This window comes from Condylura cristata, unplaced genomic scaffold (assembly GCF_000260355.1).
Source record: "Condylura cristata isolate star-nosed mole 26May11 unplaced genomic scaffold, ConCri1.0 scaffold00002, whole genome shotgun sequence".
Taxonomy (NCBI): domain Eukaryota; kingdom Metazoa; phylum Chordata; class Mammalia; order Eulipotyphla; family Talpidae; genus Condylura; species Condylura cristata.
The window spans coordinates 30776597-30848685 of NW_004567103.1; positions in this window are offsets into that span (position 1 = coordinate 30776597).

Genomic DNA, 72089 nt, shown 5'->3' on the forward strand with positions numbered 1-72089 from the left:
AAATAAGTACATTTAAGTCAGAAAAAGAGAAGTGCATTAAGAGCAATGTCTAATTGAATTATTGATAATATAAAAATTAGGAAACACAAATAGATTACTTGATTTACTCTACCCAAAAAAAGATGTGCATATTTTGAGAAATGGGATATTGAAGGTAAAATATATAAATGTATCTCACTAGCCTACCTTAAGAATTTTAAATGAAGTTTTTCTTTAGGACAATATCTCTCAAATTCAACAATACAATGATCTTTCAGTAGAAAATTTACTGATATATTTTACTTTTTTAGATATTAAAATAAGAACTGGATTAACCTGATAATTTTAATTCATAACTTTTAGGAAAACAAGCATATTTTTCAACACTGCTTTTACAGAAGATATAAAAATGGCTAAAACAACACTGAAGGACTGAAAATCAAACTCACATATGTATGCATATGTATTAAATGAAGGTAAAATCCACATAACATACAACTAATCACTATTGGGTGTACAATGGCATTTTTTTCCACTCATAATACTGTGTAACCACCATCTCTTTCCAGCTTTTCAACCCGTTTTAATTACTCCAGAGGAACATTCAGTAACAATTAAATAACCCCTCCCTATTCCTCTTTTTCTTCACATTCTTACAAAAACTAATCTGCTTTCTGGCTCTATGTATTTGCCTATTCTGGATATTTTGTTTAAATGGAATCATAAAATCTGTAATTTTTTATGTGTACTACTTTTACTTAGAACAGTGTTTTCAAGGTCCATCTGACTGCTTGGGATTTATTAGTATTTCATTTTATGTTTGGAAAGCATTTGGTGGTGTAAACATAAAAAATGTGATAATCCATTCACCCGACTGGGTATAGGAATATTTCAACATTTGACTATTATCAATGTGATTGAAATATTCTTGCACAAGTTTTTATGTGGACAGATGTTTTCAATTCTCTTGGGTATATACCACAAAACGAAATTACAATATTATATGGTAATTCTATTTTTAACTCCTTGAGGGACTGCCAAATTGTTTTACACAGTTGACTATCATGTTACATTGCAAAAGGGTTCTTATTTTTCCACATCCGTATCAAGTTATTTTCCAAGTTTTTCAAGATAACTAAACTAGTGGGTGAGAAGCAGTCTTTTGGGGGGGGTTGAAATATGTTGCTGTAATTATCAATGATATTGAATGGCTTTTGAAGGGATTGTTGGACACTTACACACTTTCTTCAGAAAAAAAATGTCTACCCTTTTATATATTTCATCTTCTTATGTTATTTAGTTGTTGAATCATCAGTGTTTTTTATACATTCTAGTTAGTAATCCTTAAAACAGTGAGATGTAAATATTTTATAATTTGCTTGGTTGCCTTTCCATTTGCTTGATAGTGTTGATGTATAAAATGTTTTTAATATAGGTATGAGATCAAATTTATCCTTCAAATAAGTCCATTGTGGTAAGAAAATACCACACAATCCAATCTCAAAAAAATTTAAGTGTACAATACAGTGTTGTGAAATATAGGCACTATATTTTACAACATAATCTATTCATCATGCACAAGTGACACTACTAACTGTTGAAAAACCATCCCATTTCTCTCTTAACCTAATCTGGTGCAACCACCCCTCCAATCTTGATAGCCATAAGTCTGACTATTCTCAGAGGGACATTTACTTCTATAAAATATTACACTTAAAAAATCATACATTAGAGCCTAACTTTGTAATATAAGGAATTAAAAAAAAATTAAGAGTAAATAAAAACTCAGCAGGTAGAGGAAATTATAAAAATTGGGAGACAAGATTTTAAAAAATAATGGAAAATAGAATTCACAAAAGTAAATTTTTAAGGGTAAACAAAACTGACAATCTTCAATTAAGCAAAAAAACAAAAGTTCCAAAAAACTAAAGAAATGTGAAGACATTTTCATCAACCTTACATATTTTAAAGGATGTTAAAATATTGAATAATTTTGCACACATTATATGAACAATTGATAGACTGATCCCAATGTCATATTAAAAGAATATTTGCGATGATCTTGTAAGATTTATCTCAGGATTGCAAGTGTACTTCAATGCTTACAAGTTAAATGATATAATAAACATTACTAGAAAGAAAGAATAAATATGCAATCTTACTAATAAACATAAGAGAAACATTTAACAATATTCAAAATGCTTTTATGATAAGAATTGTCAGCATACTAGAAACAAAAGGAATTTCCTTAACCCAATAAAAAATATTTATGAAAAAAAATGTTAACGCAATTCTCAATACTGAAGTACTCAGTACTGAAGTACTAACTCCTGAAGTAGTTACTTTGTGATGCAATATTAAATCAAATTTTAAGATAGTTTGTTAAATTAAGGATGTAGAACTAATGTATATTAAAATTAATCATTTTCCTTAAAATTATAAATAGAACATAGAAAAATTACCAATGAGGCTATGCCTTGAACTTTTGTATGAAAGGGAAAGTCACTTCTGCTTAATTCTGTATGTTATTTTAGAAAATTTACATACATATATCAGTATTTTATAGAGTAGTTTATGTACCTTTTGAAATGAACAATTGATATATAGGCAAGCTATAAATATTTCCTGAATAAGTTAAGGTACTGAAATCCAAATGTAACTCCTCTTCTTTATATAATAGTATCCAAATATTTAATTCAATGTCTATACTAGACAAATGATTTAAACTATTGGATTCATTAAATAAGCAATTAAAAGTAATTAGTTGCTTAACTGATTTTTAACCAAATTGATTGACTCTTGTAAAAAAAAAATTCTGCACTGACAATTATATTTAGAATGATTTACATAATGTGTGCAGATTTCATGTGTTAAATTCCTGTTTACAAAATCCTGATTATAAGTAGGATAATTAGGATATACTGTAATAATCTTAAACAAAATTTCTGAGTAACAAATTATAATAGTATGCATTTATTATTTTAAAAAGCAATAGAAATTGACAGTGTAGCAAGAATTATACTGAACATACTTTAATCTTTCTTTGATTATGCCTAAAGCACTGCATAATATTGCAGTGATTCAAAGTCCTCAATATGAATATCAATTATGATTGTAAAAACAAAATAACCAATAGTCTCCTATTAAAATGACAGATTAGCTAAGCTAATAATGTGTTTCTCCTACTTCTCTCTAAACAGTTCCTTGTTATGCTCTGTTATCCTTACTATAGTCTTGGAAAATATCTTTATTACTTATAATCATTTAGTTTTCCCCTTCCTCCATTTTTTATAAACGGTCATCTTTTTTCTTATAAACACAAATAAGATAAAAATGATTTATCATCTGACCTCCTTTAATTCCTTCCTGAAACTTCTACACAGCATAATGTACCCATCAGCTATTCTAAAGTATTCCATAGGACTCACCTAAAGTTTTTTCATTGTATACAGTTCTATCATGTATGTGATATGAGGATAATGTTGAGTTTCAGGGTTTTATAATATCAGAGGTTGTATATAATTTATAAGGATGGATACTGATGCAACTTTTTGGGGGGGGGGCTGTCAAAAATTAAATATATATAGGAAATAATCAAAAATACTGTTTTCAAAATAATGATGTCCTTTGGGAAGCTCCTTACTAATCAATCTATGATGGCTTGAAATTCCAGCCCTCCCTGGTGGCTCAAGGAGTTAAAACACAACACTATGAAGATATCCCTGGCCATGGCAGCATGAGTTCCATTCGAAGCCAGGAAAATAGTGTGGCAGACCTTTCCTGTCCCACCATTCACTCCCCTCAGCTATGTATTTCAGTCAACCCACCTGTTCCTTTCCCCACTGTCTCTGGTGAATCCTCTCAACCCTCACCCCCTGATTTCACACTGCTAGCCTGTAACCCAGTTCTTGAATGCATAAATAATTTTTAAATAAAATAAAATTATGAGAATATAGTAAGCATATTACGGGAATTTACAATCGTCTGAAGAAAATTTTAATGGTTTTATACTATGTAGTAAACTGATAATAAATTCTAGGGATATCTAAGACTACTTCTAAATTTTCATCACTTAAAGTTCAGTTGCAATATACATAAAACTCATCTTCTGAACAAACATTTGCAATCATAGCCAAAGGCTCAATTTAATTATTTCCTGTATGAGGAGATAGATTATAAATTCTTTCCAATACATTTTTTCATTTTGTAGAGTTAAAGTTATATTATGGATTGGATCCCATCACTGGGATGTTTTTTGCAGTATTTCTCAAACCACTATGTACAAGTAGTTTTCCTTTTTGTAGAAAAAAGTATATATATATATATATATATATATATATATATATATATATATATATAAACTATTATATATATAATAGTAGAACTATACATAATAAACTATTATATTATTAAAAAATAACCAAATTAGGAAATAATGCTTATACATTCAAGAAAATTCAAATATCACTGATTATTTCAAAATCCAGAAGTGATTATAGTAATTGTCTGAAATTCTAAAATAGTCTACAAAAGTTAAATTGACTTACATTAATGGATTCTACATAGTTTACTCTGATAAAAAATTATATCATGACAAATAACCATTGCATTTCCAATTTTGATTCCAAAATGGTTGTGAATACTTCGAGTAACGTCAGTAAGCATCTGTTTAGAGATTAGTCATATTTACATCAGCTATCCACATAAAGCAAAGAGTGATATTAACAAGCTATTATAAGTGTTTTATATTAATTCTGTTGTAGAATGTAGGGGAGATGTTCAGCAAAAGCATCTGTATTGAAAATTAAAAGAAAGTGAGACAGCAACTTTTTTTTCTTATTCTTTACATACTAATAATTTCAGAAACAAAGGAATCAAGGTATTTGATACCAATCAATGACTTACTGATTTCAATGAGCAATTTAACTGAGTATATAATAAATTTGGAATAATGAAGCAAGCATGACTTACATACCCAGAGCAGAGAGGTCACAACGCAGTTTTACTTTTTTAATCTTCCTCTCCACATTTATATAGGAAAAAAATATGTCACACAATATAATTTTGTATTGACAATATATGTGTGTGGTTCCCTGGAAATCCAGAGCTCACTATATCATCTCAAAGATTTTCACATCAATCTAGGTAGAGGGTTGTTTTTAAAATGCATGACTAGCTCCTTTTGTTTACACATTAATAACCAATTGTTTCAATGAATATTTTCAATTCCATCAGTAAAAAGTTATATCTATATACCGATTTTAGGAGGAGACTATTACTTCCTATTAATCATTTCTCAGCATTTATATCTGTATAGACTTTTAAATGGTACTAGCTTATGTAATCACTGAGTTATTGTTTGAAATTATTTAGTATTTTTTTAAAACTACTCATATACATGTGAGGATGTGAACCTATTCCCCTAAATTATATATAGCCTTGTAAATCAATATAGTCTTGTTACCTCAATGAAGTCCAAAAAATTTTTTTTCAAAACACTACTTCAAAAAGATAAAAACACTCTATTGTTCACTGTAGCATTATTTACACTATTCAGGAACTGTAAATAACCTAAGTGCATATAACACAATGGATAAAATTATGATATATTCATAATGGAATACTACTCATATGTAGAAGATGAAATCCTGCCATTTCAAACAAATCAATGGACCTGCATGGTATTATGCTCAGCAAGGTAAGTCAGACAAAGAAAAACAAACACCCTATGCTATTAATCATAGGTATTATATAAAGAAACAAATTAATAAAATAAAATAAACCTTAGAGTATAAGACCAACTTAGCATTTGCCATAAGGGAAGTGGTAAAAGAGGTCAAGTCACTAAAAGGGGTCATATGTATGTTAAAAAAAAAAATGGAATTAAACTTGAATTGTTGAATTTAATAGAGAATATACACAAATGTTGATATAAATTTGAAACCTATGTTATAAACTAAATTTCCTTAAACAAAAAAAATATATGTAAACATAGTAGTCTGCATAACAACATGCATATAGTTTTACATCCTAGTAGTATTCATACAATCTAGGAATGATTTAATTTGACCTCCTTTTGTGGATTCAAAATTTTATTTTACCCATGAATATTTACTTACATTTTTATAAATATCTATGAAAACAACCAACATCATTAAATTATTTTTTAAATTTGTAAGACTGTTACTTTATTTTAACATCATCTGCCCAAGCAATTTAACTTGCAACTTAGTAAAGTTAGTACAAATCTTCTTGCATCTGATCTCATATCTGTCTTCTATAATATTAAAAAACCCCTCTTTTGCCCTGCCTGTTCTGCCCCCCAATAATCCGTGTTTGGGGACAAAGAGTCTCCAACAGGTATGTTTCATCCTCTTTCAGAAATAGACTAATATACCCAATCATAAAAGACACTGCCAATCATTTAGCATGATGGTGCAGAGAGAAGATGACAAGCTCGCCTCCTAACTTGTTCACAACCAATGGACTCCTAAATAAGACAATGAGCCTTCAATGTCAAATAGATAGCTATTGTATGATCATGGGTGACAGCATGGCAGAAATAATAGGAAAATTAATTGAACTGAGTTTGAAGCAATGGGAGAATACACCTATGAGGTGGATGGGGGTAGCTACTAGTGCAGCTGTTTTTTTTGTTTCTTTTTGTTTTTTTAAGATTTATTTTATTTAAGTATTTAAGAACTCAGGCATGGGTCAGAGGTAGAGGGGGCGAGAGGATTCACAGAGACAGAGTATGGAGCAGAACTGAAACTGACCTCATCGGTATTATTAAAAAAACAAAACTGAAAGTTTATGCACTGAAATGCACTGCTGAGGGAAGCAGCGTGAGACAGGAGAGGTCTGCTGTGCCACATGGGTCCGCTTCTTGGCTGGGGATTGAACTGGTGCTGAAGTGGTTGCTGATGGCTTCCATGTGCTGAAGTTAAACTTTGTACCATCAGGGAAGCCTCCTTTGTGTCATTAACTCAAGAGTACACATTCACACTGGGAAATTAAAACCCAAGGAATACATTGGAGAAGGGCTTGAGTTTGTGGCTTTTAGTGGTGAATAGACAGCCAGAGACCAAACTGGTGGAGGGCCAATCATGTCACCCATAACACCTCACAGAAAAGGAGATGATTTGTGGCCTATGTATATATATGAAGCATCTGCCTTATGCTCACCCACCACCAGAGCTTAGATTAACAACCAACTATTTTCACTGCCAGAATTGAAACACCTGGATCTTATCCACAAGATTAAATTTCTCAGGGTAATGGTTCCTAACTAGGAAAAGAAAGAACAATCCATGGCTTGTGACCTTGGATCAGTCCTTCAGTGATTTATCTGTTGTGCTCAACCAGAGCTCAGCGGTTGTGTTTGGCATGAGATTGTTTAAGATGTTTGGCTTAGGATACAGCCAGGAAGAGAGGGTCACTGGATTCCCATTACACAATTTTGGTAATCTCTGAACTGTAGAAAACTGAAAATTTTGATATTAATTTGAAGTGACATTTTTGTGTCCTGGTGCCCATTAAAAGCTACTGCCTTTTGCAAGCACCAGTGTCCTGTCATCTGAATAGGTATAGAGACATTAGTCTATGAAAAAAAAAAAAAAAGATACATAAAGATCCAGGGTAAAACAAAACAAACTAGGGATGTGCCCAATTACTTATAGACAGGACATAAAGCCAAATTATTAACACAAAAGAAGGAAGTTCTTTATTACAAATCATAACATTTAAACATGAAGAGAAAGAACAACATACCATTACTGTTCAGGTGAAAAATAAGCAGAATCTCACTTTAGCAGAAATGTGGAATTGTCTGGGGAGGTTTAGAGTTGCAGTCATAGCCATGCTTGTTAAATTAAGGAAAACAATGGGTGATCACAAACAGGAACACGAAAAGGATAGAGAAATGTGAGGTTACTACAAATAGAATTAATGGATCTAAAATTACTGTAAGTGAATTAAAAAAGACATGAGTGTCTCAACAGCAGACAAAAGCAAATAATAATGAATATCAGCAAACTTGAATGCATAGTGACCAAGAGCACACAATTAGAACAGAGAAAACAGAATTCAAAACACGACGACAGTGGAAGAACTCTGTAGGCTAATCTAAAGAAAAATAGCATCCTGTCTTGGGTGTCCCGAGAGGTGAGAATGACAAAGGCACAGAAAATGTATTTGAGGAAATGATTTCTGAGCATTACCTCACTATGTAAAATGAAACAGACATCTTTGTCTCATCCCTTGGACTGAGAGACAAGGTTGCATATTTGGGTTCCGTTTCTTGACGTGAGTCTGCATTGCTAATTACTGCTTTTCCTGTATCCCATAAGTTCTGGAAGGATTGTTGTCGTTATCATTTATCCCAAGATAAAATAAAAGTTTTACATTATGTTCAAATCATGACATGTTAAATTGTATATATATGCATATACAATAACACATGTAGAACTACAAAATATAGGTTTCCTTTTGAATAATGACGGTAAAGATTTCCTGTCTTTATCAGTACATTTCATGTCTGAGCATGGCATAAGTTTGATAAACTATTTCCTAATTTTTTTCTCATCTGCATACATCCAAATGACTAGTTCTAACCAAAGGGACATTTAAACGTGATATAACTCACATTTTAAATTGCCCCATAAAAATATCTGATATGCTATGAAATTTTTTCTTTCTTTTCAGAGACCTTACTGACCACCAGGAAAGGAAGCAAAGTATGACAGAATCCCTGAATCATTTCTTGTAAAAATTTTATCTACGCAAAATATCTACAGTAGAATTTGCATGAGAAGAAATAAGCTGTTCTTGCATTAATATTGCTGTGATTTTTTATGGCAAATTACAGCAGAAGCATTTTTACACAGATTATTGCAGCATTTATCCTAATAATTGTCTCGGTATCTGGAAAGAAATAAAAACTCTTGCTTCTGCCCAGAAGGCAGCACAAGGATAACTGCCTGGGGAAATATTTTGGTTTTAAATTAATTTTTATACAGGGTTTAAAATGATAATAAGAAAAACAGAAAGAAAGATTAATCTGTGTGCCCTGAAAATATATAATCTGCTTGATTATTCTACTTGGATGAAGGATAAGGAAAGATTAAAAATGTTAGAGCAGACTTTATAGTTTTGAAATATTATTATAGCAGAGAAAACATAAAGTGAGGCAATGTATTTTCAAAGTGCAGTAAACTCATAAACTAATGAATTACTTATTTACTTGTTCTTAATTGGGATATAGACTGCCTTGAGGAAAATTGTGACTAATTATGATTTATTGCATCTACCTAAGTGAAGAATTGGAAAGAGGTACAGGTCAATTAAGAAAAAAAAAAAAACATCAAAAACTGCATCAGTTTTTAATATTTGTTTTTATGTATTGATTTTTAGTTAAAGTACTTGTAAAATTCAAATTGTTTAGACAGTGTTCCAAATAAGTGTCTAGATGATATATAAAGTGAAATTAGTGTTCTATTTGACTTTTAAAACTACTTATATCTCAACTATCAGTTTTGGGGTACCAATTGCTCTGCTTTTTTCCAATGGGTTTTAATATTGACATTAAATTGATGGCACCTGTAGCATACATTTAAGGATATAAACAAAAAAAAAGGGGGGGGGAGATGGGCTGATAACTGTACAAAAAACTCATAGTTAAAATAATTATTTATTGAGGGCTAATAATGCAATCAGAAGCCAAAAAAAAAAAAAAAAAAAGATGTAAGCATTCTGCTTACAAATATCAAATGAGCTTTAAAAATTATAATGTCAAATAATTTTAATGCTAGCAAAAGCTGTTTCCAAATAAGATTTGGATGTAAGACCTGAAACCAATTCTGTGAAGCTATCACCATTTATAAGTTATGTACTAGAATTAAGTGGGATCAAACCTAAGTTAGCTCTCCAAAGTACATTTCAAATTATACCTTTCGTGTTTAAAAAATTAAAGATAATTTTGAAAAATCCAAAGGAGTTAATTAGCCTATTGTAATTTTAAAAGATATATTACTTTATATGAACAACACAGGCTCTACCAGCAATGGTGAGAAATACTTTTAAAAGCTCATTTTTCTCTGAAATCACAGCAAAGAATTACCAATTTAAAATAAAGGTCTGATTTTGACTAAAAGTACTGTCAAGTTAATAATATTTTACCTCTCAAATCTACATATGAAACTAAGAAAAACCAACACATTTTTTCAAAGGAAAAATTAAAAATTATGATGATAAAACTAGTCACAAAAAAAAATGTGAAAATCCACTAATTGTAAAAACTATTGTTAAAACACTCCAAACATGGGCATCAATAATTATGAAATTCTGAAATTAGTGAGGCCTTCCTAATCATAACTTACCTAACTGGTTCTAGATAGAAAGTTAATCCCTAGACAATAAATCCCCGTAAGAGCAAATGGCACTCTCCCTCACTCAGCTGATCTTGAGCATCCAGTCTTTCCTTCAGCTTAAGACACTGAGTGACTGTCACTTAGATTTGGTGGCAAATGAAGGTGCACCTAACAGATCTGAAGCGAGAAACAGCAATACAGTAAAGGTAAGAGATGTTCCTATGTCACTTGGTAAGTCATCCACACAAAAATTAAAAAATGAAATAAGCATTTAAACTACACGACAGAGCTGATAAACATATAATAAACATGACATCTAACACCCGCAGAATACACATTATTCTCAAGTGCATATGGGAACATTCTCAGGATAAATCATGTCTGATCACAAAACAGAAGCAAACAGAGGTGAAGTTCATCTCACTTAAAAAAAAAATTCCAAGTGTCTTTCATACTTAAATGTCACTACTATCCATTGAACAAAAGAGATATTTAGTATATATTTTATATATATTGAACAAACAGATTTTAATGATTACAATTCCTGTCATGTTCACTAAGGACAAACGAAATGATACAAATCATGCTAGAATTTCATGTGTGAACTAAGTCAGAAGGAAAAAGATAAACATCAGATGGTTTCACATATAATATATGGAATATAAAGAAACCAAATAAAATAAAATCTAAAAAAAAAAAGACAAAACCTAAAACTTGCAAACTGACTATAGAGCTGAGGCAGACAGCCAGGGAGGGGAACAGAGGGTTCAAGATGGAACACAAGAGCACAAGGGACTGTGCTGATGAATCATGGGTGCTAAAGTGGGGGGGGCAGGGACTGTGTCTGGGACAGTGCCTGAGGGGAGAGACCAAATACTGAACAAAAATGATCAGTGATGTAAAAAAAAAAAATTAAAAAATAGAAGTATATATAAAAGTGACTCAATACTTTTTTCTTTGTAAGTATTGAATTTAAGGTTTAGACATTTTTTTTAAAGATTTATTTATTCGTACAAAACTGGGGTACAGGCCAGAGATGCAGAGGGTGAGAGGATTCACCAGAGACAAAGTGGGGAGCAGAACAGGCAGATCAACGAAGTACACTGCTGAGGGGAGCAGCGGGCGGGTCAGGAGAGGTCTGCCTCGCCATGTGGTCGCCTCTGGGGCAGGCGGGAATCGAACTTGTGCAGAGGTGGCTTTAGTTTCTTAGTGCAGTGCTTTAACCCGCTGCGCCACCAGGGAGGGCCAAGGTTTAGACATTTTTTTAAGATGACTAACACAGCTATTTATGTTTGAAAATTAAGAATACAGACTCTCTTCTTAAGGTTGATGGCAAAGTATTCTTCTTGATTACAGTGTCACTAAATAGGTAATTTACACTGAGAGGAAATTATGTTTTGAAATAACCATTCTATTAGACAAATCTGATGCCAAATTCCAACACTGTCACCTACACACCTTATAATATTGATACATCAACTTTCCATGACTTGTATACTTGTGATTTAAAATATATATAATGATGTCTAATTATTAAGGATTTTGCAATAATCAGACCAAAAATTTTAAAAAGTCAACAAGAGTATATGTCTCCCACAAATCTGTGATTTTTTCTATATGTGTTACTATGGCATTTTTGTCACTTAGCAGTCTCCATCTTCTCCAATATTTTCCATTTCTAAAAGACATAGGTCACGGTGATGTCAATTAACCATTTCATTCTAGATCTAATCATCTCTCCTAATTTACCCTGTATTATTTATTTTGTTTATGGATATATGGCAAGAAGGAAATTTAAAGGAAATGAAATCTATTAAGTAATATTTCAATATTGTTGTTCTATTCAGATTTCCATTCCCTATGCTGTATTTAGGAACTCTTCACTGTGTTAAATGAACTGGAAAGTATTAAAATCAGAACAAATGCTAATAATCCTACTCAGAGAAAACAAATAATGTTACCCTTTGTTCAGATCAAATATACAATCAATTTATACAAGGGTCTTGAAACAGATCCCACTGATAAGGTCAAGCTAAAATATCTGCTTTCTATCTAACAAATATACATTATTCATGAAAATAATATATTTTCCATGTGCAATTGTTTTTCTTCAGAAACCACTCATACTTGGATGTTATTTTCCACTTTTCAAGTAAAAAGAGTGGAAAAGCTCCTAAATAAATAAGAAAATTGCTATTAAGAACACATCTAATTTTATTTTATTAATTTGATTATATTTAAGGGTTTAATCTAAGTGAAACAGAGAAAAAAAAAACAAGGAGAAAGATTAGGTCAAATGCTTTTTTTACTGGAAAAAAAAAACAAGGAGAAAGATTAGGTCAAATGCTTTTTTTACTGGAAAATTCCATACTTTTTTTTTTTAATATACTTGTTTATTAAATTTACCCAACTTGAATTATTGGCCACTCTGGTTATTGTTTATATTTTTGCTGAATAGCAACACATTTCTTGGAATTTAAGGTTATTAGATTTTCTAATAACTTTAAAAAATCTGTTTTAAAAAAGTGTGAAGAATCTTCATTCTACATATGGAAATCTACCACTTAATTTCCCCTATTAACAGAATAAACAGATATATTCTATACTAAATGCCAAACATACAATACATATATATCCTAGTTTAAACATCAATCAGAAAATATATCAGTTTTACCAAAAATAATATTTCCAACAGTATGTCAATATGTAATGAAACTCATAAAGTACTTTAAAGAAAAAACTCAAAGTGCTTTAAAAAAAAAGAATATTCCTATAAAATAAAAAGTGCTTATAACCTCTAAATAGTCTACAACTATGACCCTCAAAGAATCTTGTGATGCTAAATGTTTAATGACAGGGTTTAGAAAGAAGTAAAAATCAGCCCTTCTAATTGTAATACTTACTAATTTCAGTGTGCTTCATGTATCACAGAACACAGCATCAAGAAGATATACATGTAACTTCTGAAGAGTCTGTATGTATGTGCATTCAACTTACTTATTGGCTAGTACAGTCAAAGCAAGTGGATTCATTTCATGTAATATTTAAATTTATTATGGTAAAATAAGGAGTATACTACTAATCCAATACTCAATGTAATATAAATTGGTACATGGTATATAGAAGTTTCAGTAAATAAAATTACCAAGGTCCTTTCTAAAATTGTGTTTACCTAGTTAATGAGATTTTAAATGAGTTTTACTGCCAATAATCTATTGAGAGGCAATTTTCAATACACTATGCTGCATAAAGCTATTTTCAGAAACAATTATATACTGCATTCTCCAGTAATTATGTTTTAAAATTAATATTAATACTTAACTTTACTTTTTAAATCACAGCAGCTGAAGTACATGCTACAAGGCATTAAAGAAGTGATTAGATGATTGATTACATTGATTAGAGACGTGGTTATATGTAATTTTTCACCAATTTTAACATTATTTCAGTTTCCCTTGTCTAGGATATCACAGAATACTTAACAGTATGCCATTTATTCTTTAAATATATTAATACACCATCAAATGCTCAAATTAAACTTTAGAAACAAATCTGTATTTTCATTTTTACTATAACACCCTGCTTCCTTGAAACCATTTTTGATATCCAAACTATATCATTCATTGTTTATTCAGAAATAAAGCAATTTCCTAAGCATTCAAAGTAAGAGTTGATAAGCTTGTTAGGATTCTATAAAACTTTACAGAAATGAGAAATTATATTCAGGGAATCAACATTGAAGACTTCGGTATGAATCTTTAAAGTGAAAAATTCTCAAAAAAAAAAAAACCTCTATTATCTTCAAAACATCTTTCTTTTTAAATATATTTGAAATTCCAGAAAAGTTTCAAAAACAGTACAATATATATAGTTTCCTTTAGTCAGCTTCTCTAATATCAGTAGCTAAGATAGCCATTATATAATTACTAAAACCATGAAGCCAACATTGGTCAATATTAGCAGCTAACCTTCAGATTGTATTCAAAGTGTATTGTATTCAGATTGTATTCTTACTAACTTGTCTGTTTTGTTTTTTCCCCTGTTTGTTTGTTTTGTTTTCTGGTTCAGCATCTATTTAGGAATTCACATCACATTGACATTGGTATGGTCCTGATTTATATACCCTCATTTCCCACTTTTTTGTTTGGCTTTTTTTTTTTTTGCTTTGTTTCCTCTTTAACGTGTTGTGGGTTTACAGAGTACTGGCAGATGTTTACTCATGATTGCAATGAGGTTATGCATTGTTGGCAAAAATGAGAAATTAGCAATATTGAACTTCTCAGTGCATCATGATGCTGATAAAACTGCTGTTATTACTGGCTGCTATGAAGCTAAAGCAACTTTGAGAAATATCTACCAACTGCCTCATATGGTCCAAGTGAGATGAGATTCTCATGAGATCATCAGGAAAGTGGTGTTAATTTGGGGTCTCCCTACAATCATCCGGTGTATGACCATTTGGAAAAAAAAAATTTCTCTTTATTTGCCTTTCAAAATTATAAATTTTTTTCTTATTGGAATTTTATCTGAGAGTCATGGTAAGGGATTTAAAAATTCTGTATTCAGCATTTTTGATGCTGACTTTCCTGTCATTATTTCTTATTAATATTCCATCCTGAGGGCCCTCCCTGGTGGTACAGCCAGTTAAAGCACAGCATTAAGAGCTAAAGCCACTTAAGCATGAGATTGACCCCCAGCCCGGAGGTGATCCACATGGTGTGGCAGACCTCTCCTGAACCACCTACTGCTCCCCTCAGCAGTGTTTTTTGTCAGTTCTGCCTGTTCTGCTCCCCACTTTGTGTCTGGTGAATCTTCTCACCCCTACACCTCTGGCCTGTACCCCAGTTCTGTATGCATAAATAAATAAATCTTAAAAAAAATCCCATCCTGAAAGAGAATTACTCTTTCAGTCTTATTTTTCATAATCTATTTTTAATTATTTGAATAGCCTTATTATAATGTGAGGTTTTCTTGTTATTACAATACATTTTGTGGATGATATAATAACAATATGTACCAATATTTGTCATCAATAATGTATGTTTATATTTTCTTTAAATTATTGAATATGTATAAAATGTATACATTTACAAACTTAAATATAGCATCAGAAAATTTACATGACACATTAAGATCATACCTCACAGACACACACACAAGAACATACTACTATCTTCTACTTAGTATAAACAAAATGTTAGTAATCATTGTCTTACCATAAATATATAGTGGTTCTATCATAGATAAAACAATGCAAATAGAATGAGTAAGGGATGTATAAGTGATACTTCATTTGGTTTATATTTTGATGACTATACAGCCCACATATGTGTGTGTGTACATATACATATACATACACACAAAAATATATATGTACATATATAGGATACATGCTGTCTTAATTGTCAATTCATAAATAGAAGATATTAAGAAAATGTACATTGATTATAGAAATCTTTCACAAACTCAAAGCATTCCACTAAAAGTTGTTTTCTATTGTATTTCTTAATTATTTGCAAATCAGAAAAAATGCAGAATATCATTTACACTAAGGTATTAAATCTCCACCTTCAAGAGCCAGGAAATCAAGCCCTGAAACTGCTCCTTCAATAACAGCATGCAAGCATCCTCCCCTGGCTGCACTAACCAAGTGATACACCTTCTACTTTGCCGAGGGCACCAGGAACTTGCAGAAGGAGAAAGGCACATCCCTACTTTGGCATTGCAAGGGAGCAAGGAGACTGCTATCCTTGCTTGGGATTTGTTGCTCATCTTGTTTCTCTATGAAGCTAAGACTAAGACAAATGTATCTGATTGACTAAAATTATACTTCTTAGATTCCAGGTAGTCTAGAAAAATGAAAATTTTTGGGTTTTACCAATGGAGAGTAAAATCCAAAATACAGGAGGGAGGTAAAAGATGTTGCATGACTCCCTGTGACCCACATGCTCTACAGTGAGTAACCACATCACTGGTAAGATGCAAAGTGGTTGGAGGAAGTCATAGGGAAAGGAGGTTATATTAGATACTAGTAGCCAGCATCTCTTACAGTACTTGGTAATTGCAAGTGATCTCAGAGAGAAACTTAAAGATACAATCTGCCTCTCATATAGCAGGTTTCCAAAAGAAATGTTGATATTTAGCAGGAAGAAGAAAAGTAATAAAAAAAAAAAATGATGAATGGCCAGGCATAGTGATTTGACATTTCAAAGTGTGCAGAGGGCTACAGGTAGTTGTGAGCTTCTCAGAGGTATGATAAAATGCAAACATTAGAGTTATTAAATGTCTCAACATGTTGACTCAAAAGCCTCAGGAGCTAAGGAAGTAACTAATACCGAATTATTTAGGAATTTTAATAATTTGTCTAGTATTAAGAGTAGTATTACATGGCATTTTCTTATATTAACAATATTAAGCAAAATTAATGTAAATATGAGACTCAATATTCTTTTATAAGTCAAAGTTATCATGTCTAATTATTATCCCTTAGGATATTTTCTCACTTGTTAAAAACTATTTTTTACCACTCTCTCCTTGTGATATGTTTTATTTAAAGTTCTGTTCATCTTGATTCTTGAACCTAATCCAAACAAAATTTTCTATCTGCAGAAGTGAAAATCTATTCTGAATCTCACTTGTAGGTGGAAAACCTTTGTGACCTCCATTACCAGTCCCCAATTTCTGATTGTGCATCTTAGTCCTTAAAGATGAATAGCTCACTACATCACAGAAGATGGTTTCTTTTGTTTTAATCATGAAATTACTCTGGTTGATCTCATCTCAGATGATTACACACTTGAACACAAAAGTAACTTATTTTGTAATCATTTAAAAAAGAATATTTTGAATAGTTAATCCAATTCATTTACTTAAAATTTTAATTAGAATTACTGGAATATTTTTTTCTCAATAATCTTCCAATCCCACATACATACATAATTTTGGAACTGTAAGACTTACTAAACACAGTTCAAGATAAAGTTTTGTCTTTGATTTGTGCCTAATGTGTCAGGAACTATCTAAAGGGGATCTCTGACCAACTCTGGGTGCCTGATTTTTCTTGGCATAGCCACAATGGCAATATGTTCCAGTCTGAAGGGACTGTTAAATGTTATTTGAAGGTAGAATAGTTCCAGACATCCTGATAACAGAGCAAAAGGCTGTAATGTAGAATCACATGGAAAAGGTTAAAAAAAGATCACCTTAGTCCTTTAAAAGTTGTATGCCTTTCTAGAAGGCCTCTTAAGAAGTTGGTGAAGTATTGTACTTAAAACACACAAGAAGTCCTAAAAATTCTCATCGTATAGTGTTTCAACAATTTCTCATTTTTTTTTAATTCCTTCCTGCATTTCCAAAACATATTCTACTTTAGACCTTTAACATTCCTCAGACCTTTCTCCTGCCACTTAATCTGTAAGTATATGGTTTCTGACATCCCATTGTCTCAGCTCAGAGCAGAATAAATCATAAAATGGCAGAAGGGGATTGTAAACACATAGCCACAGATAACTTGGACAGAATTATACACCAATTACTACATCCCTGGCTAAAGGATTAAAGGACTGGGCATTTGGTGTTCATCATGCTACTTTATATATTACACTGTACATGTAGATACAATATACTCACATGCATTCAGTGTTCATTCATTAATTTCTACATGGCATATCTCATGTTTTTACCTAATGTAATTGCTTATGAATAGTTTATTAGGATTCATGTTGCTTAATACTAATTCCTTCAATTTTTCATGTTTCCATTGACTTTAAGTTTCCAAAATTTGAAAGATAACTTGATTTTAACCATTTAAAAACTATTTCTTTTAACTAAATTGAGAATTATTCAGAGAAATTTCTGAATAAAATATACTTTATTCTTTAAAAATAAAGAGAATTATTCAGCGAAATTTCTCAGAATATTTTTGTAGTAATATATATATATATTTAATTTTCAGTACCTCTTATGGTATTTGTAATGGGATTAAATGTTAGCTAATTACCATTATCCATAAAAATATTATTGAAGAAAGTACTTTTAAGAGTATGCATTTCAGAAGCAGGAATGATAGAGTTATTAGTTATCTTTCCGTTTTTAAAATTTATAAATAATTTTTACAGTGATGCAACATTGCATCACAACTACATATTTCAGGTGTACATTGCTGAAAAATCAACACTTAACTATATTAAACTCACTCCGAAAATTCCAATTAAATGTTTCACCAATTATCCATAAATTACATTTTCTTATATATGTTTAGGGCAATTCTATACAAAAAATTCTACATGTCCTAGAATTCTACATGAATCTTAGAAAAACCTACTTCAGACACCTAAGAAATAACTGGAATTGAATAAGTAAATGGGTGGGAGATTGTTGGAATCATGTTTTTCTACAACAGAGGATTTAAAAGTAAACAATGAAGAAACAGGATTTTCTTCAACATTTGCTTATCAACAGCCATAAGGAAAAGAATGAAACTAAACCATTATCTCAGGCCATACAATAATATCAACTCCAAATGGCTTAAAGACATGAGTGTTAAGACCTTAAACATTAAAATACGTAAAAGAATGATGGGCAAAATACTTCATGATATTGATTTAAGGAATGTTTAGGGGAACTCAATTAACACAAAGGGAAACAAAATAAGCAAACTGAACCTCACTAACCAATGGGTAGAATTGGGTGAGAATATGCTAGACTAAACAAAGTTAAGTCAGAGGAGAAAAACAAATACCAGATAATGTGTTGGCTATAAGCAAACAAAGGAACAGACAAAACTGAACAACAACAACAACAAAATATGCACCTTAGGTATTTGCCTATAGAATGGAGGCTACTGGAGGGTAAGAACAGAAGGGAAAAATACAAGGGTTAGGTGATCAAATTGATTATGGTGAAAATCATGGGTGCTCTGTTGATGAGTGTGATAACCTACATCTAAAAATTTGTGAACCTATATTGTGAGCCTAGGAGTGTTGTAAACCAAAGTTATGTCAATCAAAATAATAATTATAATGCCTTCTAATACCTTTGTCATTACTTGACCAAGGATTACTTACAAGTCTTTTATTTCCAATACTGGGGGGAATTCTTTAGAGTTCTAGTAATGATTTCTAATTAATTCTAGTGGGGCTAAAATATACTTCAAACTTAAACTTATACTTCAAATTAAAATTTGCTGCAAGGTCTAATATATGTTCTACCCTGGACAATGTTCCAAGTGCATTTGAAGTTAAAGTTTAGTAATCCCTAAGGGCATTCACTTGGACAAACGGTAAGTTTTCTTTAATGCTTCTTTAAGTCTGTTTTGTGACTCAACGGAACTTTGGCTTTCTTGCATTATAGCCATATGGAAACTCTGGGGAATGAATGGCAGTCTCTTACTTAAAAGACCCGGAATCACAAAATGCATCTTAACCCAAAAAGAAGTGGGATGGGAAGGAAATGGAGGGATGACAGAAAGTGGTTCTGCTCTTTTGGGACTAAGGATGGGAAGCTAGAGTTTCAGGGGCTCACTCCTTATTACTGAATTTAAATTATTTCAGTTTAAACCAGAGCAAAAATTTAAAGTGTAGGGAGAGAGGGAAAAGATGGAAAAAAGAAAACAAATAAGATCCAACTGATTAATTATGTAAATCAACCATCATCTAGAAAACAATGGAACTTTAACCTGACTCTTAACTGACACCATGACTGGCAAACTACTTATTCTACCTAGGTGGTTAACTAGCTAGGTGGATGCCTCAGTGATCAAAGATGAAGTTAGGTACTTGCATTACAAAAAAGAAGAGCTATTCCTTGGAGCTTACATTACATTACCCTTATAGTGAACAAAAAGTTTACTGAAGCCTGTAATTTAACACCCTTTCTTCAAGCCAGCAGAAAACCAAAATTAATGGGTGAACAAGTGTTCTGCAATCTAGACTGAGGTATGTTCTAGGGAAAACAAGGTTCACAAATTTACTTAACCAGAGATAGACGCACTGATACCCCACAACAGTAAAAAAAAAAAAAAAAAAAAAAAAAAAAAAAATTAGCTAGATTTTCATTAAAAAACAAAAATGTTAAATACTGAGCTGAGAATGGGTTAGACCAAGAGTGTGACATACACAGACATAAGGGAGTTTGTACCTGTTTGTAGTCTTTTACTCCACAAATCCCTTGAGGCACTGCTTTGCAGCCATCCAGGCTGGGTAGATTTACCATGGGTTCTAGTGATTTGAAGAATTTTGGAGCTCCTGGCATTATTTTCATAGGTTTAAATGGCAGTAAGCAGGAAACAAAGCAGTGAAGAGACAATATCTTGAGCCCCATCCTAGGATGACACCTAAACCCTTTTAGCTCCTCCCTCCTAGGCACAGGTGTGCACCCTTGCACATGCGTAGTACCCATACTCAGGTGTCCATGATCAGGCACGCGTCCTCTACATTAACAAGATCAAGTCCACAGGTGATAGCCATAGCGGCCAATGGCACAAAAGTCTAACCGATTTAATTTACCCTACAGACACTCACAGGCAAACTTGGAGGAAATACAAGAAAGCTTTGCACCATAGTGCAGACAAGAAAGGACACTGGCACGTCCCAGTTTCTCCCTACATCTCCTAGGGCTGAACCAAGGCCTTAATTTGCAGTGGTAGCACAGTTCAAGAAAATCACTAAGGCTGGGACTGGGAAATGTCTCTCATGAGCTTTGAGTTTAAGTAAATGGTGGAAAGTTACTGTAGCTGAAGCAGGACCTGACACTAAATGAGGGGTTAAGCCCAGAATTAGCTGGGAAGGGCTGGCTGAAAGCTGTGAGCCAGGTGCAAAGAACTACAAAAAGTTGATGTTTAACCCTCATTAACATCCACAAGCACCCTGTTCCCTTGCTTCTTACTACCAGTCTAAACTGTCTTATATAAGAACTGTAAGCAAACTTGCTTTCTTAAAACTAGCACAAAGGACAAAGTGTAAATAGGGAAACACAAAGCCAAATGGGAAGCAAACATTAAATGGTCCAATTCTGTAGCGATAACACAAACTCATACTACAGGCCTTGTGGAAGAAGTGACGTGTTAATCTCCAAGCATAAAAGTATTTAATTTGATATTTGTTCTCCATAAAGCAAGCCCAACTTTAAATGAAATATTTGCAGTACATAATGAAAAGGAAAGCAAAACCACAGAGTGGAAATATGATGTAATGAAAGTAATTTTATCGTAGATTAAATGATATAAATGAGAGTTAAGATCTCATATCATTCTTCTGGTAGCAAATAACATCATCAAATTTCTAAATAAAGGCCCAAAACACCTCTAATGTCAAATAATAATTTATATTCATTCATTTATTTTCTAATTCACTTTTTCCTGTTTGGGGTGGGGGTTTGCTGGAGTCTCTCCTGGTAGCAGAAAGTTCAAAATGGAACCAACCCTGGACAAGATGCTATTCTATGACAGAAACACTCACATGCCCACACTCATCAGCCTGGAGTGATTTACACAGAGCAGTGATCTAATAATATGGATGTCTTTTGAATATGGAAGTAAAACAGGCATCTCCACGAAAGGCACCATGTTCTTCACCATGTTTCTGAGGTACATTCAGCTGCCAGGGATTAGCTACTGGGAATCGGTGGAACTCTAAAGACAGAAGGTGTGCTGGCCTTGAGGAAATACATGGATAATGGCGTGCTTGTTTTTTATCACGGGACACACACCAGGGACTTAGGGGTCATGCAAGAAATGTGGAGGAGAGACATGTAAACACGCTTGGAAGAGGCACATGGATGAGACATGCATGGCACGTGGGAGGCCGGCAAGGAAACCCTTTGTCTGTTCCCTTTGTCCCAGACTTGCCTGGTCTTTGTGCTTCCTTTTTATGGTCCCTTGCTAGAAAGGTGCCTTGGCAAACTCTTAGGCATCAGTGGCCTCACATTATGCAAACTCTGTTCGGTGGGCATTTACCATGCGGGATGGGCAATTTGGGGTGTCTAGTTCACATTATTTGATGTTCTTCTTTCTCTGCTCACACTAATCTACTAAAAATATTTCACACTAAGTATATTTTGTCTTTGTATGAATGGCAGAATTACTTTAGAATGCAAGTTTGGGGGTCCTGGGATCCCCTCTATCTGCCCACTAACTGCTGGAAATCAGAGTACCAGAGAAAATGCAGACATAGGGAAAGCATGCAAACTCCAGTCAGTAAACCCAAGTGGGACCTGATTTACTGATTGTTTTTGCATCATGAAATGTTTAATTAAATTATATTACTTGAGGACATGGTCTGCATATGTGTTTATTCAAGTGTATATACAGAGTTATATATAATTCACATATCTTATATTTATATATTTAGAGGGGGATTGGAAATATCTGAAATATATAGTATACTCATCCACACACACACACACACACATCTATAACTGAATTGAAAATGTGTATAGATGAATGTGCATTTTCATAATGATCAAATATACCTGAAAAATATCCCTTTTGCAACATTATTATTTTATATGGAATAAAAGTAGTGACAGGTGAATTTAATATTTAAAATTTAGCATCATCTATTCTGCCAATAAAATATTTAATGACTTCTAAAGTATTGTTGATATGATGTACAAATATATGCTCATTCTGTAGGGTGTCTGTTCGAATGATAATTTCCTTTGCTGTGCAAAAGCTTTTAACTTTGATGTAGTCCCATTTATTGCCTTTGTCTTTGTGTCCCTCACTGTTGGTATCCAGTTCCCAAAGACAACCTCGAAACCAATGTCATGGAATGTTTTGTCCATTTTCTTATGTTTATTTTGACTTCATGTTGAGTTGATTTTTATATACGATGTGAGATAGTAGTCTCGATTCAGTCCCAAATAGTCACATTTTTCTAAGAATTTGTCCATCTCATTTTGGCTCTTCAAGTTACTAGGATACAACTACTCAGAGTAGTGTAATGATTTTCTGCTTTTCTGAGATGTCTATTGTAACTCTTCTCTTTCATATCTGGTTCTATTTGTGCAGTGTTCCTTTTTCATTTTTTGATTCCAGTTAGAGGCTTTTTTGATTTGATTAGTCATTTAGTCTACATTTTTTATTTCTATTTATTTCTGCTCTTATTTTTATTATTTTCATCCTTCTGCTAACTTTCAGTTTCACTTGTTCATATTTTTCTAGTTATTTAAGACGCTTTACTCTGCCCTAATCCTATGAGAATGCATTATCATTTTCATTTGTCTTGATTTCTTTTTAATCATCTCCTCATTAAACAGTATTCAATACTCTGCTTTTTAGCCTCCATATATAAGTATTTTTGCTTTCATTTGTGATTGACTTCTAGTTTGATAGTATTGTGATAAGAGAAGATAGTTACATGATTTCAATCACCACAAATTTAATGATATATTATTTTGTGGCCCAGTATGTTGACCCTCAAGGAAGTCGCATGTGTACTTGAGAAAAATAAGTATTTGACTTTTCCTGGGATGCAGTACATGGGATGTCTATTAAGTGAAGGGATCTAATTCTTTCTTTGAATATAGTTTCTTGTTTCATTTCTGTCTGATCGATCTATCATTGGTGAAAATGGAGGGTCACTATCTGTTTTCAGATGATAAAAAATGTCATATATTGTGGCATGGGCCTTTATTTGGTGAATATATAATAATAAGTGTTATGTCTTCCTGAGATATTGTTCTGTAATGAATACATAATGTCCATCCCTTTATCATCTTATCTTTATGTATTGGAAATCAATTTAATTTAATAGAAGTTGGCTATCTCTGCTTTTCTTTGGGGAAGGAGGGTTCATTTACTTGTAGGGTTGTTTTCCAGTCTTTACTCTGACCATATGTTTATCATTTGAGCTCAAGTGTATGACTTGGAAACAGCAGAGAGTTTGATTTTGTTTTGTGATCCAGACCACACTCAGTGCATTTGTCTGATGAGTACAGTCCATTTATATTTATGTTGATTTTTTTTATGTTGACATTTTTTTCCTTAGCTTTCTAGTTCTATCTCTTGGTCAATTTTTTGGTGGATGTTTTTCTATCAGATTTAGATATGAGGTTTCCTTTCAACATGTCTTGCAGGGGAGGTCCAGTGTTTGCAATCTCTTTCAGATTTTGTTTGTCACTGAAAGCTTTATTTTTCTCCATATCTGAAAGTGTATCTTTTGGGATATAATATTCTTGTCTGACAGTTTTTATCTCTCTTGAAATTTTGAAGTTTCCTAACTATATGTCTTGGTGTAAGTCTCATTACATTTACATAACCAGGCATTCTTTTAGCTTCATGGACTTATATATTTAGTTCCTTTTCCAGGTTAGGGGAGTTTTACTCTATTTTTTCTTTGAAAGGCATCTCTGATCTCTTCTCACTATATTCCTTTTTCTCACAAAGTTAAACAATTATTAAATGGGTCTTTAGTTTTCATTTGCATTTTTCTCTCTTCTTCCTAATGGATTCTTAGTGCATTATCATCTTGAGGTAACTGACTCCATCTCCCATTTGGTATGTTACACCTTTATAGCTTATTCAGAATTCTTTTGTCTCCCTTGTTGATCTTTGAACATTTTTTTTAATCTCCATTCTTATTTAAAGTTTCAACTTCTACTTTCTCTTCATTAATTTTATTTTCAGGACTTTCATTTATTTTCTTAATTTTTTTATGTATCTTTGATCAGTTATTATTTGGTTTCTACTATTTCTTTATCATAGATATTTCGAACTCTGCATGTGATAGGAAGTAACCTTCCATGTCTTTCTGGTTGATTATGGAGATCTGGTCTTTCTTTGTAGTGTGATATTACCTTAAGGATTCAAAATGCCCTTTGTTTTTATTTTTCTGCCTATTTTACAGTTAAGGGTACAGAAGTGTACCCTACTTTTCCAGCAGATGGTGCTGTGGAATTCCTCTCCCTCTCTCCCCCCCTTCTCCCTACCCTCTCCCTCTCCCCTTCCCCCTTTATGTCTGTGGTGCCACTAGTGGTCCTCTCTTGGATTTGAGATTTATGTCTCCACAGTTTGCAGGTCAGACTATTAGTGCTGCTTTACAAGATTAGTTTGATTACTCAATGGGTGAAGGAAAGGTAGCTTAGTACAGCACCCTATTCACTTCACTGAGGACCCTGCCTGACTGGCTCACTCCAGCACCTTTGCAAGAACCTCCTTAGTAAAAAGTAAATTCCATATCAGTCAGTGCACCCCTCCCAGGCTACCAGCCAAATAGGGGAGCACAAATTTGTACTGCTTTCTCCTGCACTAAGGACCTTTCTCCATCTATCTTTTTTTTTTATTCATTCTTTCTTCAGTATAGAGTTTAATTTCTTCAGTGTCTTCTCTGTCATGGTCAGTGCAGGTAGCCAATATACAGGAGTTGCATTACTTTTGCCCAAAATCATGGGCCTCTGGATTGTATATCCCTCTAAAGTCACTTAGGACATTCTCTATAAAGTTTTAAAGTTATGAGTATACTATATTCTACTATATATGTTCTTTGTTTTATTTATCATGCAATACTATAACAATTATGTAATACATCAGTTATTACACATATTATGTATGCATATATGTATATCATAATATTGAAGTTATTAAAATTATTTATATCTTAATTATTGCTCTTGCAACTTTCTATATGATACTAAGATATTATCATTTTTAGGATGATTTCAACTACTGAAAAGAAATAATGTTCTCTTTAGCCCATTTTATGAAGAACAGGCATGTGAACGGATCCTTAGGCTCAATGATAACATCAGCTTCTTTTGTATTTTTGGCCTGTCTGACTAGCACTCACTTTAGTCAAGGATTTTTTTTTTTTTGCCCTTTTGTTCATCACATAGTTGCCAGTGGCAGTTAAGTTAATTGGCTTCCCTGCTGATGTCCAATTAGAAAGATAGAATCATTTCCCATGGCTTCTTTCCTTAAATCACCCTGAAAACTCACCTCCTCTCTCATTGCTCAAATTGAATTAAGCCCCACCTAGTAGTAATAGTTAATAATGCCATGTGGTAATAAGTGTGATAAAGAGGGAGGAAAAAAACAAACAAACAAACAATAGAATGTTCTCAAAAGGGACACAGATTATAGGCATGCTTTTTTGCAGTGGCTCTCATAGAAAACCCTCTGAGAAAAACGTCATCCTAAGCAATTCAGTATATTTTTATTTAAAAAGAATATTTATAATTTGAGTTGCCTTCAAAATGAAATCATTAAAAATAAAATACTGGAATATACTCTGCAGGAAATTTTATAAACTATAATTAATGTGTTCTTACATAAGGAACAATGGTGATGGTGCACAGTGAATTGGTGATGGAAATTCTGTGGGGACTACAACTGAGGAAAAAAGCAAACATTGTATAAAAATAAACAGTGATGTAATATAAGTGCATATATATGAATAAATTATTTAAAATAAAATTATGATTTAACAAAAAATAAATAAGTAAATAAAATGTTAAAATGATATTATATGTATATATATGTACATATATATATATATATATATTAAAGACTTATTTATTCATAAAGAACTGAGGTATAAGCAAAAGGCACAGGGGTGGTGAGAGTATTCCCAGAGACAGAGTGGGGAGCAGAAGAGGCAGAGTGAGGAAGTACACTGCTGAGGGGAGCAGTGAGCAAGACAGGAGAGGTCTGCTGCACTATGTGGGTCTCATCTAGGCTGGGGATTGAATTCGCACTGAAGCAACTGCAGCTTGCTTGTAGTGCTGCACTTTAACCCGTGGCACCACCAGGGAAGCCTGTTATTTATATTTTATATTTTTATTTCTATTTCTAAATAAATAGAAAAATGTCAAGCTTTGTAGTGAAACTTTTTAGTAAAACCTTCACAAATCTTTACAATTTTGGTGTTCACAAATCTTAAGTTTTAAAATAAAATCACCTAAGATTTTAATTGTCTTTGAAAAAGACAGGTAAGGAGATCATAAAATATTTTACCATACGAACAATCCATTATCTTTCCAAATTCTTACCTTGTAGACTACTTTCAAGCCTAATTCTCTTATTGTAAGCCTAATCTTAACTAACATTTTAAATGAAATAAAGCAAGATTATGATACTGTTTACATTATCATTTATTTCAAATAAACGAACAACCTAGGCAGACATCTGCCAAGATAAATTGTACTACCAATTGAAATATGTGCTTTGCTTTACTTTGCTTTGTTCATCTGGACTTTGCGTAATTGTTCAACTCTACTAATATTCTGAATAAATATCTATTGTCTTCAGGTAGGTATATCTATCTACTAGTAGAAACGGTAATCTATCTGTTGATAGACATATTCTGTGCACAGATTTTTCAGTTAATGAAACATGTTCATGGAAATAAATGTGAATTAGACATTGTTAACATGCTGTATTATGATAGAGTCACATGTAGTTCTGTCATAGTTCCTCCTCTTGAAAGAAAAAAAGCAGAAGAAAGTATTTATCATTATTATTATATCATAAAATCAACATGCCCGGCCCTCCCTGGTGGCGCAGCGGGTTAAAGCACAGCACTGAGAAGCTAAAGCCACTTCCACATGAGTTTGATTCCCGCCTGCCCCGGAGGTGAACAAATGGTGTGGCAGACCTCCCCTGACCCGCCCGCTGCTCCCCCCAGCAGTGTACTTCGATCTGCCTGTTCTGCTCCCCACTCTGTCTCTGGTGAAGCCTCTCACCCTCCGCATCTCTGGACTGTACCCCAGTTCTATATGAATAAATAAATAAATCTTAAAAAAAAGAAAAAAGACAAATCAACATGCCCAACCGCCCCATGTGGTAATAGTGCTTGGTTAATACAGTTGATGTAAATATTATACTCACACAGAAGCCTGAGAAGTCAAATTTAAAATAATCTGTTTTGAATAATTAGTTTTATGACAAATCAGAAAGTAAGTATATTCATAAAATCACGTGTTGTTACTGTGAGAGGAAAGAACAAACCAAGTTCATGAATACAATCCTAAAAGAGCTCCACTCCCCTAACACTTTTAAAAACTACTTGCCATCTCCTTGCTGAAGAAATCTCAGGCTCTAAGGATTGCAACTCCATTATACCATGAATGTGACTTCCTGAATGAAGGGCCATTGGAAACTAGGAGTAGAGGTAAGCAAGAATGCTTGTTTACCCTGACACATGTGACTGACTCTTGCTTCCGCAGTCTTACTTGCACTCTGGAACTGCAACTCCTTGGTACCAAGGAGACTTGGAGGAAAGACATGTAAATATACTTGGGAAGATTTTTGAGTCTTTTGGGGGGTTTCTTGGTAAAAAAAACAATGGCAGCCATTATCTTAATTTGTACTTTGATTTTGATTTTTGAGTCTATCCTTCTGTCCCAGTGCTCTGGGACCTGGTTAACATGTTTTTGTGGCTCCTTGGTAAATATAACTTGGACATGTGGCAAGCTTTGGGACCCAGTAGCACGGCTTCAGGGTGTCTTTCTTCATTTCAACACTTGCCCACAAGGGAATGGGGTATTTGGGGGGTTAACTGGGAAGATATTATTAAGAAAATAATTTTCCGGGCCCTCCCTAGTGTGCAACAGATTAGAATGCAGCACTGCAAGCTGGCAACAACCACTTAAGTGCGAGTTTGATCCCCTGCCCCCGAGGTGACCCACATGGCGTGGCAGACCTCTCCTGACCTACCCGCTGCTCCCCTCAGTAGTGCACTTCGTGGATCTGCTTGTTCAGCTCCCCACTCTGGCTCTAGTGATGCCTCTCACCACTCCTACACTTCTGACTTGTACCCCAGTTCTGTATAAATAAATATTTTAAAAATAATAACTTTTTCTCTTTCTATACATACTAATTCTACTAAGAATATTTCACAGAATGTCTGGCTCCTTAGCCTCATGTGGCAGAGGATTGGATCCCCTAACAGCTTGAAGTTCCTGGGTGCCCCTCAGCCATGTGTGCGAACATAACTACATGATTATTATTCTAATCTACTCTATTTCTATTTGTTTTTGTTTTTAAATAATATAATAGCTTATTTTTACAGCATTTTGTGCATTTTTCCATCTCAGTGTAATCCCCATGGGCTTCCCATTACCAAGTCACCAGTGTGCCATCACCAGTCCTATTTGTTTTAATGTAGGATAAATGGAGAAAATTCTCAAATTGGGTAGTCCTAAATTGTGGTCAATTTAGTTATAGTGAAAATGGCCAGAGAGTAGAAATATTTTTAAACATAGTATCTTTCGTAAAATATAATTGGGCAAATGTGAATTCAGGCTATGTAAAAATATTGACAAAAAAAATCTTATTATTTCTTTTGTGCAATATAGTGTATAATACCTACTTTTTATTTCCAAGTGGCAATGGTAGTAAAACCCCAAGAGAAAAGTTAATATATTCTAGACATATTAATGTCTGAGTATGACTATGCAAAGTATTTTTAAAAAGTGTTATTAAAAGTGAAAGTCCTTGAACATATGTTGATAGATCACTTGTCTATCAACTCATATTGAAAATAGATATTTTAAGGTTGAAGGCATGATGATTTCCCTTTACATCTTCCATAAACATTTTGACTTATTTTTAAATTCCATGATTTTGTTTCTAAATTTTCCAAAAGCCAGTCAAAGAAATAAAACTTCAGTAACACTAGAATATCAAAATATATGGTTACAGTCCAAAATATTAACCAATATTCTGAAAATACCTTGTCTTTAAGCGGTGTGGAAATATAAGACCCACTGGGGTATTCCAGTAGGCGTTCATGAGGCTTTACAGTTCACTAATGGACTGTGTATTCTTCTAGAAACCTACAGAGTCTGTCCAATAGGAGATTGTCAGTTGGACAACCTCACATTTATTTTCATTTAATTATGTATTATAATTCCCACTTAGGTGATATGAAAAATGATGTATTGATAAGTTAATGACACTTTCATTTTAGAAAGATAGTACCCTATAACAAAATTGTGTCTGGGCATAGGAAGGACATAATGATGGATTTTAGAGCGCTTGAACTCGCAGATGACAAACCTACATCCCAGAAGTTCCTGCTTGCCCATTGAGGAGGCCAGTTTTCTCTAGCTCTAAAGTACCTTACATTTACCTGAGCTCATTAGTTCCTGCCAATAGTCATGCTCTAATTTATCACATATTCAAACCTGATAAGTGAATTAAATGGCATAAGCCAGAAATTTCTCTGAATTTACTCAATAAATTGCTAAATCAACTATGTTCACTCTGCTCTAGTTTTGCCTGTGCTTCTCATGCCTTGATTTTACCTATTACCAACACTTATCTAAAAGTCTAGAGCTAAGTAAACAAAATGCACAGCATTATTGTTCTGTTCCATTTTGAAGAGATCTGTATTTAGGGGGAAAATGATAGATGTAAATAAAATATAAAAGAATCCCAGTAATTCTTCCCCAAAAAGTTATATATGTTTTGCTATATTTACTATTTGCCATATCAGTCTTTTCTTTTGTATTCCAAACAGTGCTGGAACAGTAAGCCTAATCCAAAAACAGTATCCTTGATTGAAAAAAAAAATAGTTTTCCTTAAAAAAAATTCTTAGATATAAATGTCTCCTTAACTATTTTGTATTTTGGGCTTTTTTTAGTCCTAATGGAAATTGCAGAAATTTGTTTGAAAAGGAAGTCTGAGATAAGTCTGAAAAAAGGATGCTAATTTTTAGTTGAGATTATGTCTAGTTTAAATAAATGTACCATTGTTATGTTATACATACCTGTGATAATAACCCATGGATATCGTTTTAAAAGACAACTCAACAGATACCAACTTTTTTTTTTTTTAAGATTTATTTATTTATTCATACAGAACTGGGGTATAGGCCAGAGATGCGGGGGGTGAGAGGCTTCACCAGGAACAGAGTGGGGAGCAGAACAGGCAGATCAACGAAGTACACTGCTGAGGGGAACAGCAGGCGGGTCAGGAGAGGTCTGCCGCGCCATGTGGTCACCTCCGGGGCAGGCAGGAATCGAACTCATGTGGAAGTGGCTTTTTGATTCTTAGTGCTATGCTTTAACCCGCTGCACCACCAGGGAGGGCCAACAGATACCAACTTTTATAGATCTATTTAGAAAAATGTAAAATTTAAATTACCACACTAAGATAGACTAATGGAAAATGATGCACTTTCTTATAGCCGTAGATTGATCTGTTTTCTTTATGAACAAATATATTTAATCAATCTCATGAAGGAAATTAAGCATGGAATAAAAAGGAAAATGGGATTGGAAAGTTTCACTTGACTCTCTAAACCACTTACATCTTGGCAATCCAAATATATTTCACAGTGGGCTCAGGTGTACTAAAAAATAAACAAAGTAAGAATGAATCATGTGGTAAGTCTCTCCATCCTCCAAAGAGCCACAGGAGTAAAGGTACTCTAAAACATACTTGAAAGAAAATGTGATTAAATAATTAAGAACAGCTGGTTAACAGCTTTTATTTTCAGTACTAAAGAATTTAAAACAAAATATAATTTTCCAAACTTCCTACTATTTTTACCAGGAAATAAAAAGTCCTAAATGACAGACAGAATAATTAAACCACACATTTGTAAAGGTCATGATGGTCTGGCAAAAGCTAGAAACAATTAGGTGGACTTATTCTCTACCAAAAAAAAAAAAAAAAAATCAGCTGTGAAATGATCAAGATGTATGGAAACATTTTTTGTCAGGGCCAAAATCCAAATACAAAATAACCATACATTGAATTAGATATTAATTTAACAGAAAATTATTCCCAATGATAACAATAATTAATAATGTAACATCAGTACTATTTGTTTACTGATTTTTTTGTATTATTGTATTTATATTTCTTACCAAAGGATTACCTAGGATTACCTAGTGAAGTGAACACTAATGAGGTAATTTTCAGTATATCAGCCAGTGTTTTGAAGTGGTTGAAGTTGAAGTTTATTTTGGCATAATCCCCAGGAATAAATTCTTGATTCCAGTGAAATATAATAGAGATTTGCCCTACTATTGTCAGCAAAAGTAAATATACACATACATGTATAAGTAAATGTATATATGTTATCTATTACACATAAATAGATGCTAAATAGACACACAGATAGATATAGACAAAAAGATGGGTAGATAGGTAAGTAAATAGAAGTGGTTTAATTTTATTTCAACTAATGATAAAACATTCAAGTGAACATGGCATGGTATAAATATTGTACATAGTATATTCACTCATCATAGTATATTTACTCATCTTATTTCCAAAATAGAAGAAATAATTCTTATAAATCAATTTAATATTTTCCCCTTATGTATATATTTTTGGTATAGTGAATTGGACAGGATTGGATTTAGTATGTGTATAAGTGTATAAGTCTTAGGATGTTGGCTCTCCCAGTAGCACAATGGGTTGAAGCTCAGCAATTATGAAGCTCTCCGAAGCCACTGCAGCACAAGTTCGATTCCCTGGCCAGGGAGTTAACCCACATGGGTGGCAGACCTCTCCTGACCCAACCGCTGCTCCCCTCAGCAGTTTATTTTAGTATATCTGTCTGTTCTGCTCCATACTTTGTCTCTGGAAAAATCTCCCACTGCCCTGCTCCCCCAACATCTCTGGCCTGTACCCTAGTTCCTGTATACAAAAATAAATAAATCTAAAAAAAAAAGGGATGATGATGATGAATTAGGCTAGAAAATTGTACATTCCTAAACCAGAGTGCAGGATGTATGGTAAAAGAGTGAGTTTGATTCAGTGGAGCTGACTTTTATTAGTGTATGAGAACTAATTATTCCCAAAACTTGGCATCATTCAGTGAGGAAGTCTGAGATTGGCCACACTGAGTATTTACAGATGAAAGTTCAGCAAATACAAAAAAAAAAAAAAAAAATCAATGTTCTTTCTTAGTTATCCAGCTAACCCATCTCATACAGCTGTTTGTTAAACATCCAGCATACTAGTGATTTAATTCAGCCTCTGTCTGTTTTTTGTATGAAATTTGAACTAATTAAATTGTGTTCTGTATCATATTTCTCAGTGATTAAGTGGAAATATAGAAATCTCTTTCTTAGACAATATAGGAACAACTGAAGTAAATGCTACTTGAAAAAGTCACAACATTCATTAGATATTCAACATGAGTCATTGATAAGTAAATTTACCAATAAGTAACCTTTAACCAAAAAATAATTCCAAGTTATTGTTCAAACTTCAGACTATGTGAAACCCATGTTGACTCCATCTTTTCTCTAACGGACATGTTGAGACTTTCTGAGTGAAAAGTAAGGTCTTAACTCAGCTACCTGAGAAAATTTCCAACTATAAAAGAATACCCACTCACTGGTTTCTGCTTATCAAATAACTATGTAAAAACTTCAACACCTCATCTCTCCTTATTAGTGATTAGGAAAGTCACAGGAAGGTCAACTCTGCATTCACAACAGAGACCCTGCAATACAACATTTAGTTGGAAGACACTTGGCACTAATTTAAAAAATTCAAACAAATGACTTAAGCTGACTTAAGCTTAATTACACCACTCTCCTTTTTTATTTTAAACCCCAGAGCCCTCCTTGGTGACACAGTGGGTTAAAGCACAGCACTAAGAAGCTAACGCCACTTCAGCATGAGCTTGATCCCCTGCCTGCCCCAGAGGTGACTCACATGGCTTGGCAGACCTCTCCTGGCCCTCCTGCTGTTCCCCTCAGCAGTGGACTACATCCATCTGCCTGTTCTGCTCCTCACTCTGTTTCTGGTAAATTCTCTCACCACTCCTGCACCACTGGCCTATACCCAGTTCTGTATGCATAAATAAACAATTAAAAAAAAAAACTTAGTTATAAATCTACACCAAGATCACAATTCTCAAATAAATGTTTTTTGATTATATGGCAGTCTGATTACTTCTTGGTCAAGTATACTGTATTTAGGATAAAAATAACAGTGTTTAATTCATAAGTTAATATTAAAGGCACAGCTGCATAAGTATATACACATCTTTATCTAGTGCCAAAATTTTGAGTAAATGCCTGAAAGTTAGTACAGTAAATAATTATTTAGTAACAGAATAAAAATTAGTAATTTAACAGAAAGTGAGAATCCAAAGGCATTAAATCAAATATTCTAAAAATTAATACTAGAGAGACAAAAAACCATGAAACTGACAGAGTAGTGTGTTTTTAATTAATATATTTATTTTATATCAAAGCATATCCAATGTCTATTATATGTTAGTTATTACTCTGAATGGTGCTGAGACAAAAATAAGACCGGTGCCAAGTTATATAGCACTTGGCATACAGAAAAAATAATAATAGCTAATATTTTTAATGTATTTGTAAGAAATCATTCAAAGTACATTAGTACCAACTGCACTTTACAAATAAAATGTATAGAAAGTTGTGTTATAATTTCAAACTTTTGCAGTTTATAAATATAATTAATAAATTGTAGTTATATTTCCCCAAAACATAAATTCCAAAATTTGTTTTCTGATTACTGAAGGAATGTTCCTATAATTTTACAATAAAAAGTTTCTAGAAATTTCTCACGTCTGTACTAAAGATACTGAATAGGAATAGAAATGCTATAGATCTAAAACAGATTTTAGAAAATGCTTTAAAATTTATTTAAGATATTTCATTCATTATAGATTCCAGCATATTTCACAAATCTTACAAGTATTCAGTATGGCAGTTATGTGATTCTTCATTTTTGTTGAGTTTCAGTTATTTTTAAGCCCCTCGTTTCCTTTTATTAAGCAGGTCTTACTATGCTGAAAGCACTAATCAGCATATTTATTAAGTGTAGAATAGTCTGGGACATTTATTATAGTAAGCTGAAATTATGTATCCTGGAATATAATTATTATCGGAAGTATAATATCAGACTAAATATCAGTTTTCAATATTAAAATCTGATAGTTTATTTTGTAGCATTTGAAGATTGGTAAATGTAAAATTAATACTTTTATATGTATCTTAGAATATGTTATTTTATAAATTACATATAAGGAAGACATGGTCATATATAGATTAAATATAAAAATTATATTTTAATATCTAATTAAAATCTGGAAAATGTTATTTTACTATATATGGGTGATCTTTGTTAAAAAATATTACATAATAGTAATATATCAATTTTGGGGGGCAAATGAACATAATTAAGTGAATAAATTTAGCACCATAATTGGATAATAAGTCATCGTTGCACACATTTCCTAAATCAAATTTCCTTAAAGGAACTGTATACCATCTAGTGATCTGGCTGCAAAATTACATCTTTAATGCAGCAGTTTTCTACAAGTATCAACATTGTAAGACTAGGATGAATAACAACAACAACCAAAAACACCTTAATAAGTTTGAATGAACATTTTTCTTTCATAAAATAACTTTTCTGGGGCCCTCCCTGGTGGTACAGCAGGTTAAAGCACAGCACCAAGAAGTTAAAGCCACTTTAGCATGAGTTCAATCCCTGCCCCAGGAGGTGACCACATGGCGCAGCAGACCTCTCCTGACCCCGTCCGCTGCTCCCCTCAACAGTGTACTATGTTCATCTGCCTGTTCTGCTCCCCACTCTGTCTCTGGTGAATCCTTTCACTGCCCCTGCACCTCTGGCCTGTACCCCAGTTCTGTATGCATAAAAAAATAAATCATTAAAAAAATAACTTTTCTAGAAAATATTTTCAAATATATAAAGACACTTACTAATGTGCACTTTAACAGATAGTTGAATTTAAAAAACATGGAGAGTTTCTGAATTTGTGCAGCTTTGTTCTTTATAGAAATACTTATCAAACTACTAGAGAAATAATCATTTTTGTTACCTATAAATATATATGTATAATTTCATGAGCATTATATCATTAGTGTAGAAAAAACTATTTATTCAATAGACTCATATGCATCTGATTTTCATGTACAGTATATATCATATATATATGATAAACTGCCTTATAAATAAATAGAAATTTGCTATTAAATTTCTATTCATCTATTAAATTGATTATTAAATTACCTATTAAATTAATAAAAATCTATTTAGAAGAATAGTATGAAAAGTAAGGCAATTTAGAGTCCTCTAACTTGTAGTTAGTGCCCAGCTTATTAGTCTTTTGAAAGAGTTACATACAAGTAGGATACACAGAAGAGTACATATGTGCACATAAAAGTATATATAAGATTCTACACTGGCTGCCAGAGGCACAGAAATGCTGCTCTGACATCCTTGTTTGATTTATTTTTTTCCCCAGAATTTTAAAATCCCTTCTTGTTTTCTAATTGTCTTCTAAAATATACCTAAATCAACAGTTGCTACATACTACATGTCCCTCAAATGCCCAATCTAAATCCAGCTTTCTCACTTTCAATAAATTAAAGAATCAAGTTCATCAGGCAAGGATTCTAACTCAATTCTTAACCTCTCTCCACCTAAAAATGGTCATGTGCCTTCATTCTTTCCTGTCTCCACTGTATGAGAGGAAGATTCATACTTCCTCCTCCTTCTTCCCAAAGTCACTATCTTTATTCTATTACCTCTTATGTTTCTGAATCTTAGGTCTATCAAATTTCCTTATTCACTTTACAACATTAACACAAGCCTCACAGAGAAATAACACACAATAAGACACTCTCCTTGATGATTATACCAGAGATTTACCTACTTTCTCTAAACCCTTCAGACATACCTTTCTAGATAAATTATTTTCAATATCAAAATCTAACTTATCATAAAACTTCTTTATTTTGAATTTTATTTTTTTAATATTTATGTATGTATTTACATTGAAGAAATGGTGAGGTGAGGGGTTTCTGAATCTTAGGTCTATCACATTTCCTTATTCACTTTACAACATTAACACAAGCCAGAACTGGCCAGAGGTGAGGGGTTTGAGAGGATTCACCAGAGACACTGTGGGGAGCAGAACAGTGACTGACTGAAATACACTGCGAATGAGAGCAGCGGGCGAGACATATGCTGTGTTATATGTGGGTCAGCTCCCTGGCCAGGGGTCAAACTTAGGTTGTAGATGTGACAGCCCTGGGACCCATGGCCTAGGCCATCAGGGAGACCCTAATTTTGAATTTTTATTTCAGCATTTTATATGATTCTCTTTGTATTTAAATGACATAAAGACTATTCAGAGAAGTCTAGCTTTATCCCTATTATCTCCATCCTATTTCTTCCCTCCAATCCATGCCTTTTGCTTATTTTTGAATTGTCCTTTAATTTAAAAACATGTATGTTATAGACTACTAGGTACATGCTTCTCCACTTGATATTTTTCATTTAAAAGTTTTATCTTGATGTTTATAGTACACTAAAACAATTTTCAAATTTGGCACTATTAATACCGTAGGCGGTATAATTCTTTGCTTTGGGGAACTATTCTGTGAATTGTAGGGTGCTTTGCAACATTCCTGACTTCTAGAACTAGATGTCAATAGGAAGCTTAAGTTTTAACAATCAAACATATCTCTAGACATGTTTTGGGGGTGTTCAAAATTACTCCCAGTTGAAAACCACTGCCAAATTAATAGCAAGATATATTTTTCCAATTCTTTTTATAGCACCATTTCTTTTCAGTTGAAAACCACTGCCAAATTAATATGCAAGAGATATTTTTCCAATTCTTTTTATACAACAATTTTTTCGAAGAAGTGCCATTATTTTATTGACTTGTCCCTTCTTGGTAGACATTTGGGTTTTTCCTCATTTTTTTGTTATTACTAACAGTACTGCAATTAGTAGCTTGTATGTCAACAAGATATCTTTGTTATTGATTTATAAATATGAACACACTAAATAAAGCAATTATAAATATAATAGTATCATATGTGGCCAAATAATTCTATTAGTCATGCATAGGTCAGTAAATTCTAAATATTATAACTTAACTGAGAATGTATTACTCCTTCCCTGTCTGACTGAAAATAATTACCACTATCTTGGCAGATCCCTTTTCCTTCTTGTCACACTTTGGTGACTAGAGCTTTTACTTCCACATTTCATATTCTCATTGACTTGACATTCAATTTGTGGTTCATTACTTAAAAATATGGTTAGAATAGTAATATCAAAATAAGAGAATAGTTTAGTTCTACAAGACAAAAAAAGAGCATTAGGAAAAAAACAAAAAAAACTTATACTAAATCTCCCACCTGCAGTTCTAACACTGACAAATACCATAAAGTCATATGAAATGCAATTTATACTTGAGACATTTATCTATTACCCAGCTCAGATTTCCCTTTATGTTTTTTTTTTTTTGTTACAAGAAGAGAAAATACTAGATTCCAAATGCATACACAATAGTTAAGTGTTCTAAGGCAGAATTTGTATGACAGAAAAAATTTGTATAACTATAATTAACGTATCTTTCAATATATAAAATAGCCTGTTATATCTTCAAGTTTTTCGTTATACCTATACATTCATACAAAATAATGTCTTTGTCAAGAGAAAATTCTTAAGATTTCTAACACAAGATCCCATTTCACTAAAATTGACTCAACCATTTGTACCAGTTATTTTAATGTGGACAGCATTCCATAGGGTCAAGTTAAGAATATCTATTATAATAGGATAAATTTCAAAAGAAATTAAGTTGTTTCCAACCGTGGCTACTATAAATTATGATACAATGAAGACATTTATTTAAATTAGGATTTTCATATTTTTGGATAAAAATCAGAAGTGGAATAGATGGATCATAAGATATTTCTATCATTTTTTTTGTAGAATATTGCTTTTCATAGTGCATGTAAAAACTAATATTCACACAAACAGTGTACAAATGTTCTCTTTGTTACAATACACTTTTTGTTTCTTCCTTTTTTATTTTGGTAATATTCTTACTAACCGGTTTGTGATATCTCTCTGATATTTCAATTTTCATTTATCTGAATGATAAAATATTACAAATATTTTTTCATGGGCCCACTGTTCATTTGTATGTCCTCTTTGGTGAAATATATCCCAATTATTTGCCATTATTTAGAAGAGATTGTTACGTTTTTTGTTATTGAGTTATAATTTTTTTTAATTTATTATAGAAATTGGACCCTTGGATTTGGAACTATTCTCTCCCAGGTCGTTTCATTTTGAAATGCTTTTTTCTTGCTGTGCATTTGAAATTTGCATAATGTTTAAAATGTATAAAATTAGAAACTGTCTTTATACTTTATGATCAAAATGAAGCAAAATAGTGAATCTCTAATGTAATATTACTTAATGTTTCTGTGAATTTGGACTTTGATTTTTTTCTTTGAAAGTTAACTGAGATATCCACAAACATGCTATGATACACTTACTCTTTTGAGGTTCCTAAACATTATTAAAATTTTCCCTTATAATTTTGGACAAAATTTAAATCACTTTTACTCTCTAGGTTCTCATAAGATACAGTGTTTAAGTGATATAAATATAAATTTGGGTTAAGTCAGAAAGGCAGAAACCATTTTAGGATTCTAAAATAAGAGCATCGGTAAGAGATAAAGATCAGGACAGTCATATATTATTAGTAATGAGATAACTACAGAGTACAGTCAGAAAGAACAATGGGAGGAGTTCCAATCTAATCCAATATGCGTGGCTCCTCTGAGAAGAGGTTTAGAAAGAGTTGGAACATTCAAAGATTGAGTTTTCCATTGGTAGTTGTATCATCGAGCATAGAACCACTGCTATAAATACTGGAGACAGAACACTCTTGACTTTCCCTTTTCTTCATCTTAATCACCTATTAATGCCTTCTTTTTGCTGACTCCCAATAGAAATTTGCAGATATCAATTTTTCTTGTTAAACACAGTGACCCCCAAAATCAAGGCATAAGAGCCTCCCTGTAACATGAGGAGCGCTATAAAACTATTGCAGCCACTGTAGCTCAAGTCTGATTTCCTTCCAGAGAGATGACTCGCATGGCACAGCAGAAGTCTCCTGTCTCACTAGCCGACAGCTCCCCTCAGCAGTGTATTTCAGACAAACTGCCTGCTCTGCTCCCCACTCTGTTTCTGGTGAATCACCACCAACCCCTTGTCCCACCTCTGGCCTACACCCAGCTCTTGTATGCATAAATAAAGCTTTAAAAATATATAAAATTATCTGAAGTCAATGAGGCAAACAATGTACATAAAATTCCTTCTCATTTTTCTTTCTAATAATCTTTCATCAGCAGAGAGCCTCTAACAATGGAAAATGACCTTTTTGTTGCGTTTTTCCTTTAATGTAGTTTAAGAGTTGTTTTTATTCTTTAATTTCTTTGTTTCCTTAGTGTAATATTTTAGCACTGAAAATAAATCTCATGAGAATAGGTATGAGCTTTTTGTTTTGTCTACTGCTGTGTCTCCAGATTTTAAAATGTGCCTGATCCATATTAGCTGCTCAACACAATGTGGTAAATATATACATATACATAAAAGAGTAAATCCCAACTGATTAAAGAATCAAACCATGGGAAAATATAGTACCCTGAAATTTAACTTAATATAAATACTTTTTTCTGGCTGGTTTGGTTTTTCATTTGAAATTTGAAACATTCTCTTTAGGATAGACATAAATTGATCAGAAAATTAATATGACATTCATAGAAAAAAAAATTCTGTCTATATCATATTTATTTACTTTGTTATATGTAACATAGCAAAAGTAATACATAATATTTTAAATTAATAAATGTTTCCAAATAAAACTCATTAATGTTGTATGCCCAAAACCTTCTGATTTAAAATTTTGATATTATATACAATACTAAAATAGCTTAGCAACCAACAGATGACTCATAAGATAATTAAATATTTTACAACTAAGTAAGGATAGAAAACTGAGTTTCTTAAATTTTAAAATACTGAGATTAAAAGCAAGATTCTTTAGGTAGATTTGCAGGTTACAGTAGAAACATGAAGGTTATAGCTGTTTATAAGGAGAGAATAGTTTATATTTGCTAAACCCTTCTTGCAAGAATAAATAACATAATTGGCAAATTTATCATTAAATGTATTTATATCAGAATACATAGCAATATTTTGATAAAGAAAGGCTAAGGACATAATATACTCTGTAATATATTCTCAGAAGTGATGTCTATATTTAACACAATTATATCAACTTTGTTCAACTGAAGTCAGATAATAATGTCTTAATTCACTGATTGAGTGCTTTGTTAAAGCAACAATCTTGGATATTACGTTTGGCTTCACTGTCATGACAGTAAGATATTTTATAGCAATGCAGGTCTAAAATTTTGATATTCTTTGTTTATTCAACAACAATTTGAGAATGTTCATATCTTGCCTTTTCTGCATTTTTTAAAAGGTTGCAGTGACAAGTCTACATAACTAACCTAGTTTATTATAAAATATATTCAAATAGTTTTTCTCCATTATGTATTCAGGTAGACTAGTTATTTGATTAATTGATATTTATCTAGATGTCTTTCAGCTAATAACTATTTTTATAAGGAGTTGTAATAATTTTCTTCTTTTTTTTTTAAAGATTTATTTATTTGTGCATGCACAACTGGGGTACAGGCCAGAGGCTCAGGGGTGGCGAAAGGCTTCACCAGAGACAGAGTGGGGAGCAGAACAGGCAGATTGATGAAGTACACTGCTGAAGGAGCAGTGGGCGGGTCAGGAGAGGTCTGCCACGCCATGTGGTCACCTCTGGGGCAGGCGGGAATCGAACTTATGTGGAAGTGGCTTTAGCTTCTCAGTGCTGTGCTTTAACCCTCTGTGCCACCAGGGAGGGCCAGGAGTTGTAATAATTTGCATAGTTTTATTGAGAAAAACAAACTGTTGTAATTATAGACCTTGATGTATAATAGAATTTCAATTTTAACCAAATTATAAAAGGAAAATGACTATTTGAGACAGATTGTTACTCTCACAAGATAATACTTACATCAAATTCTCAAAATAGTAAACATTTTAAAGCCTAATTATAATGAATTGTTCTACCTTTGACTGACATCTTTACGTTACATGAAACTTGAGTCAACTTTTAATTTAGCCATTACTGATGTGATAAAAAATTGTTTTTTTTTTCAATTTGTTTGTATCTCATATTTTCATCAATAACTCAAATCAATTTTTATAGTATTTCTTTGTTCAAAGAACAATCTATTCATTTCATACTATCTGCAAGTAATTTCTAATAATTCAATTGTCCCTTTGGCAACTACTTGGTACTCATTTATTCACAGACAACTTCCTGACTCATGTTATTATAAAAATATATATAAAGGACAAATTATAAGGTAAGCTAATCTATTTTTGTTATAAATGCAGCCATTCTAGCCAGATTCAAAATTTCAAACAGTTTTACAGATTGATATATAAAATATCAACTATATAAGTCCAATCACACATAATATGCATCCTGAAAAATTTTTGCTAACACATTTGTTCATTTCATTTAAAGTATGACTATAGCAATACATTAAATGATAAACCCCCCTTATTCTATATTAAATCATCAGCCTTAATTATCTAATCATCAATTATTAAATGTTAGTTTCAAATATTTTAATGTTTTTATTTTTCAACCTAAAGTGCTCTTTAAATTATATCTCAAAGCATATTAACTTGTGAGTATGTTAAGTACTTTATAGCAATAATTATATTCAAGTGTCCATGGATGCAGAGCTCATCCTTAAAACATTGCAAAACAATACAAATGAAATAAGTAGCAAACCATGACTTTCGGAAACTTTTAGAAATCTACAAAACAAAGAGAAATACAAATACCCAAAACCTCACAAGTATTAAAATGATTTTTTAAAAAGGTTTATGACATCATTCTTTTTTGTTTGTTTGTTTGTTTCATTTTATTATTGAGGTACTGCTGGTTTACATCACTGTTATTATTTTGTAAGCATAGTACCCCCCCCATCAGGTGTCATTATCTTGGTACCCCATACTATGCCAACATGGTCAACTTCTACCACATTTTTGCTTTTCCTGCTTTGGATGCTTCAGATTTAAGGTTAGCTCTCAAGGGTTACCTCCTTTTTTTTTTTTTTTAAGATTTATTTCTTTATGTACACAGTACTGGGGTACAAGCCAGAGGTGCAGGAGTGGTGGGAGGATTCACCAAAGACAGAGTGGGGAGCAGAACAGTCTGACTCAGAAAGTTCACTGCTGAGGGGAGCAGTGGGCAGGTAAGGAAAGGTCTGTCATGCCATCTGGATCACATACAGGGCAGGGATCGAAACCATGCTGAAACAGCTTTAGCTTATCAGTGCTGTGCTTTAACCTGCTGCACCACAAGGGAGGGCCCAGGGGTTACTTTTTTATGTTTGATTGGATCTGAACTTTTGTTTGTTTTTCTCAGACTTCCACATATAAATGGTGTTTTAATTTCTCCTTCTAGTTTATTTCACTTAGCATAATCTCTCCAGCCACACCCATGTTGCCACAAATACCGTGAGTTTATCTTTTTTGATCACTAGTAGTAATTCACTGTGTATATATACCATGTCTTCTTAATACCACTTACCTATTTTGGGGGCATTTGTGTTGTATCCAGAGTTTGGCTATTGTAAATAGCACTACAGTAAATGAGATTGTAAGTTTCCTTCAAATTAGTTTTTTGTTTGTTTGCTTGTTTTTTGTTTTTTTTTTTAATTCTGTGAGGGGATGCCTTGGAATGGAATTATTAGGTCATATGACAGATCCACTTGTAGTCTTTTTAGAAACCTCCATATTGTTTCCCATAGGGGCTGAATATTCCCACCAATAGTATAAGAATGATTTATTTGGCTTTTGCTTCAGCTTTGATTTCAGCTTTGACTTTGGGAGGCATAGGGGCTTCCTATTTTAAATTAAAAAAAAATATTTATTTACATATAAGAACTGGGGTACAAACCAGAGGTCCAGAGGTGTGTGAGGGGGTGAGAGGATCTACCAGAGACAGAGTGGGGAATAGAACAAGTAGACTGACTGAACTATACTGCTGGGGGGAGAGCAGGTGGGTCAGGAGAAGGCTGCTCTGTCATGTGGGTCACCTACCTAGCCAGAGCTTGAACTTGTGCTACAGTGGCTGACGATTGCTTCATAGTGCTGCACTTTAACCAGTTTCAACACTAGGGACTCTGGCTTCAACTTTATTTTCAGCACTACCATATTTATGAAATTGTTTTAATTCATTGTTTTTAAATCTGCAATTTTGTATGACAACATATTGTAGGATACATGACAATAAAATCTACATCATAATGTTTATGACTCTTCAGAGTAAAATATGAAAATACTCAGCAATCTAAAGTTGACCATATTTCCTAAGTGTTATGTTCATAAATCTGTAAAATATACTACAATGTTCAAGTGTATAAAAAACTTGAACATCTATTTGTTAGTATTTACTTGCTACTCAGCAGACATCTAATATAATTTTTTCTATATATGTTAAGATTTTTATAGACATTTTCTTTTATTAAGATAAAATTTAAAAAATAAGATTCAATACAAATCTTCTTCAATAATAAAGTACTCAATCTCAAAGCAGGTTAAAGTTGTTACAATTTTGTGTACTGCTTATATTAGACACAGTTTTCCAAAGATCATCCTATAAAACTTCATAGCAAAATCAAAACTTGCATTATGCCCTAAATGCAAATATCGTTTAAAGAATCTCCAATGAAACTATTGACAGAAGTGTAAATGCATTACTTGTTTTTAATAGTTTTCATGTAAGTAAAGCCTTAGCTCCTGGGAACACCAAATGCTATAAAGGAAAGAAATCTGTAATAGTGTATTTATTGCCTAAAGTGCTGGTGGAGAATTAAACTGCTGCACAAATTTCTATTTCTTTATCATCCAGTCCACTTTAGAACTTCTTTAGTGCTTTAGAGGCATTAACTAATCATTACACTCAATAACTTAAGTGTTTGTCCTTTTTTTACAAAACTAAAAGAAAGAGAGTAAGTGGTTTTCCCAAGCCAGCACCATAACTCAGCTTAAGGTCAATCTAGACACATCTGATATCTATGATGTGATTTAGATGGCTACACTTGTTTTTTCCCAAAATGATGTACACCAGGGAGTTATTGATGGAGGCGAAGGGGACAGGCCAGGGGGTGGAGGTGGGAGAAAGCGCAAAGAAATGCTTGATAAAATCATTAAAAATGATGCATCATTTCTCAGTTACATTTTATCATGCTTCTGCTCTGTGATCAATAAATATAGTTAGAAATTGGGAGGTAGGCACAAGAGCTTATCTAAAGATGAATCACTAGTTTAACATGCCTGGTGGAATGGATCTATATATTTCTGTGGAAGAGACACTGTCTTCTATCACTGGTCAGAGGGACACTTGCAATCATGTAGGTTTTGATACTCCACAAAAATTGAATTCATTTATGATTACTGTCTTACTATATTATCTCACTTTCTGATGACCAATTTATCCCCACATAAATTGGGATAATAATAATAATTTCTTTGAGACTCCTAAAAATAGATAAAGTACATAATACATTTTAGGCAAAGTATTTTGATGAATGACTTTTTTTGTTTTGTTTGTTTTTTATTTTGCAGTTAGCAGTTGTAGTGCATAGGTGTTTTGCCAAATGACCAACTTGTAGGATTCAATTTCTGTCTACTTCCCCATCTTGCTTTAGATGTGGTAAAGTATAATATACAAAACAGTATAAAAATTTCTCTTTTCCATATGGCATATTTCTCATATTTTGCCTGTGTCTCAGGTAACATTAAAACATGTTTTAATAGTGAGTCACATACTCATGGTATGGTTCCATCATTTATTATATGATTAATTTTGGTAGAACTAACTAAATCCTATAGATTTCTAATTACTCATTTGAAAAGTATGATAATATACTTTTGTGCATATTAGATAAAACTTAATATATAAATTATTTAGAATAGTTTAACAGCAAGTTTTCAAATGATAGTCATTATTATTAATACTGTGATATGAATTATCTTATTAAGTCAGTGTTTTCTCATTCCTTCTAATTAGTGTTTGGACATTTGTTACTGTTGTGCAATGATTATCATCAATCTTTTGCCTCTGAGCCACATATAATATTAGTTAATAAATGAACATGGCTTGGAGATCGCATACCTACATATGTTCGTGTGTGTGTGTATATATAGATATATTTATGTGTGTGTGTGTGTGTGCGTGCGATCAAATAATTTGATTCTAATATGCCAAGCAACTCAGTGGAGAAAGTATTTTGCAAACCAGTGAACTTCAACAGTATAAATTTTGTTACATTAAAAAATTACTGAAAGTATATCATAGATTAAAATGGAAAGTCTCAAATACATACATACACACATACATACATACATATATATACATTCATATATATATATACACACATATATATAACAAGAAAACAGTGAAGTAAAGAGATCCATTGTAACTTTGAATTAAGCAAATTTATTTCATTATGACACAATTGTGTTCACTAGAATATTTATAAATTGGACTTATGTATATAAAAAATTCTACCTTTCCAAGCTAAGTATAAAGATATGAAAGAAAAAAGACAGAAAACAATTCAAAATGTTTGTCAAATAAAATATTTGTATTTCGAATATATGAAAGCCCTAAAAACTCAATTATAATATTTTTTAAAACAGAGATAATGTTCATAGAAACTTTGTCAAAACAGACAGACACATGGGAAATATAACCAGTAAAGTTACAGTTAAAAACAGTTTGGTAGTTTCTCACAAATTGAAACTTGTCCTAAATAAATTGTCCAAGAATCTAATATATATCTTATTTATTTGGTTTTGATAAATGAAAAGTTATGTCCTAGAAAACATCAGTACATGAATATTTAGAGGATCTTTATTCATCATATTCAAGTCTAAAGCAACCACTGTCTTGTAAATTATAAATATATTAACAAGCTATAGTTCATTCATGTTTATAGGATGCAACTCAGCTATATAAATAGTGTTAACTACTTGTACACATTGCCAAATATTTGCAATCCAAAAACATGTTATAGAAAAGAAGGGTCAAAAATTTTATGCTGAATGATTCCATTTATATAATATTTAGAACAAGGAAACTACAAAGATAGGAAACACAATTGCATGAGAATAGAATTGAAAAGGAGTTGAATGCAGAGGGTATAAAGTTTATTGTTTATATAAATATTCTATGCCATATTTAGATTGTAATTGCAACAAGATTACATTTTTTTTTGTCAAAATGCATAGAGACTAAAAAAAGTTGACATTTGCCCCAAGTAAACTGGAACACGATGAACCTGACTTTCACAAAAGAGAGTACATAATAAGAGATCATCGCCTAAGAAAATCTAAGCTTAGTGAAAACATACAGTTTATGTGCAGATTACTTAAACAGCAATGTTGAAAAAAAAAAGTATAGGAGATATTCAGAAGAGGGTGTAATTAAATCTGCTTGGAGAAACATGGGAGAAATCTTTAAGAGAAAACAGAATGTAAGTGTGTTCCTAATGAGAAATAACCAACAGGAAACCTGCTACACTACTGGTGTAAGATAGACTGGTCCAGTCCCTGTGGAAAACAGCATGAAGGTTGTCCAAAGGACTACAATGGGTCTGCCATATGACCTCAACTTCTAGGCAATTCCCTGAAGATCACGAAACACTATTTCAAAAGAATACTTGCACTCCTGTGTTCACTGCAGCACTGTTTCCAATATTAAAGATATGGAATAAGCCTAAACGCCACAAAACAGATGAATGTATTAAGATACTTTTGCATATATATGCAATGGAATACTGTTCAGCTTGCAAAAAACACTAAACGTTTGCCATATATGGCAACATGGATGGAGTGGTAGGGATAATATCGAGTAAAATCACTCAGAAGGAGAAAGATAAAAACTGAATGGTGTCGTTTATGGGCAGAATATAGAAAAACAGAACAAAGGGTCAAACAAAACCAAACCCAAAAAACTAACTATTGGAAGCTGACTATAAAATGGAAAGAACCTGAGTGGAATGGGAGGGAGAAAGAGAGCAGTGAGAATATAGAGAGGGAATACAAAGGCCCATGTTGCTGATTGTGTTTTCTTTGGTACTGGGTGCATTATGACACTGAAATGGGGAGGGGTTTCTGTACTTTTCTGTAATGGAAACAATGATGTAAATCAGTGTCACTTCAATAAAAATACTTTTTAAAATAAATGAATTGATATAAATGCTAATGAACATCATAGAAATAGCAGCATAGGTATAGGGTATAGAATTTGCAAAGACCACAAAATATGGAGGATTCATTTAAATAATAATGGAACACCCTGTTCTGTGCTGGCTAGAAGTGGCAGTGGTAATACTTGAGAATAAAAATTTGATAACAGAGAGAGGTGTTCCTTTCTATTTCCTTACTGTTGATCACTAACCTCCACACATAAGTTCAAAGAAACCCTTTGTCATCTCAGGGTTTTTGTACATACTGTTTCTAAGTCTGAAGTGATATTTATCTAAACCTTTTTGCAGCATTCGATGCTTCACAATCTCTATATTTCAGCTAAAATATCACTTCCTGAGAGAAGTCCTTTACACATGATTCCTAATTTTTTATATTCATCATATTTAGCCCCTTTCATAGTTTTTACCAAATTGTGTGCTATCATATTTATTAACATATGCATTTCATTAGGAAATACACCATGTTGGTAGTATCCTCCCTTAGTGCCTTGAATAGGAAGGGACTATATGAAGCTCAGTAAGTTGTGATAAGTATTTAAAAACCAAAGAAGCAAGTCAGGAAGAATGGACAAAGGAGAGGATTAGGGAAGAAAAAAAAAACAGTTTAGGCAGGAAGAAATAAAGATTTGAGGGAGGACAGAAAGGGTGGAAAGAAAGAAAAAGAATGAAGGAAGAAGGGACTGATAGATAGTATTTATGAAGTAGGACAGGTTTCAGTTTGAATTCTCTTACTGTTACTTATCACCTTAATGGAAACAATCATTTCTTTCATTTGAACATTACATAACAATGTATCTACTTAATTTTGTTATTGCAAGCATTAAATGAAATAACATATGTTGAAAGTTTCCATGTTGTCTATTCTACAATAAACACTGGAAACAATTTTAGTTATAAGAAAATTGGATTATACACAAAAGTTAGGAGGCATTAGGCTTACCAGTTAAGTACAGGTCCAGGAGTCATACTGCCTGTTTTCAAATTCAACTTCCTTCATCAATTTCTTTGTGATTGACAGCCAAGGTCCCTACCTTCACAAAATGTATGCCTAAAAAGAAATAAAATTATAAACATATAAATCACTAATAAATCAAATAATATCTTAACAATGAGGAATTTTCTAGTAAATAACATTTTTTGTGCTATTACTTTTTGTTCCAGTAGAATCATGGTCTAAGAATTCTCAAGCTCCTCTACTAGAAGTTAATAGAAGTAAAGCTGCATTAAAATTAAAAGAAAAATAAAAATATGGACATTTTCCAAGAAAGAAAGGGAAATTCCCAAAGTTAAAAAAGTGGATTTGGGGCCCTCCCTGGTGGCACAGGGGGTTAATTCACAGCACAAAGAAGCTTATGCTACTTACGCATGAGTTCGATCCCTGCCTGCCCTGGAGGAGGTCCACATGTCGAGGCAGACCTCTCCTGATCCACCCGCTGCTCCCTTCTGAATCTCACTCTGTTTCTGGTGAATCCTCTCACCCTCCACATCTCTGACCTGTACCCCAGTTCTGTACGAATGAATAAATAAATCTTTAAAAAAAAAAGTGGATTTGTACAGAGCAATAGAGATTGGAAAAGCTAATCTAATTCTATAATTCCAGTTCAAGGACTTTTTTTTTTTTAAGATTTATTTATTTATGCTTACAGAACTGGAGTACAGGCCAGAGGTGTGGTGGGTGAAAGGATTCACCAAAGACTGAGTGGGGAGCAGATAAGGTACAGTACACTGCTGAGGGTAGCCGCCAGTGGAACAGGAGAGGTCTGCTGAGCCATGTGGGTCAGCCCCTGGCCTGATTAGAACTCATGCTGCAGTGACTTCGGAAAGCTTCATAGTGCTGTGCTTTAACCCATTGTGCTACCAGGGATAGTCCCCAAGGAAATTTCTATATCAAGATTGAGGTGTAATATTCTCAAAAACTATATATTAAAATAAACGAGCAAACAAAAAAAACGCTGGCTCACCTCAACCTGGAGAGTTGGACTAAAACTAATACCTCAACTCATAGTCTTTTATCCCACTTGTAAGTAATCTTAGTGACTTCCAGCTTCCTGGTTCTGTAGCTTTGTCTTTGTGTTCTTTCTTTGAAGCTTTAGAAAGTGGCTCTTCCAAATGCCAGAAGGCTCAGAGTGGGGGGAATTATTTATCAGTCCCTAGGATTAACCCTCAGTAACTAATTGATGGAAACTGAGTTTGAATATATATCAGTTCCATGATTCTCTTATAGTCTAATACTCTGTCTTAGAGCTGGGATAACACTGCCCGTAATTTCTCTGCATAGTCAAGTTCTATTGGTCTATAGTTTGACAAAGCATTTAAGTCCTCTGCTTTCTCTATCCAATGTTTTTACCTGTAATTTCTGCAATGGTTGAGGACATTACTTTCATTTGAATGTGGTTTCAGTGGCTTCTCCTTGGAAAATTTACACTAAGAAACTTAGTAGAAGATAAATGATTGATTTGTCTCACTTGTTGAGGAAAATTAATAGGATGAGAAAAATAAAACCAGAATATTTCCTCAAGAAATTTAAATAATCAGAAACCAATTTGAGAGACTGAAAATATCAACTCAAATCTCCATTTGAAAGTATAGAAAAATAATTTCACTTTCAATCATATCATTGAAAGCTCACAATTTCACTAAAAAAATCATCATTTCAAGGCCCTCCCTGGTGGTGCATCAGGTTAAAGCATAGCACTAAGAAGCTAAAACTTCAGCATGAGTTCGATCCCCATCCTGGAGGTGATCTCCATGGCACAGCAGACCTCTCCTGACCCGCCCATTGCTCCTCTCAGCAGTGTATTTCGTCAGTCGGCCTATTCTGCTCCCCACTGTGTCTCTGGTGAATCCTCCCTCCCCCTGCATATCTTACCTGTACCTCAGTTCTTTATGCATAAAAAAAAAAATCTTAAAAAAAAAAAGACAATCATCACCTTCTGGAGGTTAAAATTCCGTTGAAAAACCACATAGTACTAGGAAGACCCTTTTTTTTTTTTTTGCAGAAATGGTGATACTAAGGGATGTGATTCCTTGAATGGGAAAGTATTTGAAACTTAGATCAAAAGGATAAAATTTGGGAAACATTGTTAATGTAAAAATTCAAATTGTTTTCTGCTTTTCTATTAAAGAACATTTAATAACATTCTTGGTTGGGTTAGCCCCCCCTTTTTCAACTGGTATAAACTTGGAAAATGGCTATTAAGAATTTTAAGGCAGAGACTGAATGACACGGAATCATGTCAAAAGCAAAGACACTAAAAAACTTTCTCACTCTAGTTAATATATCCTGATGGCCAGTTCACAGGACACAGTTGCACTTCTGATTTCACTTCTTCTTTAGAGTAATAGTTAATAAATAAAAATGTGGGTTATAATATACATCTTTCAAGCATATAACGTACCATCATATTTGATCAATTTTGCAGGAAATGAAATTAGAAAGAAGGAAAGAAAATGTGGAGTGTCTGTAGTCCCAGAACAATGCAGTTTCTGTATTCTCCCAAACTCCAGTTTAAAGTTTAACCAAACATTAAAGCATTTGGCAGGATTCTATTAATTGTACATGACTCATACAATAAAGCACTTTAAGTGACTGGGAAACAAACTGAAGAAAAAGGTGTTTAACATTATGTTATTACAAATTAAGACATTAATATGATACCGCTACACACCTAGCAGAATACTACAATTGTCAATAAAGATGTTGGGCAAAATGTCCTCTCACTGGGCACTAGTGAGAATATCAAATGATAAGGCATTGGAATTAAGTCTGGTATTTCATTGAATGTTAAAAGTAGACAACAGGCCCTCCCTGGTGGCGCAGCTGGTTAAAGCACTGCACTAAGAAGCTAAAGACACTTCAGCATGAGTTCCATTCCCGCCTGCCCCGGAGGTGACCACATGGCGCGAGAGACCTCTTCTGACCTGCCCGCTGCTCCCCTCAGCTGTGTACTTAATCGATCTGCCTGTTCTGCTCCCCACTCTGGCTATAGTGAATCCTCTCACCATCCCTGCACCTCTGGCCTGTCCCTCAGCTCTGTATCCATAAATAAATAAATCTATATAAAAAAAATAGACAGCATACAATACATAACTCACAGTCCTTGTATAGAATCTAATTAACTTGGATATCCACATACAATAGGCGATGCCTAATTACAAGGAGGAAATTCCTCCTTGGCATAAATTAAGTGATTGGGGAACTATTAAAAGTTTACCAAATAAATTGGACATCAGTCAAAGTACAATTTTTTTTTCAAAAACTCTAAATAATATACTAGAAAGAAAATGTTAAACTTATTCTAGAAAAATGATCACTTTTCGAAAAGTTCTCCACAATAGCAGTTTAGCAACTGAGCATACATACATTTCTTTACACAGATTCCTTCACACAAACACACACAATTACATCAACATGTATTTCTATATATTAATTCCCGCCTTAAAAAAAGGAAAAGTGTAAGTCTCAACTTTCTTTCTCAAAACTTTTCATAACGTTACAAACAGCTGGTTACAGAATTGGTAAATTTTCATGGAAGGAATTTCATAAATGTCTTGCTCAATAAAAATGTTATTTTTATTCTGTTAAAAAAAATATATATATAAAGTATGTTTTAAGCACTACCTAGGTAGTTTTCAGGGAACTAAATCCTTTCCTGGAGCAATAGATATTTTCACTTGTTTTCCCCTTTTTAAAATGTCCCTGTGGAGCTTTAAACAATGACAAGCAAAAATATTTCTTTGCTAAGTTTATATCCTATTCACATAGAACAAGTATTCTTTGCAATGGTGCGGTGGAATGTTTCAGTTTGCATTGTTCTTCCCTACGTGCTATAAATCTCTAATTGTGTGCATTTTCTTTAGTGCATTGCTTGACAATGCCTCAAAAATTTCTGGAATATTACTGCTGAAGAAAAACATTAACAGTATAGAAACAACACAAATGTTAACTATCTCTGAAGAAATATACTATATTAAAATAGTATATATTAGAATGCTAGGTTTTGCCTTTTCAATAAGGTTCTAGCATTCTCAATAAAGTTCTAACATACCCATTCCTTAGTTCAATGACAATTTTTTTTTCTATCTTCAACTGCCTTAGAAAATATTTAGCCTTCTCCCAAGGAAAGGCCACTTTTTAAACTAAAATACTGAAAATTGGTACCTAAATGCATAATTAGTTCACTTCAGCCTACACTTAGGAATAGAATGGTTATTTTTGCAGCTGTCAATAAAAGAACTCAAATATGCAATTTATTACACCTTTTACATACCAGGCTTGGAAATAGCCTGAATATATTGACAAGTTGTGAAGTTTTCCACATATATGAAATGATTTGACATCACCAGGTCACACTGTCTTAATTACTATGATTTCATAGCATAATTTGAAGTTTGGAAGTGTGAAATCACAATTATTCCCTTTTCTTGTCAGGATTGCTTTCACTATGTTGGGTTTTTTGTGGTTCCATATAAATTTTATTAATGCTTGTTCCTTTTTTTTTTTTAAAAATGCCAATGAATTTTTTTAAAAAGATTTATTTATGCATACAGACTGGGGTACAGGCCAGAGGTGCAGGAGCAGCGAGAGCCTTCACCAGAGACAGAGTGGGGAGCAGAACAGGCAGATCCACGAAGTACACTGCTGAGGGGAGCAGCGGGCGGGTCAGGAGAGGTCTGCCACGCCATGTGGTCTCCTCCGGGGCAGGCGGGAATCGAACTCATGCGGAAGTGGCTTTAGCTTTTCAGTGTTGTGCTTTAACCCGCTGCACCACCAGGGAGGGCCACCAATGAATTTTTTTATTGGAATTTCATTGAAATGTATATTGTCTTGGGTAAGATGGGCATTTAGACAAGGTTTATTTATCCAATCCATGAGCAGGGATTTTCTTTCTACGTCTTTGTAGCTTCTGTTTCTTCAAATAACATCTTACATTTTCTATTTATAGGCTCTTTACATCACATGTTAGGTTTACTTTCTAAGTATGCACATATGCATTTTTTATTTATGAGAGACTGTAAGTTAACTTGTTTTCTTTCTTTTTTTCTTTTTTTTTTTTAAGATTTATTTACTTATGTATACAGAACTGGGGTACAGGCCAGAGGTGCAGGAGCGGTGAGAGGATTCACCAAAGACAAGAGTGGTGAGCTGAACAGGCTCCCTTTTACACTACTGAAGGGAGCGCATGGTGGGTCAGAAGAGGTCTACCGTACCATGTGGGTCACCTTCCTGGCAGGAATAGAACTCATGCAGAAGTGGCTTTATTTCGTAGTGCTGTGCTTTAATCCACTGTGCAACCAGGGAGGGCCCCAGCTGTTTTCATATTTCTTCCACTTCTAGCTCCCTGTTTACATATAGGAATTTAAATGATGTTTCTGTATCAATTTAATTCCCGCCATTTTACTAAAGTGATTTATTATTTTGATCAGTTTCTCACTGATGCTGTTAGGGTTTTCTATATACTTTATCAACTCATCTGTAAATAATGTAATTTTACTTCTTTCTCAATTTAGATTTCTTTTATATCTTGCTTTAAAGTAAAATTGTTTTATCTAGAACTTCTAATAGTATGTTGAATAGCAGTGGTTAGAGTTGGCATCCTTATCTTATTGTAGGTCTCAGAACATGAGCTTTTAGTTTGTAACACTAAGAATCATGCTGGCTCTGGATTGCTGAATATGACTTTTATTATGTTGAGATATGTTCCATTTAATCCTCAGTTTTTTGAGGGCTTTCAACATAAATGGTTGTGGGAATCGCATCAATTGCTTTTCAGCATAAGCATATGTTTTGTTTTGTTTTTTAATCATTATTTTTGTTGACATGATAGTTATACTGATCTTCAGATGATGAGCATCCTTTGTGTCCCTGGTATGAATTCCATTTGGTCAAGGTGCATAAGCCTTTCAATGCATTGTTGAATTTGCTTTGCTAAGATTTTATTAAAGATTTTGGCATCTTTGTTCATGAGTTAAATTGCTCTGTGGCTTTCACTTTTAGTGTTGTCTTTGGTATTTGAGTAATGTTAGCTTCATAAAATGTGTTTGGAAGTATTCCTCATTTTTCAATCTTTTGAAAGTTTGAAAAGGACAGGTATTAGTTTATCCGTGAAGGTTAAGTACAACTCACTTGTGAAGCCATCTGGCCTGATGTTTATTTAAGAAGCTAATTGCAAGTACAAAAATGTCTTAGAAAAGATGGGAAAATACCATATCTTGTGTGTATAACAATATGTTTTAAAATTTTAAGAGAATTTAGAAACATGACATTTTTTAATGATTGTAAAATTTTGGTATTTTCACTGACTTCCAAACATCTCTGCTTTGATAATTACTTAGTAAGGATAGCACTTTTTTTTTGAAATATGTATTTCCAGATTTTCAACTGAATTTAAGCCAATGTATAAAACTACATCCTTAAACATGCCTCAGAAGTTATACATTAGGAAAATACAGTAATAAATGTCTTGTTTATGAGTACAATCGCTGACAGACAAATCAAAGCTACTGGGATCTGTGAGAGTAACTGCCACTCATAGTGTTTACATCAAGGACACTGAGTCTGTGTCATAAAGGTTATGCCAATTTCCAAAATATGTTTGTTGTGATAAGTTGCATAAAATTAAAGTACTTGTGTATAAATAAAATATTTTTAAATAAAATCAAAGAACTTAACAGGTATTATAACTAAGTCTCAACTTTGAAATATTTTTTCATATAAAGCATTTCAAAATGAGACACAAAAATTTTCAGAAAAATGTCAGAGTGATCAAAACAAATGATTTAATGATTACATATTATAACTTCATTTGAAAATTAAAGTATATTCTGATAAAAATTCAACAACTAGCTTCATTGCCCTCAGAAGCATAGAGGGCTAGACTAACAAATATTTAGGAAAGTATCCAGTCCCAACTCATTTTGTCCTGAACAACTTAATGTGAATAGCATTTAATAATAATATATACATTTTCAAATTTATAAATAAATGACTATTGTTTCAATATGAATTAGTCATCACCATCATATTGATTTTACAAGACATGAAGACATCTTTTAATAAACTAAATATATGGAAAAGTGAATCATTTAATAGAAGGGTATATTTATAATGAACTCTCTTAAATTCTTATTTATTGTCTTGCTGACTTTTTAACTGAACAACTTAAATTGGCAGCACCCCAATTTTTTTGGAGAAAATACAAATTATTGGAAACCATAAAATATTATTGATCTTATTTAGGTTTTATTGACCCATAAAGACAAGAGTATAAATGGTTTCATGTGCTTTGAACTGTTCTCTAAATCTTAATAGCAAATTAAGACATTTGATTGAAAAGTAAATAATAGTAAAGAAAATGTTAGGCAAGATTTACCTAGAATGCTTTGTAATTACAAAGGAAAGTCATTTGACATTACAGGTAACAATCTCCTCAGGTGCATATTGGGTGAAATACACAAAATAAGATGAAAACTTCAGTGTGTAAGTTCTAAAGAGAAGTATGTCTAGAACACAACACCCCAGTGGAACAGACAGGTGATTGAAACTGAAATGCACAGTGCATAAGCTGAGGAAAGTCATCTACAAATGGAGGAGAATAACAAGGACTAACTAATTTCTGATCCACCTGCCCATATTGTCAGAGAGGAAGCGTGAAAAGAGTTTGGTAGACATTCGTGCCAAAAAAGAATTATATCAAATGGGGTCATGTGGTTTATCAATAGGAAAACAAAACAAATAAACAAACAAAAAACTTTACCCAGCTGACTTCCTGGATCCTATGTATTCTTTATAGATCCAAGTGAACAGGAAGACTGTGTAAGCATTATGTACTAAAAGTGAAAATCTATGGCTCCTAATTTTCTGAACAATACATTGTATTCCTGTTTACATTAAGGACAGTAGTACTGTTTTTCTTTAGTTAAAACTAAAGTGATATAAAATGATTATTTACTATCTGAATGACAATCCAAAGCACTGCAAATATATTTGCTTTCCATAGTCATAATTTTCTTTATTAGCATAAACTGTCCAAGATGGAAAATAAAAATAATATATTATGGGAAAAAGTCCCTAAGCAATATTTGAAAATTACATTTTTATTCACTCATTTTTCATAAAAATCAATCAATGACACATTTATTTTCCTAGTTCATATAGAGCTAACAATAATGTTAATTCCATGTCTCCTAAAATATCGATAAGTCCATATTATTAAAACCTTATTTGATAGTAACAATTGTCTATTTTAGAAAACATTTGACATACCTTTACTTAGTAAATTTGGGCTTTTTCAGTAGTCTAAAGAAATATACCATGACAGTAAAACAGAACTATTAGTTACAATGGCCTGTCAGCAAAAAATGTCATCTAAACATTGCACAATATTCCAAATAAAAACATTTTTTTTACAAAATGGCAGTGATTTGTTTTTAAACAAAGTAAATTAGTAACTGTTGATTTTAAATGAATATACAAGCACTCTTCCATTTGCCTATGACTCATACTTTCTTTGCAAAGACAGTGATTGGCCCTGATTTCTTTGTAATTAATTAATCCTACAGTAAATATTCCATGAAGGAATTCTACTTGTACCTCTGTAGGAATTAGCAGTGTGATGTTTTTAAATCTTGTTTAGAGGACTCATTTTAACTCTTACTAGTTCACTTTAATATACTTAACTCAAAGACAGGAACACTTCACATATGTTTAAGTACATTTTCAAGTAGACAAAAAATAAGTAAGTAGAAATACTAATATATAATAAAATTAAATATATATCAAAATTACAACACATATATAGGACATATATAGGACAAGCAATGGTTTGATTAAAATCATTAAACAACAAAAGTTTCCAAAATTTTTGCCACTAAATGTGTCACCAGTGATCCAGGATTAATATAGTATATAGTGGATGTGTAGAAATGTTGTAAGCTAATGCATAGAAACTACCACTGAATTTAGAAAGATCATGTTAGAAAACTCTTTACTACTCTAAATAATTTTAATTTGGAGCAATCTTGGGCTAATAACTCAGACAAGACCAATTAACAAATCTTCTTGAAAGAATGTAAAAGTGACCAAATTAATAAACAATATAGAAATTTAAACTTAATGGAATTCTAAAGATAAGCAGAGATGCAAGCCATCCCTTTTCCTTCTGAAGGCAGTTTCCTATTCTTGCACACAAGAACTTTGGTTTTGATAGTTTCTAGAAAGAAGTAACAGAAACAAAGCCCCGATATATGTCCAAACTTGAACTTAACAGTTGCATCTTAAGGGAAACTATGTCAGCAGGGGACCTATGGAGGTAAATGCCCCTTTGCTCCAGGATCTATTATAAAAGTTGAGTTGCATGGAAATGAAAATGATATGTTTCCAAGTAAATTTCACTCCAAATTGATCTCACCTGAGATTTTCAAATACCATCAAGCAGATAATTTACTTCAAATTGTTCCATCCCTGGCACTGCTCCCAAGTACTTAAGAGACGGACATTCATATTCTCTCTCCCCCTAGCTAAGGAAGCATTATACTACAACTGAAATAGTTCCCACAGATTCAATTTTAAGAACTTTGGACAAAAATATTTTTAAAGAGTTCTCCCTTTTCTTTGGATGAGCATGTATTACCCTACCTTTAAATAATTGATAATGATACATTTTTAAAGTATAGGGCAAAAAAACTCTCAAAGATAATCAAAAAGGCAAGATAACAAGAACACAAGTTATTGCAGCAGAAATAACATACACAAAGGCACACAAAATAATGTTTGGAGCAATACTGTTACTTTAATACACACACCCACACATATATATACACACACAAACATATAGGGGTAAATATCTGGAGGTCAGGGAGTGTTGATTCTACTTTCAATTTTTTGGGGGACACCTAAAATATTTCTGTAATGGCTGCATTAATTTACATTCCCATGAGGAGTGTACAAGGGTACCATTCTCTCCATATTATTTTCAATACTAATTATTTCTCTTTTGCATAATACTCATTCTCACAGGCATGAGATGGAATCTCATTTTAATTTGCAATTACCTAATAGTAAGAGATGAAAGTGTGTGAAGTGTATTTCTTCTTTGGAGAAGTGTATATTCAGACTCTTTGCCACTTTTAAATTAGGTTGTGTTTTTTTTTTTTGAGTATTTTTGTATGTTTTAAATATTAACCCCAGGTTGGACATATAAAATGCAAATGCCTTCTTCCACTAAGTAGGACATCTCCTCATTTGGCCACAAGATTTGTTAATTGTGCATATTTTTAGTTTGAAGTAGCCACATTTGTTTATCTTGACTGTTGGAATGAGTCCCCAACATATCTTAAGAAAAACTCATTTCCTATCTTTAATACATTTTGAAATAATTAGTGTGTATGGCTATAGGTAGTAATGTAGTTTCTCTTCTTAGCCTATGCCTGTCCACTTCCTTTAATAGCATTTATTTTAAAATTTATTTATTTATTGTTAATTGTGGCAATATTTGCATAAGTTATCAAATATTTACCATCATAACACTCCTACCACCAAATTACCCATAGTCAAGTCACCATATATTTATACAAAACATTTCTTACTCCATGGTAAGCTACTGGCCCACTAATCATAAATTAGTTGTCTATATGTGTATGGTTTTATTTCTGTACTCTCAATTATTTTCCAGTGATTGTGTGTCTGTTTTATTCCTTTACTGAACTGTTTTAATTATTGTCCTTGGCAGTAAAGCTTAAAGTGGGGAGAGTGATGTATAAGTTTTTGGTATTATTTTTTCCTCAGAATTAAATTTGCTACTTGCAGTATTTTGAGTTCTGAATAATTTTCATGGTGTTTTCGCTTCATTTCTGTGAGAAATGTTATCAGTACTTTTATGGGTATTGTACTGAACCTACATTTTGTTTCTATTTAGGCCACATACCAATTTAATGGTATTAATTCTTTAAGTCCATGAGCATGGAATACCTTGTCATATCCTTGTTTCTTCATCTATTGCTTCCGACAACAGTCACAGTTTAGATATACAGTTTTTGATATACCCCTTAATTTATATAATGTTATAATACAAGGTTACTTCAATAATTTAAAAAAAAATGTGATAAACTTGAAATAAAAATGGTGACATTGTAAATGCCCAGTAATAGAAAGTATAAATGTGGCTAATCACTGCAAAAAAAATAGGTTAGCAAAAAGCACAAGTTACAGGGCCCTCCCTGGTGATGCAACGGATTAAAGCACAACACCGTGGATCTATCACAACCGCTGCAGTATCAGTTCGATTCCAGGCTAGGGAGGTGACCCATATGGCATGGCAGACCTCTCCTGACCCACCCACTGCTCCCCTCAGCAGTGTATTTCATTTCATCTTTGCCTGTTCTGCTCCCCATTATGTCTCTGGTGAATCCTCTCACCTGCCTCATCTCTACCCTTTACCTCAGTTCTGTATGTATAAATAAATAAATCTTTAAAAAGTGCAGATTACAAAAAAATGCAGAATTATTTCACTTATTTAAAACTAAAATATGCAAATATATGTTGCTCTGTTGTACATAGATCTATAGTAAAACTTTAAAGGAACACAAATACACAATATAAAATAGTAGTAAATCTGGGGAGGAAGCCAGGTAGAAACATTCAAGGTGCTTGTAATGAGGTAAATATAGATATATGTTGCATTACTCATTATACAGTTATACTTGTATTGGATGTTTGGTAATAATAAAAATATGAGTGAATAGCTGAATAAAATTCATATAACTAGAATCTGTAATTTCAATACACAAGAGAAAAACTAACAAATTTAATGTTTGTACCACTTATTTTTAGAAATATCAACTTCTCTCTTCAAATTATATTACAATTTTGAAATACTGAAACCATAAAATTGTTATTATGGTATATTAGCCATTTTTAAGAGCAAGTATCAACATATGTATGAATGTATGTAAAGGTGAAATGATATATGCATCCTAGCAGTTAAAACACAAATTATATCTTTACAAAAACAGGGCAGTCAATGATATTCAAACTGAAGATCAACCTTTTGATTGTTATCTGCAGTGGATAGATCCAGACATGGATATTGCTACATATATTTATTTATAAAATAATTACGTGAGCCTCATCTGGTGTTTTCATCAGCTAAACTTATACTATGCAATGCTTCACATAGGAGAAAATATGTCATGCTTTTTACTAGTTTTTTATGAAGCTTAACCAATTTTTATAAAGCTCTCTTGGTCTACTTATAAGGTAAAGGATTGCTTTTCTCTTTCCTCTGAAATTAGGTAAAACAGTTCCAGAATTTAATAACTATGTACATAACTGACTCCAAGATATTTGTTAGTAGGGAAGGTTAGTCATAACTTGTATTGCTAAGGAAAGCAATTAAGTTATGATTTCCTTAGCTAAGTTAAGCAATATAACAATACATACTCCTAGATTTATAAAAACTAACTAAATAGCACTGGAAATTATACTGAGTTACCATCAGTTGGCTTAATTATGGTTTATGAGTAGCAAAACGTTTTTATTTTAATTGGATTTGCTTCAGTTGCTATACTGTGGAGGTGACACTGTAAGAAAGATAATTTGTTTCTGTACGGTTGGACTTTGGGAAGAAGTTTTACTCAAAATTGAAGGAAAAAAATGTTTTTAAAGGTAATATATGACTAATTAGATAGAACTCTGAGAGATTTACCTCCTGAGGTATTAGTTGCATTTCAAGGTAGTTTGAAAATGTAGACCTTAGTAGTATCTAGGGTTATAAACTGGAGATGATGGATTTATTTATCTTTCTCCTGGAGAGATATATTTAAAGGCCACGGAATTTGAATAAAAAGGCGGGATCTTTCCAATTATATCTGCGAATAAACTCTTTCTGTATGGGAGTGATACAGCAATTAAATAATTTCCTAGATTCATTTTATTTTGGGTTTGTCATTCAGCAATACAAACTCCATATGTGTTCCATGACATTTGTCTTTTATTGCATTATCTCATGGAAGGAAACGGGGCACTGGAATCAGTTGCTATAGTTTGCTGTAAAACAGTGGCTAATGGCCCTCCCTGGTGGCGCAGCAGGTTAAAGCACAGCACTGAGAAGCTAAAGCCACTTCTGCATGAGTTCGATTCCCGCCAGCCCCGGAGGTGACCGCATGGTGTGGCAGACCTCTCCTGACCCGCCCACTGCTCCCCTCAGCAGTGTCCTTCGTCGATCTGCCTGTTCTGCTCCCTGCTCTGTCTCTGGTGAAGCCTCTCAGCGCCCCTGAGCCTCTGGCCTGTACCCCAGTTCTGTATGCACAAAATAAATAAATCTTTAAAAAAAACAGTGGATAATTATCTACTCTGTTCCAGAAATGTCAATACAATTTCAAAAAAAACATTAATAAGTATGGGATACAAAAACTTAACTGCATGTGAATTTGTGTAATAATACATATGTAGACTAGTTATTAAAAAACATTTTATGTTTATTAATATATTTAAATTGAGTTATACACCTAAATTTCTTGAGATTTCTAATTCTACCAATTAATTATAAACATGTTATAATCTGGGAAATTCTTGCATAGAGTTCTTTACACTTTTTTTAGCTTTGAGGAGATATAATTGACAGTCAATATTCTTTGTAATAGTACTTTTTAGAATGTTAAGAAAGTGAACATGCAGTGTGACCTAAGGAAGAAGGATGGAGTGGTGTGGATTAAATATTTGGACTTCATGACCAAGATGCTTATAAATATACTTTCCCACAGAGTTAACTATCAATAATAGAATCTTCTCAATCTAGTCTTGCAAAGAGCAGAATTGGTGAACAGTTTGATTGACTTTACTTACGTATGTATATTGTATTCATTAAGTTAATTCTCGTCAAGGTAAAATTTGTTACTATCAGCAATACCACAATGAGGAAAAGGAAAGTTTTAAAGAACATTTTTAACCAACTTATGTTGTAATTTTCAAAATGAAGTCATAGGGCCTCCCTGATGGCATGAGTTTAATCTCAGCACTAGGAAGCTATTCTCACAGTCACTGCAGCATGAGTTTGATCCATGGCCAGGAAGCTACCTGCATGTCTTGTCCACTGCTCCTCTCAGCAGTGGAATTCAGTAGGTCCTTCTGTTTCGCTCCCCACTCTGTCTCTGGTGGTGCTTTTCATACCCCCACCTCTGCACCTCTGGCTTGTAAACCAATTCGTGAATACATAAATAAATAAATCTTTAAAAAACAGTCATATTTACTTTTTTTTTTTAGAAAATAGAAATAGTCATTGAGGACTACTAATAAAGCAGCTTGAGGAAGAAATATCTATTTCTAAAGGGCTATTATAATAAAAGAGTAACCAATCATTCACGACTATTATAATCTTAGAAATTTCAAATACAGGCAAACATAGGTGCAAGTGTAATTATTGATATATGTATTTTATTCATTCTATGATTAAAATCTAAATTTTATTTTTCCATAATAAATATATTATAGTAATAAAGTGATAGTTTTCTTAATTTTTGTCTGACATCCCTAGACATAGTAAATAACCAATTCAATCTATACGTGCCCATGTTCTTTGATAACAACCTGATTTATATATGCTCATCTTTCCTATAAAATCCGCAATGTTGAAATCAGATTTCTTATAGGATTTACTGGCAGTTATTTATCAAGTTATTATCAACTGGTATGCTCACAGAGTGACAAAAATATGCAAATACACAGACACACACAATTATAATCTTTGAATTAAGTTAATAATACTGAGATGCCAAGTAAACCAAATCTGCAATTTCTATATTTGGAAATTTATGTTTCAAAAAGTATGTATTATTGATTTATTGGTATTTAGAGTCTATTTAACTTTCTCTCACTTGATAATGCTTACAAATACCAGAAAAATATCTTTAAACACTATCTCTAATTTATCCTTCATAAGGCACAATTAGTCATCCTTAGACTGTAAAAAGAAAAAAACTGAACAGATGGAAGCATCAGTCACTTATTCCTCTAAGACAGTAGATGGCATAGAGCAAAAAGTTGCCACTAAGATGATCACAATATGATAATACAAGGAATTTTGGCTTACATAGTAGTGAATTACTTAGTTAAGAAAACCAATAGCAGAGTAAGAAAAACTGAACAATATTTGATATATTGCTGGAGGCTTTCTCTAGACAATTCTAATAGTAAAAACTCCTGGGGATCCTGTCCCATAGGGACAACCAAGACAGTATAAAATTTACCTGTATTGACAATATTTATTACAGTTGTATTAATTTAGGGTATAACCACTATTCTGCTTGTTCATATTGAGCTTATTAAAATGTTCATATCTTTCTGTCCCATGGAATTCTTTGACTATTTTCCCTATCAAGTTATTTTGTAGCTAAATTTTGTACCTATGTGTGTGGCTTGCAATCACTCTGTGAAATGTCAACTCTTCTAATTTAATCCAATTTCTATTCTGGTAAATGTGATTGAGATATATTTGTGCTAAAATTATACTATGGGGCATTTTTTTTATCCTTTCTAAACTATAATTGTTTTTCTAAACAGATATTCTATCCTATTTGTCACCTTTAGGGTCACAAAATCTTACTCTGATAAATATTTGACAATTTAGGAAAATGAGCAATAGCTAGTAGACATTTGGCTATTAAAAATAAGCATAAAAATGGAATGTTTTTGAAATGATTTGAACTGATTTTAGGAAGTTTTTCTGTGTGTTGATTTTTCCATAATAAAATCTCTTATACACAGCATATATAAAATATAGGTATCTACAGATAGTAGTTATAGAGAATATAAAGAAGAAACAAATGCTATCTCAATTTTCAAGGAACTTTCCTCAGAATTTGAGGTTATTACTTTGATATTTACACATGTTAGCTTTCATTTCCCAATAATTCCATTTCACAGTAATTCCAATACTCATTTTTTTAGCTAAATTATTTAAAAAAGAAATTATGACTCCCTTAAATTTTTCAAAAAGGTGTTAAGCATTTCCATAAATAAATGATAATGATTTATATATAAAAGGTTGCATACATGCAATATAGTAGTAAATAATGCACTATAATTAATAAGATATTTCAAAATTAGTTAACCCAGTTACAAAAAATAATAGGACGGAATAATTATTCCATCATATACAAACAGCTATCTAATGATCTAAGTAGAATTAGCACCTAATTTCTTAAACTTCCCATATAAGTATTTTTAGCAAGCATTCTTTCCTGTTAAGTATTAGTTATTTTGGAAAATCTTATTTATGTTGTGTGCAACTGACAAATTCATTGTTCCTTAAAATTTCAAATGTGTACTGCTTCTCAAGTTGTGATTTCCGGGGCTCTAAATTTCTCTCTTTCAGAATTAAAAAACAATATTCTAACTTACTAGTTCATTAAGAAAATGCTTAGTAATTTAGAGTTTCGCTATACTCAGTAAAATATGTATACAAAGTAGAAAATAAAAATTTAATATTTCCCAATGAATAACTGAAAATGGCTATTCAAAATGTCCAGCAACTGCTTAGACACTAAAAACAGATTACTTAAAAGTAGTTTACTTAAGGGGCCTCCCTGGTGCACAACCGGCTAAACCCCAGCTTATGAAATATGGCAGCCACTGCAGCATGAGCTCAATCCTCCACCAGGGAGGTGATCCACATGGTTCAGCAGACCTCTCCTGTCTCAACTGCTGCTCTTCTCAGCAGTGTACTTCATCAACCTGCCTGTTCTTCTCCCTACTCTGTCCCTGGTGAATCTTCTCACTGCCCCTGCACCTTTATTTTGTACCCCTGTTCTGTATGCATAAGTAAATAAGTCTTAAAAAAAAAAAGTAGTTTACTTAAACTATACAAAGGATGAAACAGATTAACATATACATATTAATTCTTTAATTCATTCACTCACATACCTTACTATAGAATAAAAGTACTTTTGATAAAATATTCCAACATCATTTTGTGAATTTTGTTTCATACTCATGATCTGAGAGTACAAAATGATAATTTAACATAAATTTATATAATAAATGTTATTTAAAGCATTCAATATTATATATAAGCAAGTATAGTATTAATATTATGGGTCCTCTGTTTCCTGAATATTAGGTTAAATGAATGTATACTTCTAGTGTTATATGTATTATATACTTAAATCTGAAAACAATATGACAGAGATTGTTAATCATATTGTAAGAGCAAAAGAGGTTAAGAAATTTGATAATTTTCTCATAGAGATTTAAGAGTATGGGAAAATAGTAGTTCTTAATGAAACTACTTAATGAATATAAATAGAATAGAAAACAAGAGTCAAAAGAACATTTTATCTAAAAGTGTAGGATTGCAAGAATTTATGATGCATTTGGAATAGTGCCCATTTGATTAGAAAGCATGTTGCATTGGAAGTCTTATTTATATAGAAAAGGCTAGCTCATACTGTGATTTGCATAAAAGCTTTCTCTTAAAACTTTAGAAATGAGATATAAAGAAAGGCCCATTTGATGTCTCTTCTTAAATTTAGGCTGACAGGTAAAAATCACGATTATATCTTCCTGCTCTGGACTTATAAAATTACACACCTAATTCATTGAACTGTTTTAAACATGCTTTTATGCTCACTCTGGATTCACTGAGAGAGTCAAATAATATATTTTGTTAAGGCATATTGAAAATCCCATTTAGTGGAACATAAAATTAAATTTCTGTGAATATTTTGCTACTCACTATTAAGGTAATATTTTGAGAGTTCATTCACAGAGTATATGGAACTGCATCAACTAATATTTTAATCTAGTACTCCATGATCTCTAGCTAACCAGGAAGAAGAATTACAGATGTTGTCTTTAGATAAGTATCTGTTCTCTGATATGTCTACAGGATCCTAGATCAAATGTGCTGACTTAGCTTCATTTATGATCATGAGCCAAATTACTGATTTATACACAGAAGAGCAAAAGCAAATTATTTTCAGAAATTGGTTGGAAATAATGTCTTGTGTAATATAAAATAAATTAAAATAAGAAACATTAAATAAAGCCTCTTACAAATCAAATGTGAAGCTCTCTGATAATTTTTATTTTTTCCCCACTGAAAATGCAAATATGAATTAGCTGGGCGAATTGTTCATCTTTTTTTTTTTTTTTTTAAGATTTATTTATTGATTCATACAGAACTGGGCTACAAGCCAGAGGTGCAGGGGCAGTGAGAGGCTTCACCAGAGACAGAGCGGGGGGCAGCACAGGCAGATCGACGAAGTACACTGCTGAGGGGAGAAGCGGGAGGGTCAGGAGAGGTCTGCCACACCGTGTGGATCTGCCCAGGTGTGCGGATCTGGATCTAACTCGCTCTGAAGCGGCTGCCACTAGCTTACAGTACTATGCCCTAACCGTTGGGCCACCTGGGAGGGCCTCTCTATTTTTTTAATGTCTGCTATTAATTATCTCAAAATAGTTTTTAGAGTGAAAATATGTTCAATAATTCAAGAATCACTTAAATATTCATATAATTTTACCTTTGGTACCCCTAACAGTGACAAAGATAAACAAAATATAGTCTGTTCCAAATAATACTTTACTATTATTTTCAAGCGTCATATTTTTCAAACAAAAATTCCTTTTTTTGAAATAATACGTAAATTTTATAATAATTTCTTATATGGTAATAAAATTGCCTATCTAACAAAAGATGTATTCGCTTTGAAACCCTTTTTCCAATTTGATACAGAATCCCTGGTACATCTTATTTATGGTATCTGTCAATAACTGTTTATTCAAAAATACATACAAATAATTTAATAACAATATTTAAATATTTCCTATGTACTAAGTACTATGTATCTAATCTTGTTCCTTTAGAATGGCAAGCTAAATTTACACCTGTACATGTTGTTTCACTAAGATGCAGTTATTTTCTTAATAACTTAAAAGAAGTCCAGATTGTTTGAATTTTGAAATTGTTAGTAATAGATCACTTCAAATGAGAACACTGCTGTTATGACTAATGAATGAATTGTTAATGCTTGTAATATATGATTTTGGTACTGGTTGAAAAAATGACTGTAGCTGATGACTATTTATCATCTGGTTCTCAACAGGATCCTGCAGAAACAAGATGATTTTATCTTAGTTTCATGTTTCCTAGTTCCATGTTTTAATATAGTTTTGACAGTTAAGGGAAAATATTCATTTGTTGTCTAAAGTTCAGCTACATAGTTATATCACAACTTTCCAATTTTTTTAAGAGAAATAATTTTTTTTTTTTTTGTAAAATTATGGTGTGTGAATGTGTCTGACCAGATGTGCTTACGAAGATCTGATACAGGTAATTAGAAAATACCTCAATTCCTCAGTGGCTGCTTGTATACTCACCAACTATTGAAGGTATATATTAAGGATGCATTTTTACCTCTTCTTGTACAAAGAGAACTTGTAACCAGGAATTATGCACATAAAGCTAACAGATGCTTCTATATAGCATTATTATTTTTTTTTTTTTGGTTTTCATTGTTGAGGATGTTTGAATACTCTTGACCATTATTCTCAATTAGACAGAGTACCCAATTGGTTAGAAACACAGCAAATGATCTCATAATGATTATTCTCAATCTTGATCTTCAGTATAATTCATCAAAAACATATGCATAGTCATACTAACCTAGCTTCTCCAGAACCTTTCCCCTTACAAATCGAAACATCTCCAGCATGAGTTTTTTTGTTCATAAATTTTCATTTCAAAAATGTCCTTATTAATATAGCCCCAAATCAAACCACCCTTTGGCTACATATATATACTTATTTTTTGGTGCATAATTGTACCACCTCCAAATAGAACACTGAGCAATAATGATAACCGATTAAGATTTCCAAAGTTTTTTTTTTTAATAATGAGTATTTTTATCTAACAATGGAAAAATACAAAGGCTATCATGATGATTCTTTATAAATACTTCCATCTTAAAACATTTCTTACTGAAATAAAAAAAAAATATTGTCTATATCAACATGAAGGTAACCTTTTGACCCATTCTATCATTTATCCTTCTGCAAGAATGAAGGTTGATTACTATCTTCACTCCACACTCAGTAAGGGCAAAACAACCCCTGTGAGACACAGGAGCCATCATTATTTACATTAGAAGGATTAAAGAAAAGGCAAAGTAATAAAATGTAGTTATTAAAAGTTTCAGATTTAATGTTGCATTTTTAATAATATCAGTTTTTTTTTCTCAGACTCTTTATCTCAAGATTCTAATGGGAAATTATTTTCAAATTTATGAAAGATATTGTTATGAGTATTACATTCCCAAAGTCAAAGTACAATCCTCTTGTTGGTTAATAAAATGTATACATTTTACTACCAAGAGATATTGATAACCTTCAAATTCTTTAAAAGCTTTCTTCTTCTTCTTCTTCTTCTTCTTTTTTCTTCTTCTTAAAGAATTATATTGCAAGTGCAATGGAAAGGACAAATTTTCCTGTGTTGTCAACTCTCCAAGAGTTTTCCACTCTGGGAAGCAGAGGAGATATTCATAAATGAGAATACCAAAATAGAATTGAATAGCTTCGAAAACTTTGTATTACATAATTCTTTAAAGTTTTTGCAATTAGAATTACCATAATGCATATATGTATATGTATGCAATTTTTTCCATAAGTGCTACAAAATAATTTTGGTGGTAATTTATGGAGTTACTTCCTGTGAAACTTTAACTGTAATATAAATATAGCTACATATAAAACTTTCACAAATATCTTGATGTTCTCTAGAATATCAGTCAGTATACATTATAATTACTAACAAGTGTTAAGTATTCACACAGTATCAGATGTACAGATAGATTTTACCCAAAAACATCTATATTATTATTATTCATATATTACATTTACAAATAGTGATAACTAAAGAGGTTCAGAAAATAATCCAGATTCACTATTAGGAGGAACAATCAAATGCAGCCTAATCTCTTTTTGATGGATTATTACAAAAGTCAAAATTAATACCATAAATTATAAAATAAAGGGTATGCAGGCAAGGGAAAACAAAGTTTTACATTAATTCTTTACTGTTTCTAAGAATTTTTTTACATATATATATATATATGTAGAGAGAGATACCTATATCTGCCTATCTCTATCTAAAATTTGCTATGCCTGATAAATTTTAGTTAATGAAGGGACAGATACATAAGATCAATTCAAGTACAGTTGCATTTTCAAAACTTTTTAGTTCAATATTCTAATGAGATTCTCACTAGTCATTGATGAATGCTTATCTTCCTAATGGAACAGGTTTGGTTTCAGGGCTACTAAAGTTTAGTCAAGAAAAAAAAGAAAGAAAGAAAAGAAACTCTGATATTTTATACATTAATATGTAAACATAGTTTAAAAATATTGTTTGTATGTGCATATAAAAACATATCTATATCTATATATATATACACCTATATAACAGTGAATATAACAATGTCCAAACCATCAGTCTTTAAAATAGTACAGTATTTTTAATAACTTTTTTCTTCTAAAAGTTTACAGGAAAAAAGCACAGTCAACAATATCAGCTCATACTGTATAATTTAGCCAGGAAAATTAATTACCAAACTACAAATGCCATATTTTATTTAATTCTAATCATGTTTTACAGAAATAATGGATAAAAACACTATTTGTCTGCCTCAATGAAGTGTAGTTTTCCACATTATTACTTATTCCCTTTAATAGGTTAACTTTAAATACATGGGACTTGGCGCTGATTCATGAAAAGTAAAGCATTACCATTTTCTTGAAATGTCTATTTGTTGTATTCTTTCTTCTTAGTTTTATTTAAATGAATGTTCCTAAATTACCTGTGCTTGGCTTTGCTTACCCTTACATTAGAACCTACATTATACATATTATGTTTCAATAATATTCACCACCATGAGTAAAAGGTACTGAATTTATTGCAGATAATGAAATTAGAATCCACAGAGAGTCAAGTGTCTCAAGACCACTACTTTGTCTCAGTATACTTAACTAGTACCAGATTATGTCAAAAATTATCTGTAAGGAGATTCTGATGGTTGAAAACATTTTAAAACATGTAAATTGCATTATAGACAAATTATTCATTTTACCCTCAGTCATTTATGCAGTTATCAGTATTCTTTATGTCACTACTTTATATTAAATTTATTTCCAGAAAAAATAAGCACAAACTTGATAATTGAAGAGATGAACATTTTGGGGTTTAGAGAGAGGTTTGATTATGAAAATGACAGCTGAATTAATTGACGTGTTAAAAATTAAATGTGTCTGTCAGTAAATACCTGGAGGAACCTCTACTTCTGACATGATTGCTTCAGGCATGAGAAGTGGCATGTATATTTCAAAACCGAAGTTACTGTATTTAATACTTATACCTGATTACTATGATGTGAAGCTACAGTCTACTACTAAGCAACAGGAGTATATATTATCAGCCCGGTTTAGTCAATTGTCATTAACACCCAGTTCTCTATCTTACAGAGCATATTGAACAGGTGAAAATAATCAATATTCTGGCTACCCAGGTTTTAGCCCATATTTCTACCATTAAGTTAAATTTATTTATTATTTAAATTCT